General features: G+C 30.1%; 4 protein-coding genes across 6 annotated transcripts; 1 reads left to right on the forward strand and 3 right to left on the reverse strand.

Moving 5' to 3' along the window:
• Positions 1-26843: 26843 nt before the first annotated feature.
• On the forward strand, positions 26844-31932 carry LOC108476272 (casein kinase 1-like protein 10). Its single transcript, XM_017778435.2, has 14 exons — positions 26844-27554; positions 27644-27684; positions 28423-28492; positions 28588-28736; positions 28822-28917; positions 29171-29241; positions 29681-29742; positions 29856-29919; positions 30008-30092; positions 30189-30315; positions 30467-30540; positions 30638-30701; positions 30830-30954; positions 31114-31932. Exons 1-14 carry the CDS (start codon positions 27479-27481, stop codon positions 31393-31395), a joined length of 1386 nt encoding a protein of 461 aa, XP_017633924.1. The 5' UTR covers positions 26844-27478; the 3' UTR covers positions 31396-31932.
• Positions 31933-33322: 1390 nt separating this feature from the next.
• Positions 33323-38408, reverse strand: LOC108474375 (uncharacterized). 2 transcript variants are annotated; one of them, XM_017776282.2, is made up of 14 exons: positions 38189-38408; positions 37425-37781; positions 36942-37116; positions 36486-36569; positions 36157-36398; positions 35840-36059; positions 35528-35607; positions 35360-35444; positions 35051-35182; positions 34840-34953; positions 34707-34754; positions 34183-34267; positions 33951-34007; positions 33323-33828 (listed from the first exon to the last, which is right to left on the reverse strand). In XM_017776282.2, the coding sequence occupies exons 2-14, from the start codon at positions 37643-37645 to the stop codon at positions 33725-33727; spliced, it is 1647 nt and encodes a 548-aa protein (XP_017631771.1). In that variant the 5' UTR covers positions 37646-37781; positions 38189-38408; the 3' UTR covers positions 33323-33724. The 2 variants fall into 2 exon arrangements, with proteins under 2 accessions (XP_017631771.1, XP_052881923.1); XM_053025963.1 differs by lacking the exons at positions 37425-37781; positions 38189-38408 and adding an exon at positions 37292-37419.
• Positions 38409-50199: 11791 nt separating this feature from the next.
• On the reverse strand, positions 50200-55446 carry LOC108476129 (probable methyltransferase PMT8). 2 transcript variants are annotated; one of them, XM_017778236.2, is made up of 8 exons: positions 55178-55446; positions 54125-54593; positions 53858-54022; positions 53563-53745; positions 52727-53321; positions 51752-51864; positions 51408-51628; positions 50200-50897 (listed from the first exon to the last, which is right to left on the reverse strand). In XM_017778236.2, exons 2-8 carry the CDS (start codon positions 54371-54373, stop codon positions 50576-50578), a joined length of 1848 nt encoding a protein of 615 aa, XP_017633725.1. In that variant the 5' UTR covers positions 54374-54593; positions 55178-55446; the 3' UTR covers positions 50200-50575. The 2 variants fall into 2 exon arrangements, with proteins under 2 accessions (XP_017633725.1, XP_052881922.1); XM_053025962.1 differs by having other exon boundaries at positions 54781-55446.
• Positions 55447-64874: 9428 nt separating this feature from the next.
• Positions 64875-66090, reverse strand: LOC108475745 (protein LIGHT-DEPENDENT SHORT HYPOCOTYLS 4-like). Its single transcript, XM_017777733.2, has one exon. The coding sequence runs from the start codon at positions 65721-65723 to the stop codon at positions 65073-65075; it is 651 nt and encodes a 216-aa protein (XP_017633222.1). The 5' UTR covers positions 65724-66090; the 3' UTR covers positions 64875-65072.
• Positions 66091-71784: the final 5694 nt, after the last annotated feature.

Consider the following 71784-nt stretch of genomic DNA (forward strand, 5'->3'; position numbering starts at 1 on the left):
CCCGAAAAGGGCATCCTAAAAAAAACAAGAAAAAAGAAAAAAGAAAAAAGGGGATCAAGGTAAAAACCCGAAAAGGGCGTCTTGATTAACACAAAATATTAGGATGAAAACCCGAAAGGGCATTCTAATGAAGCAAACCCGGGCTTAAAGAACAAGGCATTTCAAACGGTGGGTCAAACAGCGAGACTACAGTATTTGAAGCATTTATGAAAGCTCGAAATCTTCCATGCAATAAGCCATGCTCGAAAAGATTCTAAATGAAGGAACGTGAAAGAGTTCATGTGTTGAATATTTAAAGCATTGATTAACTTTCTTTGTTTGCTACATTTGAAATAAATAAATATGAGGTAGCCTTTTTGCCCCTACCTAACCATTTTCATGCATCTCATTATGTGTTTATTTACATGATAAATAGTGAAATGACATACTCTAAACAAAAGAAATGTTAAGCATTACCTGGATGAAAATTTGACAAATACAAGAGCTTCAAAGCAAGGACAAAGTTCAACTAGGGGTAAGAGTGTGATATCTGAAGAACACAAATTACTCGCGAAATTTGGAGACGGGTACAAAGCCTAAAGAGAAAGTCAAGAGCTGAAGTCATGAATACAGATCATTATGATGAATCGTGACGAAAAAGGACATACGACAAACAAGCCCAAGCCCAAGACGCATAGCATAATCATGTAGGCATGAAAGCATTTAAGACCAACATATGCATTTCATTATAACAGCATACATGACATATACAGGTACTCCAGTAGAGCAAGAAGATGTGATGATAGATGTACTGAATCAAGGAAAAGACACCTGAGTTCCACCAGATGACATCTTTTGGTATTTTGATGTTTTTATTTCTGTTTTCAAAAAAATCAACTCATATTGTGAGAGGTGAGTTGAGCCTCGGGGCACGCTGAGGTATTTTCAAATTTTATTTTTTCAAATTCTTTTAAAATAAAAAAATAAAAAAATCAACTCATATTGCGAGAGGTGAGTTGAGCCTCGAGTCACATGACGAGGTATTTCCAAATTCTGTTTTCAATTTATGTTTTTCAAAAATCAACTCATATTGCGAGAGGTGAGTTGAGCCTTTTAATTTATGTTTTTCAAAAATCAACTCATATTGCGAGAGGTGAGTTGAGCCTCAGGGCATGCTAAGGTATTTTCAATTCTTGTTGTTTTAATTTAGTTTTCAAAAATCAACTCATATTGCGAGAGTGAGTTGAGCCTCGGGACACGCTGAGGTATGTTCAATTTTTGTTCTTTAAGTTACGTTTCAAAGAAATCAACTCATATTGCGAGAGGTGAGTTGAGCCTTAGGACACGCTGAGGTATTCTCAAATTCTGTTGATTAATCTGTTTTCAGAAATCAACTCATATTGTGAGAGGTGAGTTGAGCCTCATGACATGTTGGGGTATTTTCAATTTATATTTTTCAAAAAAATCAACTCATATTGCGAGAGGTGAGTTGAGCCTCAGGGCACGTTGAGGTAATTTCAATTTCTGTTATTTTCAATGTTTTTCAAAAATCAACTCATATTGCGAGAGATGAGTTGAGCCTCAAGACACGCTGAGGTATTTTCAATTTCTGTTTTTCAATTTACATTTTTCAAAAATCAACTCATATTGCGAGAGGTGAGTTGAGCCTCGGCACACATGTTGAGAAATTTTTAGTATCTGTTTTTCAAATCTATTTTTCAATTTCTGTTCGTCAAAAATCAACTCATATTGCGAGAGGTGAGTTGAGCCTCAGGGAACGCTGAGGTATGTTCAATTTTTGTTCTTTAATTTATACTTTTCAAAAATCAACTCATATTACGAGACGTGAGTTGAGCCTCGAGTCACATGACGAGGCATTTTCAAAATCTACTTTTCAAATTAAGTTTCAAAAGACCAACTCATATTGCGAGAGGATCACATGTCGAGTAAAGCATAAAGATGGGAGCTGATGGAAGACACCAGATTGGGCCTTTTCAAAGTTGCAAGTATTGATTTCCTGAAGTTGCAGTGGAATTGATCGAGGATATCAGATCTTTCTAAAGTTGCAGAAGACCAGGCTACAAATCTTATTTCACTGAAGCGATAGAAGAGCAGATTTGAAGCTGTAGATCTTGTCTTTCTGAAGTTACAAGTGAAGCAGATCGAAGCCACAAATCTCATATTCTTGAAGCTACATTGAAGTAGATTGAAGCTACAAGGCATATATCAGAAGATGCAATGGATTGAACTAAAGTTACAAGATCGGCTGGAAGGAAACTATCTGAACAAGAAGAGCACCAAAGAAGTCAAAATTTGACAAGACGGGGCAAAATTGGCCTTTCATTTTGTCTTTGCTCTATTCCCGTTACACGACAATGAGCAAAGAGGGGCAGCTGTTATAGGCCAATTTTGGGCCATTCAACAATTACCCATTTACCCCTTTTACAACCCAAACCCCAAAAACAGATCAACTAAATCTACCTAATAAACCAAAACCCACACTCGGATCCCATGTCAGACCCAAGACCCAACCTTACCCACTAGCCTTACAAAACCATTAATCCATTTAAACCTCAGCCCATTTACATTATAACCCAAAACCCATTTACTACCCAAACCCAACTAACTACCCAAACCCACTTAAACCAACCCTTACCCATTAGCCCAATACAAAACAAACCTAATTTTAACCTAACCCATCCCCAATCAAATCAGAAAACCCTCTGCCATCTGACCAGCGCCGCACCAACCCTCTGTTACCACTGCTAAGGTCACCTCAGCATCGGCCATACCCTGCAAAACAAAGGGAACACGCAAACATCAAAACAAGACAGTGTAAGAATGGCTATAAAGAGCCAAACACAACATTTGTAAAGGTGGGACAGTTCAAACAAAGAAATAAGAAAATCATTTCGAATACAGAATCAAAGTAGCAGTCCAATGAGCATTTAGATTCAATAACAACGTTCAAAGCAAAAGAAAATATCAAAGATCGAAGAATAGGAAGCTAAAAAAACTAAGGTTATTTTTTTTTCTATTTTGTCTTAATATCTATCTTATTACTCATACATATAAAAATATAATAAATAATAAAATAAACAAGTAAAATATAAAAACAAAAAATGAGTTTTACCTTTTCCATGGTGGCAGTGGCAACGCTACGACGATCCTGCGGTTGACCGGTGATCGCCATTCCCGGCCCGACCCCTCTCTCCTTTCTCCTCTCCCTCCTCTCTCTTCCTCTCCTTTCTTCTTTTTTTTTTCTTTTCTCCCTTCAAATGATTTTTTTCCCAAAAATGAGCCTATTTATAGCCCTCCAAAACGACGTCGTTTTGGGGGTTACACTTAAGCCCCAAAACGACGTCGTTTAAGCCTTACCCGACCCGATCCGACCCGCTCCGAATAAGGATCCGCGCGTTTTTGCTCTTAGGGGTTATTTGCGCAATAGGTCCTTCCTCATTTTTGATGTTTTAAATCAGGTTTATATGTATTTATGAATTGGTCCTGAACTTTGTCACGCTTCTCAATTTAGTCCCTGGCCAAGCGCAGAGTTTTAAAGGCTTGGGAAAATTGCTTTTTTGGCCCCCTACTGTTTGCAAGCGCATTCAAATAGATCCTCTGATTTATCTTTTATTTTAAAATTCGCCCAAAACTTTGTTTTTAATTTGAATTTAGTCCTTTTTGTCATTTTTGCTCTCAAATTAAATTTGTAATATTAATTTTATTTAATATTAATATTATGTTTACTATTATTATTTTTAAATATTAGTGTACTTTGTATGTATATATTATTATTATGTATACTTTTAGTACGTATATAAATTTATGAAGTATTATTGCTAGTTTTTATAACATTATTATTCTTTAATATATTATGCATATATTTTAATACTATATTATATATATATATATAATTGTTTTATACATACTTTTAATATTATATTCATATGTATATTCTTAACATCATATTATTATATATATCATGTACAAATTTTAATACTTTATTACATATATATTCTTATATATTATATGTATATTTTAGTACTATGCTTTATATATCTATGTTTTTTTCATACCATACTATGTATATATTATTTATATTTATTATTAATATCAGTACATATATTTCATTACACGTATATATATAATTTTTATTAGTATTATTTTTGTATATCGTATTATTTATTATTATTCATGTATATATATATATAGATATTTTTAGTACTTATTATAATATTTTTCTTATTATTTATATATGTTCTTTTAAAATATCATAGTATTCATGTATTTTATTATATATGAATATTGTATATGTTCATTTTAAATATATTATGTATATATATATATATATATATATAATACTTATATTTAGTATTATTATGTAAACATCTTTCATCCCTATGTATATTTACGTAATAGGATTTTATATATATATCATTATTCCCAATATGTATATATTATGTCAATATTATATTACATACACATTTTCATGTATATATACTTTTTAATATTGTATTTTTATCGTGCATATGTTTTGAATAACTATGTTATCTTTTTGCATATTATATTATGTATATATATATATATTTCTTATATACGCTATGTACATACATCTTTCAACATTTATTATGTATATACTTTAACATTACTAGTTATATATTTTATCATTTCATATATAGTTCAAATAATATATATAGTATATTTCTAACATTATTACTACTTATATATAGGTGTGTACAAAAATATATTACGTACATACTCTTAATATCATTTTTATATATATGTATATTCATTGTTTTCTCGTATTTGATACTATTATTACATTTAATCTTGCATGTATTGTTATTGTTTTCTTATATTACTGTCATACTCATTATTTGCTTCAATGTATTTTTGGTTCCTTTATTTATTTTTATTTCACATCAATTTGCTTAGCATTATTTCGAAAATCTTATTCTTGTTTTTTAATAAGTGAGGCAATGTATCGATTTAACATTAGGCCGTAAGTTTCATCGCTATGTTGGATGGAATTTTTAGGCTCGTGTTTAAACGGTATATCCTTCTCAAAAAACCGAAAAAAACTAAAGTTTCTTGTCTTTTCAATTGAATCATGACTAAATATTACATTAAACTCGTATTTTTGAAAATCCAGACAATACATGTTTATGAGATACCAATTTTGGGTGTCGCGAGGGTGCTAATACCTTCCTTGCGCGTAACCGACTCCCGAACCCCACTTTTCCTCTGGATTTTGACGTGGACCCAAACTCAGCCGTCTTTTGTTTTTAAAAACATAAATCTAATAGGTGTCCGATCACACCTAAAAAAAGGATTGGTGGCAACTCCTTGTTTATTTTAAAATCAAACCTCAGTTTTCAAGTTTTCAATAGATCACCATAATTAGCGACCAAGCTAAAATTTTTACATCGCTACAATGACAATCAACCTCAATATGCTTTGTATGTTCGTGATTAATGGGATTACGAGCAATATCCAAAGTAGATTGACTATTACAAAACAAAGGAATAGCTTTAAAGTGATGTATCCCGGAGCTAAGTAGCAAAGCCTTTAACCATTTCAATTCACAAGTAACAGAGGCCAAAGAACGATACCCTACTTCAGTTAAGGATCGAGAGACAATGTGTTGCTTTTTAGTTTTCCAGAAGATAGGCGATTTCCTAAGAAACATAAGTCATCTAGTTAGAGATCATCGAGTGATGGGACATACGACCCAATCTGAGTCACATTAGCCTTTTAAAGACAACCAACTATCTACATAAAGGAAGATACCTTGGCCTGGAGCACTTTTTAAATAACGAACTATTAGAATTGTCACATCCCAATGTTCCTACTATGATGTTGCATAAATTGAGATAAAATATGCACAAGAATCTGGATGTGTAACAACCAAATATATAAGGCAATCCATCAATGTCGATAGGATTTAGGATCTGCAATCAATTCTTTTGTAGCATGTGCAAGTTTGTGGTTTTATTCAATCAGAGAGCCAACTAGTTTGGCTCCCAATAATCCTGTCTCAAAAATAATATCAAGTACATATTTATGTTGACACAAAAACAAACCTTGAGCACTAAAGCAACCTCAATACCCAAAAAATACTTCAGTACTCCGAGATCCTTCATATGAAAATAATTACTGAGATAAGCCTTAAAAAAACTTTAATGTAGTCGAATTGTTACCAGAAATGATCAAATCAACATACACAAGCATATTTATCTATACAATACCCCTAGCATATGTAAAAAGGGAATAATCAAAGTAAGATTGTAGGAAGCCATACCCCTTTAGAGTCGTAACGAGCTTGGCAAATCAACAACGAGGTGTCTGCTTCAAACCATACAATGATTTTTAAAGCCTACAAGCTGTGCCCGGATCTAAAGTGTCAAAACCAGGTAGAAGTTTTATATATACCTCCTCATCAAGATCCCTATGCAGAAAGGCATTGTGAACATCCATTTGATGAAGCTCATAATTCTTTAATGTAGTGATGGCCAAGAAGGTTCAAACAATCACCATTTATTCCACCAGAGCAAAGTCTCATTATAATCGATTCCTTCAATCTAATGATTGCCGAAGACAACTAAATGAGCCTTCAATATCTCAATGGTACTGTCAAAGTTGTATTTTATCTTATACACCCATTTGCTACTCAGAGCTTCCTTTCTAGGAGGAAGAGACTCTATAGTCCATATGTCATTAGCCTCCAAAGCTTGAACCTCATTTTGCATAGCACTACGCCACCCGATATCTTTCACAACCTCCTTAAAAGACTGTGGCTCCACCCCTGCAATTACTGTTGCAAGAAAATTTCTATGTTTTACAGTAAATTTATCACAATTAACATAATGTGCTATACGAAAATGCGTACCTGATGAAGGAGAGGAAGCGGGTGATACGGGAGATAGAGTTTTCTTAATCACAGTATGTGTCACAAAATCCTTTAATTTGGATGAGGGGATTTTTGTTCTCATACCTCGACCCATAGAGGAATCAAGAAAAGCATTCGAACTAGAAGTTAAATATTGCAAACCATTACTTAGCTGGGCAGCCACATTTATCAACACATCCTTATTGAAACAAGAGATGATTGTGTTTGTGGCGACGAAGAGGGACGAAGCTCACCACTAACCTCTTCCGCTCCTTCTGGCACCTCACCCCCATCCATAAAAAAAAGTATTTTCATCCAAGTTATGTATAGGTTCGACATTAGCAATGTCAACATCCAAGTATGGGAAAATATTTTCATAAAATCGAACATCCCTAGATGCCAAAAAAACCTTTCTCTCCAAATTGTATAACATCTAACCTTTTTTCCAAAAGGATACGCAACAAATACACATTTTCGACTTTGACTTGCAAATTTGTCACCTTTTGCTTGTTGATTATGAGGAAAACACAAACAATTAAAAACATGCAAATAATCATATGAGGGTGGAGAACCAAACAAAATGTCATAGGGAGTTTTATTATAAAGCACAATAGAGGGAGTTCTATTAATCATATGTGCCACAACTAAAAACACTCTCCCCAAAACATAACGACAAATTCCCTTGAAAACGCATAGCGCGAGCAACATTTAAAATATGTTGATGTTTTCTCTCTACTCGTCCATTTTATTGAAGAGTGCCAACACAAGAGGTTTGGAATAAGATGTCATTAGCCAAAAAATAGTCCTTCATTCAATTAAACCCAATACCATTATCACTTTGTACTATTTTGATTTTCTTGGAAAATTGGCACTCAATCATGGCAACAAAGGACATAAAAAATCAAAAAACCTTTGTTTTATCAACCAATAAATATATCAGTACATCACGTGAAAGGTCATCAACTAATGTAAAAAAATATCTTGCTCCACAGGAAGATAATAGATTATAAAGAACTTAGAAATAACAATGTATTAATTCAAAAATTCATTATGCTTTATTATTACTTAAAAGAAAAGACTCTCTAGGTTGCTTAGCACGATGACACACTTCACATGCTTTAATTTAAATGTTCCCTACACCTACTAACAAAATAAAAAATAATAATAATAATAATAATAATAATAATAATAATAATAATAATAATAATAATAATAATAATCTGACTACTTTTTCGAAATGATGTCCCAAACTCTTATGTCATAACTCCACCAAAGATAACCCTACAACCGAAGCCGCTTTAACACTTACATGCGCCGGAAGTAATAAAGTCTATCTTGTCTATCACCCATTCCAATCAACTTCATCAAATGTCGGTCTTGTATAGCACACATGTTAGATGAAAATTGGATAAGACAATTTAAAAATTCTACTTGCAGTATACCAAATATTTTCTTCTAGTAAAATATAAAAATATTTTAAAAAGAGATACATATGTTTAACTAATAAATGTAAATCAATTTATAATTATAATCATCACAACTTTTTTTATATAGTTTATGTTTAGAGTTCTATTTAGCAATAAAACTTTCTTTACATCAAACTTTTTAACTAATAATTTTAAGTTAAATATTAATTATTTTAAAATATAAATTTAGTGATATGATGGAAAATAAATGATATTTTTGTTGATTTAGAAATATCTCCAAACTCATAATTATATAAATTATAAATTAAATAATTCATTTGTAAATAATTAAAACTTTAAAATTAATTCAATCGAATAGATTTAATGTTGACTTTACAAACTACCTTGATATGGACCACAAAACTTTTAATAAACAAAAAAAAGAAAAGGTCAAATCAATTACCAAACATTTCTTTGTTTTATGAACTAATGAAAGCTACAATGCATGCTTTTTTACATGCAAATATGCATCCAACTATAAGAATTTGATTAAATCTATGCAATTTTCTACATGCACCACCTTTTAATTATATACTATTATTCTCACCCAGCTATGCCGGGGTTTTCCCAAATTTTTTATATAAATTTTATATAACAATATTAAAATTTATTTTAAAATAATTATCACACAATTTAATTACTTAATTCTTTTGCTAATTATAAAATTTAAATTTACTATTTATTTAAGATTGATGAGATGCAAATATATAATTTAAAATAAATATTTTTTTCTGATAATGCAGCAAATAACAACATTTAATTAAAGATGAAATCTAATTTCAAGGTTGAGATCTTTTTGAGCACATCTTCGATTCTTTGGTGTTTGATTTGGGAAAATTTTACTAATGGGGATTACATTAGAGATTGAGGAAACAACAATTTTTTTAAACAACAATTGAAGTAGCAGTAAATTTTGTAGAACTTAATTTTTTTATCAATTGAAAATTGACCTAAATTCCATTAAAATTGTACTATCTTTGTACAAAAACTTAGAACAAATACAATTATCGTAATATTAAATAAAAAGAACATCAATTTCAAAATAGATAAAAAAAATTTTATGTTAGTGGCTATGATTTCTTTTATAGATCCTTTATGAATCTATTTGTTTTCTCATCCTCTGTTTGTTTATTTAAAAAAAAAATTGTTAAAATATTTTTTGGATTATTTAATCTGATGTCTCTTTTATTTCGAGATAAAAAAATTCTAACAAAAAGTGACACACGACACCCTACAATTGGGCCACATGTCCTGATAAGGTACCACTACAGGAAAATAGGGCTTTTGCGGCATTTTTAGCGGCGTTTAATCAAAAAATGCCGCAAAAATTGTAAAACATAGAGCAATAGCGGCGTTTTACCAAAAACGTCGCTAAAAACGGAGCAATACCGGCGTTTTTTGTTAAAATGCCGCTAAAAACAGAGAAATAGCGGGCGCTTTTGGTAAAACGCCGCTAAAACCAGAGCATTTGCGGTGCTTTTGGTAAAACGCCGTTAAAAACCAGAGAATTAGCGGCGCTTTTGGTAAAACGCCGCTAAAAACCAGAGCATTAGCGGCGCTTTTGGTAAAACGCCGCTATAAACCAGAGCATTAGCGGCGCTTTTTGTAATACGCCGCTAAAAGTCATATAACCCTTAAAATCTTAAACCCCAAAAAATATCATAATCACTAATCTATAACCCTTAAAAGAGTAAACCCTTAAACCTTAAAAACCCTAAACACTAAATTATATCCCCTAAACCCTCCCACCGCCAAGATTCACCCCTCCCACCAGCCTTCTTGTCAATATCCCGTAATCCCATCTATCATTTTTCCCGTTTTTTCCCATTTCTATTTCCCCCTTTTTCCTCATCCTAAATCCCTAAAGTATTATTACCCATTCCTAAATTCGACATCCCAAATCCCTAACGATTTTTCCCCGATTTGAAATCCCCAAGATTCACCCCTCCCACCAGCCTTCCAGTCAATACCCCGTAATTATTTTTGGTATATGACAAATTATTTTTTAATTTATATGTTAAATATTTACTTATATAATTGTAAAAGAGATTGTATTAATTTTAAAATATTGAACTAATTAGCATTATAGTTTAGGGTTTACGGTATATGGTTAATGGTTTAATATTTATGAGTTACTATTTTAAGGTTTAGGGATTATGGTTTAAGTGTGGTTTAAGGGTTGGGGTTTAAGGTTTAGGTGTTAGGTGTTAGGGGTTAGAGGTTAGAGGTTAAGGGTTAAGGGTTCATGATTTAGGGTTTATGTTTTAGGATTTATGGTTTAGGGATTAGGAATTTAGGGTTTAAATTAATTAGTATTTTTAATTTATATGATAAATATTTTATTATATAATTATAAAAAGAGTATTAATTTTAAAATATTGAGTTAATTATATTTATAGTTTAGAGTTTATGGTTTAAGACTTATGATTTAGGGTTTAGTTTTTAGTGTTTAGGGATAAATATGGGGATCGTGGTGCAATTGTATATATGAACTTTAATTTAATCTAGTTCTTATAAATTATTAACACAATTATTGATATAACATCATTTTATATTTATATATTGCATACATAAATATTTATATTTATTCAATATAAAAATATATTAATGTATTTATTTTTAAAATCTCTATGATTAAATCAAGAATAAAAACTTAAAAATTTAATATTTAAAATTTAAAATTTTAGTCCATATTTCAGTTAAAAGTTTAATATTCAAAATTTAAAAAATCTAAAAATGATAATCTCAACACAAAAATTTTGAAAGAAAAAATAGAAAAAATATGTTAAAATAAAAAATTAAAATTGAACAATAGTAGCGTTTTTAGTGGAAACGTCACAAAAAATTAAAGAATTACTGGCGTTTTTTTTAAAAAACGCCACAAAAGCCATTATTTTTTATAAAAAAAAAAAGCAAAATCCCGCTCATCCAATTTGTTTACCCGCTCATTAACCAAATCCCCAAATACTCCTTTTACTCTCAAAATTTGAATTCACCCACCATAGCTACTCTTTTCTATCGATCTGTTAGGGTTTTGGAGAAACAAATAGATATTGAAGAGAAGGAGAACGAGGAAGAAGAAAAAGAAGAAGAGGAAGAGAAGACGGGGGAGGAGGAAGAAGAAGAGAGTGAAGATGAAGGGACTAAAAAGGTCAAAGGTAGTAGTAGAAAGGGGAGTTTTAGGAAATCTGGTCAAGATTCGGCTAAGAAGAAAGAGCCAGTGACGCCTAGTAGTGAAGATGGGTTCATCGCTTGCACCACTTCCGTCCAACGATAGTACTGCCATTGATCAAAGAGTTGCTTTCATTCTCCTTTTACTTGCTCGCCCTCTTTGTTATACCATAGCTCCGATTAACGATGGGATTAATTAACGATGGGATTAATTAAAGTTGCATAACTCCAGTTAATCTTGGCCCTCTTTGTCTTTTCTTTTGGTATCTAAACCGGTTATATTAACGTTTTGTTTCTAGTATTTATAGCTTCTACTTTGGAATCGAAATTATTGGTAGGAAGTGTTGAGAATTGGAGGTAATTTGGTGTAATATGCTTGTTTAACAGGTTTCATGGTTTCTTTTGGAAGGCAGCCAGAATAGGTGGGTCTCCTTTGCTGCTTGGTTAACTTCTTTCTGGTTGCATTGAGAATTTGGAATAGTCATGTAATCTAATGATTTTGATCCTAATAATAACTCCTTTTCGTTTTTTTTTTAATTTGGGGTTCTTTTTATGAGAAACTATTTGCATGTTTGCTTCTTTAGATTATGTTACTGTTCTTTGGATGATCAAAATTCCTACATGAAGAAATTTAGTCCAAATTTGTTTCTGTTTTTCTTTCTTAATAATGGGTTGTCAAATATGACATTAATTTACACTTCATTTTTTTGGGTTTTTTTAAAATAATTATTTGTTGGCTTAGTATTCATACAATAAAACTGGATAAAGTTGGTTTCATTTGTATCGATCAGTGTTTAAGTACTCACTACAACATTCTCATCTGCTTATTTCCTCTATTGAGTTTATGTTTAAGTTGTTTTATCAATACTGCTATCGATACTGAAAGCTAAGGATGGCATTTTTCCTGTTTTATGCATAATGTAAATAACATTTAATTCGTTTTTTGTTCTTTGATATTGACAAATCAAAGTTAGTTGATGTTTGAGTATCTTTATTGCCATTGTATATGGGCCACTCTAGTTTCTTGAATTTGTTGTTTACCGTCGGTGTGTGGTGTCTTGCATATATTCTCGTCATGGTTGTGGCGCCTTTAGCATCTTCAATTCAATCTGTTCATTCCGAGTCGATAAAAGCAATTTGATGGTGTGGAACGTCAGTAATGGGATATGCACAACGGTTATTGGTCCTGCAGCAGTGGAAAGGTGTGCTAGTCTATCGATTATTCTTTTAAGGCTTGAGATGGGGTCTATCTTCCTGTATTTTCCAAAGTCTTTTGTAGAATGGGAAATAAAATCATCGTTTGTTTTTGGTCCGCTTAGTAAATGAGTTTTTATTTACATCATGATGTATAATTGCGTCCTAAAGTGAGTATCCGTGTTTTTGGAGCCAATCAACCTCTCGCTTTAGTCTGTACCACATTGTGAAACCCTTGGACGGTCAATACATATTGTGAACCTTGATCCTGCTGCTGAAAATTTATGCCTTTATTTTTAAGACCAACCAATTCCATTGTATAAAATATTTTTTATATTTAAAAAATACTAATCGAGATTTAAAATCATAATCAATTTGTTATTTTTGAATTACCTTAAAAAGTTCAATCTGTTGAATTTCTCTCTCTAGAAGACAAGCATTAATATAAAGCTAAAATCTTTCCCTTTCGAAATTCCTTCCTTTTCAGACGTTTCTCTTTCTAGTGATGAAGAAGAACTGAAATTGGAGAGAAACAAAACTGAGATTTGACCCCATTTCTCCTTTATTTCCAAACTCTCTTCTATATTTTCTTTACACCCTTTTACTCCACAAAAAGGGTCTTTCACCTCTTAATAATCTCTCTAAAAGGTTAATCATATAGTTTTTCTTTCATTTCTCATGTTTTTGTTTCAGGGTTTTTTGTTTTTCATTTTATCTCATGTTTGTAAATTTCTGGGTTTTTTTTCTTTTCTATTAGTTTCATATGATTTTGCATGTTAATTATCTTGATGGATAAAGGCTTGATCTTTTGTTGTAGCATGAGCTAATGTACTTATAATTTAGTTTTTGAGCTGGATTTTATCTGATTATTGGTTTTTTCCGTTATAGTTGATCATTTATTTAGAATATTTACATCTATTTTTGCAATTCTACTGTTTGTTCACTCTTTTGATCTGATTAATGAGAATACTAGCTAAAGGAATGGCTTTAGATTGCACCATTTCAAATTGTATTGGCTACAATTGTTCTTTAAAATTATTTATTTTAATATATATTGTTTTATACATGTCTATCGGTGTGTGGTTTTAAAATTTTATTTTATGAATGAAATAATTTTATATTTATATTTGTTGTTATATGACATGGTATCATAATCTTTGCTTTTGGATGTTTTCGGTAGCTCAAATTTGTGTTTAATGGGTGTTGAGGTTGTTGACTCGGACACTGCACAATTGTCTGTTGACAAAGTGATGAAGTAGACAAATCATTTCTTCATGAAAATGGGAAACTTGATAAGGATCCAGTTTATAATAACCCCATTGAAGTTGATTCACATAGTGAGGAACCAGATAAAGAAGAAGAGAATGGTGCATTTGATCCCCACTTTCCGAAGGATGTGGTCAACGAGTGGCCTGCACCTAAGCAGATCCACTCTTTTCATTTTATTAGGTATCGCTTCTATGAAGATCCGGCTATAAAAGCCAAACTTGATCAGGCTGATAAAGAGATACGAAATTATGGTATATTTACTTAATAAAATTGATTCATTATAAATATTTATAATATTTAATTATAATGTTTTAATTAAATGCGTTTTATTAGTTTAATTTAAATATGTCTCTTGCTATGAGATCTTATAGATGATGATTGAACCTTCACGAAAAAGGCAAAGATTGAAGCTCAAATCTTAGTCAAGAAGCAAAGCAAGAAAAATGGGCGAGGTTGAGTGAAAAAGCAACGGAAAGAGAAGAGAAGTCATGGAATTACATTACAAAAGGTTTTATCTTTTCTTGCGTTTTCTTTTTGTCCTTATTATGTTTATATAGTGGAGGGTTTTAGAGGCTAGAACACTGTAATACCATATAGTATATACAAAATATGAAATGACCATGCCATTATTTATTGAATGTAAAAACCAATTATTTTTTCCTTTTCTTAAATTAAAGACCATGCCATTAAGGTAAATGCATATTATTGTTAACTATTAATTATATTAACTATTTATTTTACATTAAATTAATGTTTAAACATAAAAATAAAATAAGAAACAATCAAACCAACTGGTTTAACCTGTGGTCCAGCTTTCTTTAACATTGGCATTTATGTCCTTTAATGTCAATTTCTACATTTATGTCTTTCATTTTGAATTTTTAGATGATAGTAGTGTCAATCAATTCTTTGTCCCTTGTTATGCTATTAGTTCCTTTGTTTTGCATTTTCTTTTTTCTTTTTTTGCCAAAGCCACTTGTCCTAGTTGTCATTTTTTTATGCATTTCCTTGGCTATGGGGTTTTGCTTGGTAGTTATCTGACTATTTATTGAAAATTGAAACTCATGCCTGTTTTATGAATGCTTCCATGCATAGCAAGTCGTTGTTAGCCTTTCTTTCTATTATGTTTGTTGCTTTGTATTAGCATTCTCTATGCTACTTGCCTGCAAAGTTCCAAGTTTCCATTTTATTAAAGATGGCAATCGGTATTTGGAAATGTTAATTATCGATCTTTGGCAATTTTGCCCAGCAGAATTAAGCTAATTTTATGGTTCTATCTTTAATTAATGCATGATCGAGCAATGCTTCCCTTACAGTCGGTTTCTGTTTCTCTGTCATGGATGGATGTATTTATTGGAAAATGGGACAAAGTAACTTAATACAAAGAAATTTTACATTTGATTTTCTATGCCTTTTAGATCACCTCTAATTTTAAGATTGATTGCAAATGCCATTTTTCATTTTTACAACTTTTTCGACCAACAATTTATTTGTTACATATATGTTTTATTTTATTTTAATCGTTAATTGTATGTCACTAATGCTTAATTGTTATAATTTTTACATAATTTTTTTATATATGTTTTATTTTATTTTAATCGTTAATTGTATGTCACTAATGCTTAATTGTTATAATTTTTACATAATTTTTTTTACTCGAGGCTAAGAAGTTAGCATCACAATATCAAAAGGAAGCGGACAAATGCAATTCGTGTATGGACACGTCATGAAGAAGTAAGGAGAAAGTGAAGAAGCACTATCGGCTCAAATGAAATTAATGACAATTTGGGAAATAAGAGCTCGTCGAAAGGGTGGAGAGAAAAGGTCGCCAAATCTAATGCATTTCCTTATTTCATTTAAGTAACTTCATTATAATGTCTTATTTTATTGATATTTTTATATTTAATCTAGTTTTTATTATTTATTTTAGTTTTGATTCTAAATTTTTATTTTTATTTTAATATTTAAGATAACTTGAGTTCTAACTTTTGGATTTTAATTGTGTTATTAATTTATTATTTTAAATTCTAAATTTAAATTCATTAATTTTTGTATTTAGTTTTAAAGTTAAAATTTTAATAGAAAATTTTTATATTTATATCATTCAATATTTTGATAATGAATTTTAAATTTTTTATATTTTTCACGACTTTTATAACATTTTATAATTTTTATTTTTTGAATTTCACGACCTTTAGCGGCGTTTGTGGGAAAAGCGTCTTTAGCGGTGGCGGAAACAGAGGCGTTTTTAGCGGCGCTTGGAAAAATGCCGCAAATAGTTTTAGTGGCACCTAAAAGCGCCGCTAAAGGTCTAAAAAAACGCCGCTAAAGGTCAATTTTGCTGTAGTGCACATTGATAAACAAAGAAAAATTTTAAGTACCAAAATAGATATTTTCAAATTATATGTACCATATTAAAAGATATAATAACATACAGGGACTAAATATGATATTATCCCAAGTACTAAATGTCAAACATGGAGGGCCAAATCATAAAAAGAAAGAAAAAAGCTAAGTGTCAAACATTGAGGGCCAAACATCTACAGTGCCCTCAGTGTATGTTATTTCTATATATGTTATGTATATATACAGGCTTGTATGTATTTAGAAAAAAAAAAGTTGTTTGCATTTTCACGAATATCCCTTTTTAAATTTTGATATTTGCTCAAGTTTTCATAATTGTATTAAATGGTGAAATCACTAGTTTTTGGTTAATTATTTAAAAAATATAAGAAAGGAAAAAGAAAATCAGTTCAACTATCAACTCAATCAATTTTTTAGTTTGGTTCAATATTTCATGTCGGTCCATGAGTTAATCAATTCAAACCCTTGTTTTGGATCAATACCTAGACCAATTCATGGTACAACCTGTTGGGATCTAATGACCTTGGTGTAATATTTTCGATTAAGTATATTTGTATTTTTTGAATAAATTGATTTAATAAATTATCCATTAATTACATTTACGCCCTTTATATATTGTCTTTAATGTTTTTGCACACAGAGCAAAATGGAAGTAAAAATTGGCTCATCAATTATCTAAGATTTAATTAATACTAAATAGTATTACGTGTCGGATCATAATACAGAAAGACAACTTATTTTAGTATATGAACCTAAACATATCCTTAGTCTAATTGAAAATGAGCAAATTGGTTGAAAGACTAATATGTCATCTATTAAGTCCAATTGGAGAGATGTTTTATCTTGAGTATCGAAGCGAATGATTCCTTAAAGATAGAGATATAGATATGGCTGATTGGGCTGACAATACATCAAACATGACCCAAGTAGAATAGATTCTAGATCCATTTATGGATTTATTCACTTGCAACATTTATAATGCAACATACTTTAATCTTGAGTGGATGATGAACTATATATGCGTTGCTCGTATACTTTGATTCAAGTAAAAAACTGAGTTCAAATAGATAAGGAATCGAAAGTTGGTATGTTGGATATATGACATCTGCAACATGTAGCATCATTCACAATAGTGAAATTCATAGTCCAACTAAAGAGTAAATGATATCCTCTAATTGACATTACATGACAGATGAAAAGTAAATGTGGTTACGGGTTGTTTGTCTTTGTGATAAACGACTTGATTATTATTTTATAGTAATTGAATTTTCATGAAGGAAGATATAATGATTACCATAAGATAAAATATGATTATATTAGGAGAACGAATTTATTCCAAAAAGATTTAAAAATATCCTATGAGGGTAGGTAATACATTTATGAAAAGGTTATTGGACAAGCATTTATTGAGTAGCTTTCGTGATGATATGTAATTAAGCGAGCTCAGTCACAATAATATTATAATGGAATGACTATGTGATTAAATAAACTTATTGCGACACCCTTTACCCGTATCCAAGGCCGGAACAGGGGTACGAGGCATTACCAGACTTAACCATACACATAGACGAAAACTGGGCCATAAAATTTCATTTAATTCAAAACTTTTCGAACACATGCATAGACTCATATTTAAAGACATAAAACGTGGCATAAATGAGCACTTACGCATCTATAATCATGCAATAACTTGTCATTCACTTTAAACATATTTGCTTACCATCCTGTATATAATATACATTCTTACATTAACTAGAACTAGACATGTTAAATGTAATACCCCCTACCCGTATTCATTGCCGGAATAAGGTACGAGGTATTACCGGAGTTTACGAATTAAAATTTTTTTTAACTCAATATAACCCCTTTATAGATATCTAACCTTCCCTGCAATTTTAAACCAAAAACAATCCACATCAACCAATCCAATTCAACATATTTTCAAGATAGATTAACGCATATAGATTCACGCATATTTATAAGATAACATCATCACATACCAAAACCAGGTTTGCTAACCATACTAATGGCTAACTTTACATTCATTTCACGTTAACATTTACTTTATTAGCTTATACAGGCCATTGATTTCCAAAATAAAGTTTCTTGATATACCAAAATCTTGAAGTTGATAGTGTGACCGACCAAATCCGACCTCCGAGCTCTTAACACTACAAAACAGGCAAAAAGGAAATAGGGTAAGCACTTTGTGCTTAGTAAGCTCATGTAACAAGAATTATACTTACCTAATATTTTCAATACAATGCAATAAACATTCATATATCAATTCAATGCATTATTACCCTAACATGCACAAACTCAACATTCAAGTTAGTACAATAATTTTTATGTGTCAATAATATATATACCATAATTGATGAACTCATCAATACCATGATTTCCATTCCCTTATTGTTTTTCCATATTTATCCTGTTGAATTTCTTGAAATTTTAGATGGGTTTTCAGAGGTACACTTTTAGTGTACAATTTCCGGGTCCGTCAATTCATATTCATGTGTGCATATTTCCATTTTAGAGAGTACACTCCCGCGAACCTCATCCTTACAGCGGGATTACCAGTCCAGGCTAAATCCCCTGTAATATAAACTCATAGAGTATTGTCAGGATTACCAGTCCAGGCGAAATCCCCTGCAATTACAATTACTCTAATGAGCTTGGATCTGAATTACCAGTCCAGGCTAAATTCAGACCTTGATTCGAATTACCCATCCGGGCTAAATCCATTTTACACGTATTCTTCGGGAGGGCTATATCAGGATAGGATCACCCGTCCGGGCTAGATCCTTTTTACCGTCAATTTCTTTTCAGAGATCCATCAAAATTTCCTTTCATTCAACCAGGATTTCTTCCCCTTTTTATCAAATATATCAATGTTTCATCAATTTTCATACAATGAACATTCAAATCATATTCACATCAATAACATACATTTCAAGCATTTAAAAATATAATTCAAGTTACACGAACTTACCTCGATACTTGTTCGTATACACAAATCTACTGATCCTGAACTTTTTCTTTTCCTCGATCTAGCTTAGTATTTGATTTTCTGGATCTAAATAAATAAATTTAATTATCAATTTAATACATTTCATGTTCATATGCAACATTCTCTATAATTCAACTATTATTTATAGTTCATTCAAAGCTTTCTACTTGAGTCATAGTCACTAAATTATTTTTATCTTGAGCTACAGAACTCAAAATTAGGATCTACTAATTTTTCCTGAAACTAGACTCACATATCTTCTTACAATAAAATTTTCAGAATTTTTGGTTTATCCAATAAGTACAGTTTATTCTTTAAAGTCACCCCTATTCTTCTATCCAACAGTTCTGATCTCTTTTCACTAAAAATTAATTATCTCTTCATACAGAATTCAAATGATGTTCTCGTTTATTTCTATTAAAAATATACTCATTCAAGATTCTATAAATATAAATTTAAGCCACTAATTATTTTTATTCAATTTTTTATGATTTTTCAAAGTCATAACAGGGGAACCTGAATTCATTTTGACCTTGCCTCACAAAATTTATTATATCTCATGATTTACAAATCCATTACTTACACCGTTTCTTCTATGAGAAACTAGACTCAATAACCTTTAATTACATATTTTTTTCATCTTCTAATTCGATTTCTAAAATTTATGGTGATTTTTCAAAGTTAATCTACTGCTGCTGTCCAAAATTGTTTTAGTGCAAGCTGTTTATTACCATTTTTCCCCTAAGCTTTTAATAAATAATAATTTAGTCCCTACTCAATTAGCCTCTTAATTGAGCTGATTTTTCTCAATTAACACATTATTCTATCACTTTAAACTACCTTATAACCTTTGGGAATCAGAATTTCAGCACTAGACTTTAATTCCAAACATTTTCACAATTAGATCCTAAAAATCAATTTCTATTGAAATCACCTAATAAAATCATCTTATAAACAAATTAAAGCTTCAATTTCATTATATTTCATCATAAGCTTATAGCACTCAACCATGGTGACTTTCAATTTCATCCATGAAATCAAAAACTAATGAATTTAATAGTAGGACCTAGTTGTAAAAGTCTTAAAAACACAAAAAAAAAAATATAAGAAAAAGGTAAGGATTAACTCACTTGGTGCAAAAATTATGGAATACCAGCATAAAGAACCCCACCTATGGCGTTTTGGCTGATGAGAATGAAGAAAAATGAAGAGAAATCTAGATATTTCCTATTTAGTCCTATCTTTATTTAGTTAATTATTCAATATTCCAATTTTGCCCTTAAATCATTAATTTTCCTGTTGATTTCATGCCCGTCCAGCCCAAATAAATTTTGGGTCTAATTTCCTTTTAAATCTTTTCTCATTAGACACTTAAGCTATTTAGTCATTCTAGCAACTTTTACACATTTTTCAATTTAGTCCTTTTCATTTAATTATCTACCCAAACGTTAAAATTTTCAAACGAAATTTTAATACCACATCACTAACATTTTATAAATATTTATAAAAATATTTTCTAATCATTTTTACGAGATCAAGGTCTCGATACTTTGTTTTTACCCAATTCCTTCAATAATTCTTTTTTCTAACTAACCATTAAATCGATAAAAAAAATTATCGATATTTTCATACGATTTTCCTATTATATAAATATTCATGAAAAAATATTAAAATAAATTTCTCTTTAAATCAGATTTGTGGTTACGAAACCACTGTTCCGATAACCTTGAATTTAGGCCATTACACTAAATCTTATTCTCATTTTATACCATCATAATGTAGTTACCAATTTATCCATTAAACAACCATATTCAAGGCAACATTACTCATTTCCATTTAACTCATGATCCACTGGTCTGCATTTAACTTACCTAATGTATTACCAATCATGCATAACAAATAAAACTAACTATATCATCACGTCAAAACATAGGACATGGCATGATTAATTAAACTTACAAACCATAATGGATAAGGACCACATCTCATGATCATATACGATAACTCAATGCAGACTGATACGTGTGGTCAAAGTCATAATAATAATACATATCACAAACCAACTTCCTATACATGTCACTCACTTGATATTTCTAATATTTGAATTAATTCTCCCAAAAATGATAGCTTGATAGTGTGATTTTGCCTCCGACAATCTCCAACCCCGAGCTGACCTACCAAAACTGAAGAAGTAGAGAGGAGGCGTAAGCTTTACGCTTAGTAAGTCCATATGAAGTTAATAAGCAATTACCCACATGTTTTTTTTAAGGTAAAAAATCATAATTATACAATTTACTCTTGTTCAGGCTAAGCTGTTTTACCGAGTTACAGTTACTAATTCATTTATATCTGGAAATACAAGACTCCAAATTAAGTTTTGTTAATTTTCCTTGAAACTAGACTCATATATCTTTCTCCCATAAAATTTCAGAATTGTTGATTTAGCCAATTAGTACAGTTTATTCATTAAAGTTTCCCCTGTTTTGCTGTCCAACAGTTTTGACCTCTCTTCACTAAAAATTATTTTTCTCATAGTACAGAATTTGGACAATGCTCTCATATATCTTTCTAGAGAATAGACTTATCAAATATTTTAATAATATAAATTACAACCCATAATTATATTTATACAATTTTTAATGATTTTCTCAAATCGAAACAGGGGATCACGAAGTCATTCAGACTCTGTCTCACAACAATTTAAATATCTCATAATATAAATTTCAATTGCATATACCATTTCTTCTATGTGAAACTAGACTCATTGGAATTTAACCTCATATTTTATTCAGACCCTAATTCAATTTCCACAATTTATGGTGAATTTCCAAAGTTGCTCCACTGTAATAACCCAAAACTGCCAAGGCTAAATTTACTCATTCATTACTATTATTCACCAAATCCATACAATATCATTTCATTCATAATGGTAAGAACACATAATTATGCTTCATAAGCATAAATCCATAATCTCAATGTCATCAAGTATCAAGGACTTATTCCAAATCATGTCATTTTCATAATATTCACCAAATACTATATACATCATAGGTCATCACATGTCAAGGCATCACACATAAGTTTAGTGTACATACCTGTACAACTTGTAACATAACTCAAAGACAAACTCACCAATGGCCTATCTCATTGAGATCATCAACAAATACTTCGCCAAATTACCCGTTGAACGCTCGGAATATAATTGGATACACGAAATGCATGTACATAAGTGCCATGCCCACAGCTAGACAAACTCAATAGCCTGCGGAATATATGTGTAGCCAAGCTACCATGTAACCCACCCATAAGTGAACTCAGACTCAACTCAATGAGCTCGGGTGTGCGCATCCATAAGTGAACTCGGACTCAACTCAACGAGTTCGGATGCCTAATTACATCTCACGAACTCAGACTCAACTCAACCAGTTCGGAACTCAAATATCTTAGTGACATGTCACTTGTATCCTAATTTATTCCTAAGGTTCAAACGGGATTTTCCTCGATCATACATCTTTCTGTCTTCTACGGAATGTCGGAACCGATACTTGGTAGCATTTCATATTTATCAAGTAATTCACATAATTTTGCATATTACTCAACAATAACCACAAAGCATAATATTTCATAATAATAATCATCATATCATATAAATAACATTAAATTACTTAAAATGACAATTATGTTACCAACATTTACACATGAACTTACATCTCATTTAATATCAAGGCAATAACATTAAATTACACATTGCATTATTAAAAATCATATGAACTTACCTCGTATGCGAAAATGGCCATTTTTACCATTTTATCCACAACCTGATATTTTCCGATTTTAGCCTGAATTTCTATTTTTCCTTGCTCTATCGTTTCAAATATAGCCTAATTAAGACTCAAATTATTCAAATTAACCCAAAATCATATTTTGGAAAAATTACAATTTTACCCCTAAACTTTGTCAAAATTACATTTTTTTCCCTAGGCTCGTAAATTAAACTTCATCCTATTTCCTTATGTTTTATGACATACTAATAATTTTTCCCTTCTATAGCAACATCAAATTCGCACTCTAACATGAACATTAGCTATCATCTTCTTCATTCAACCGTTTCTACCAGCAGCAGCCATGGTTAAGGTTTGTTCAAACTCCCAAGCTCGATTGTAAGTGCTCCTTAGCCCCTTTTTTAAAGTTCTTTACATTTTTGAAATCTCGGTAACTTGGTTAAGCTTATTCTAGTAATAATTTATCGTAAGGTTTATATTGAGAAAAATACCCATAGGTGAAATGTGTTTATTTTGATGTTTTATGGTAGAATATGAAGCTTGAAATTGTGTTAATCAACTTTTACTAAGCGATTTTATGTGAAAACGAGTAAAACGACATAATCGGTTTATAATTAATAAGCGAAAAGTTGAAACTTAAATTATAAATTATTTGAGCCCTAATTATATATGTCCAATACATCATCTCGCTAGCTCGTTAAAATAAAAATTAATTGCATGTAGAATTAAATGAATGAAATGAATGAAAATTATAATTAAATAATTGAAGTTTGAAAATGAAATTAAATTAATTAGTCATTATGAATCCGTTAAAATAAAAATTAAATATATTTTCTCATGTATTCTTTTACGGTAAAATTGTCATGACTTTACCGTAATTAAAATTAGGTTGAAAAATTATTTAATTGAGAAATTAATTTATTTAAATTAATTAAATCAATAATATTTATTTTGAAAGATAAAAACAAATATTAGATTGAATTAAATTATAAAGTGCTGACTCAAAAGTTTAGAAAACACATTAATTGGATCCAATACATAAGAGACTAATGCTTGAGGGCAACAACTCTAATGTTTTTTTATCTAAGGTGTGCTTTTCTATTAAATAAATATTATTTGTTTAAGTCTTATTCAACTAAGAATTTTCTGTCTCTTCCTATAAATAAATGATACTAATAGAGATATTAACACGAGTTTCATATATTGTTGTTTTGCTAGAGAATAGTGAATTTTTTTAAATAAATTGTATTTTTCGAGAATTACAATTTCTACTGATTTCTATTTAAGAGAATTAATTTCCTACTTAAAGTAATTAAATTGTTTTTTGTTCTATGTTTGGTTTGTGTTGCTCAAGCCCACATTTGACGCAATTTGGGGTAGAAGGATAACAAAGAATATTGTTTGGTTAAAAGTTAGAAATGATTTAAATTCTTTTTGCTCTAAGCATGTGTACGCTTTTAAGAAAAAATTATTATTATAAATATTACAAATCGATTTGATTTTCTAAATTTTTAAATTTATGTTATTATTGACAACTATTTTCTAAATGAAAATTTTCCAACCTAACCAATTCAATCTACCAATCCAATTCTAAAACAATGATATTTGCTTCTTAATTCAATAGATTCTTTTGTGTTGTTTTGCTTATTATAATTATTTTAACGTTTGTGTCACATTCCTATCATTAAAATATGCTTTTATTGTTTTTACTCCGTAATCGGTATAAAAATTTTAAGGAAATTCTATCACACATGTATATGTGGAAACTACGTAATTCAATATATAAGTGTGTTTAAAAATAACATATGATAAATAATGAAACGTTTGATTTAAAACTAATTAATAATAATATCTAAAATATGTACGACATCAAAATGAAAAAAATTATACACCAACTCAATCAACAACATTATTAATATTAGAAATTTTATCACACGCTTATATATATGGAAACCATGTGTTTTAAACATAATGGTTTGTTTAAAAGAACATAAAAAAATAACATGCAATTGACTTGAGTTCAATTCTCACAACATGCAAACTTTTATTGATTTTTAAAAATTAAAAGACTAAAGTATCATTAGATAATATAACTTATTTTAATTACAAAAGGACATTTTGTAATTTTTCTAATTAAGTTGATGTTTGATTGACTCATGACACTATCCCAAAGAAGGGTGTAAATAATAGTATAGATAAATTATACTTTCTCTATGCTAATGACACTTAGAATGTGTTTGATAAACTGAAATTTTATGTATCAAGAATTAAGTACTAATATAATTATGTTGTTTGATAAAAGTAAATACTAATTTTAATTTTTAAAAATTTTAATCTTATTAATATAATATTTTATATTATTTTAGATAATTTTAGATAAAATATACATATGATAACTTTAAATATCACATTTACAAAAGAAAGATAATTTATTTTAAATGTTTTAATAAAATAAAATCAACTTAATATTTTCTACCTTTAGTTATAAGTAGTTACCTTCTTATTTATTTTATTCAACATTTTTTCTTAAAAATTTATATTAAATAAAAATTAAAATATTTATTAATCATATTTAAAATATTAAATATTAAAAAAAATTTAATAAAATGAAAATTTTCAATATTTTATGACATTTGTAATCTCAATTTTGAATCTCACGTTATATAAATATAAATCACATGTAGATTTATAATTCGGATTTTATTTTAAGTTTCATTATCGTGTATTGTTTATAATTACAATTACGAATATTATTCAATCTTGAAATATATATATATATACTTTCTCAACCATATCTCCTATACCTTTCTTTTTGTTGGGAAATTACCATCAACAAATAATTTTATAAATTAAAATGTATTTTTATTTAAAAACAGGTTAGATATTATCTTAGAAAAACCCAATCAATTTGTTTTCAAATTTAAAACAAATAATTTATCATAATTATTGCCTGCAAAGTTTTCACCTACTCAAAACAACTACTACTCTACTAGTATAAAAATCAACCCAACAAACATTAGTTTTTATTTTGAAAATTCAAATGTTTATATATTAAAGAGTTTAAAAATATAATCATAGATACGATAATTAATAATACGTGTCCAATCAATTAAAAATAAAATAAACTTTTTGTGTTAAAAAATTATAAATACAATTATTAGTACAATAATGAACAATACTTGTCAAATCAAATAAAATTATAATAAATTTGTTACAAAGCACAATGAATTAGAAAACAAAATATATCGAATATTGCACACATGTAATGTTACATAAATTTAGAATACATGTTTACTCAATTAGAATGATGTGATTTGAATTTGAGTACTCAATACAATAAGCCTTTCCTTTTACTAGTACTATAGTAGTCTTAAAATTTTATTTCATAAAATCAATGTATCTTACATGTTTGTTTGTCCAATCAATGAAGATTGATTATTTTAAAGTTTGAGATTAAATTTTTAACAATCTCATCATTAAATGTTAGAATCAATTTTCTCGTAAAAATATAATATCTTGTTGATACCTAATTAGTTAGGTTCTCATGTATATTTTTATTGGACCATAATTATAATTAATTTACTTTATTATTATATTTAGTGTAATATTTTATTAATCTTAATCAAAATTTAAATATATAATAAAAATAGTAATTTTGTTTTAAAATACAAAATCCACCTACTAATATAATATCAATTTTATCATTGAACTTCCTATCCAATCATCCAAAACATTTTTATTTCTCTTTCTTTCTCCAAAAAAAAAAAAAAAAGTATTTCCTTTTTCTTCGTCCAAAAGAAATTTCCCGAGAAAATTAAGTCCTTGTCTTATAACCCAGATCCAATAGATCATCCCCCCTAAATTCTTTGCCCATAAATTTGTTCCTTTTGGTTTCTTTTTCCCATATTCCCCTTTACCGGGGCAATAAAAAATATAGCCCTTTTTCCCCCTTCTATACTACTGAACTTTTATCTCCTTAAAATTTTCTCTTTTCTTTTTCCCACCTTGAAAATGCAGCTTGATGGTCCCAAAACGTTTGCCTTGGTTCACTGATTAATGGGTATTCCGTAGTTTCTCAGTCAAGTTTGCTTCTTTTGTTTATTATCCTTTTAGTCACTAAAGAGGTTAACGCCTTTTTGTTCTTTTAAGGGAGCTTTTATAAGGATTTTAGAAACTGGGTTTTGATCTCTGGAGTTGATAGTTAATAATTTTGATCGATCTGAGAACTAGTTTAAAGAGAAGGATAGTGAGTCAATTTGTCAATATTAGTTTAGTGAAATAAGAGGCAAGGGTGTTTTTCTTTCCCTTTATTGTGATATATAGTTGAGTGTGCAAAGTTTATTAAGATTAGATCATGGAACATATTATTGGCGGAAAATTCAAGCTTGGTCGAAAGATCGGGAATGGATCATTTGGTGAACTTTATTTAGGTATTATTGTAACCATATTTCTTTTGTTTTTTTTGTTTTTTTCCTTCTTTTTAGTTGTTTCATTGATTTTGGTGTTTTTTGTTTTGCAGGCGTTAATGTTCAAAGTGGAGAGGAAGTGGCTGTTAAGCTGGTAATGTTTTGAAGTTTTACTGCATTTCTCACACATTGGATTTGGTGGAGTTTTTTAAAAGATTGTATTGGTTAATCACTAGACGTGTTATATGGTCAATTAAGCCGATACTATTGTGCTTTTGTTTGCCATTATTCTGTGATGTATTTCTTTGTGTTTCATTTGGATTACTAGTACTTTAGATTAAGCCTTTGCTTGGTGCTTTAGATTAGGGAGTGTAAAACAATTTCATTAGTATATTTGACGCTAGATTTTAATGTTTGTAGAGCTACCTTGTCAAAGGAGATCAGGACCATCAGGTGGCACCTGTGTTTGTTCAAATCCAAGCAGTTCTTTTATGCCATTGAAATCTAAGAAAACCAAATAGTGAACTTTCTGCTTTTATTAAGTAGTTCACTGAGTTGGAGTTTAGATGTATGCAATAAGTTCAAGTTGACTTGGCTACAAAGCATTAATGGAGAGTTTCTTTATATGTTTACTTTTGTAATGTGAAAATGGAGTCAAGGTAAGAATTTGTTTGACTGTGATTTATTTCGAGTAGTCGTAGAATTGGAGAGTGACGTTTGCTGCTAATACAGGGATGGTGCTTAAGAAATTTCTCTAGAACTTGAGTTCTTACATTGTAGTAATGTTTCTATCATTTCTTTTTCCATTTGTTATTCTAATTGAACTTTATAGTATTGTCATTGCTTGAAAGTTTGAACCAATTATCACTGTGTACTCTCCTTGTTTGCCCAGGAACCTGTCAAGACCAAACATCCTCAACTTCACTATGAGTCAAAGCTGTACATGCTTCTTCAAGGAGGGAGTGAGTTTTCAGTTTTGTTGTGTTTACTCTCTCTCACATGTTTATCTGTATATTATCATAAGTTGGAGTCAGTAAGTAGTTTCTCTTATGTGCAGCTGGTATTCCTCATTTAAAATGGTTTGGAGTTGAGGGTGAATACAGTATTATGGTCATTGATCTTCTTGGACCAAGCCTTGAAGATTTGTTCAACTATTGCAACCGGAAGTTTTCTTTAAAAACGGTTTTGATGCTGGCAGATCAGTTAGTAAGTATGCTGCTTTTTTCAGGGAACTTTTAACCTTGTCAATTGGCTGCCTTACTAATACTTGTTTTGCTTGTTGGTAATTCAGATAAATAGAGTTGAGTATATGCACTCTCGTGGTTTTCTTCACCGTGATATAAAGCCTGATAATTTTTTGATGGGTTTAGGGCGCAAAGCAAATCAGGCACGTTTTTCTGTTTATTTCCTATATCTAGAGGCACATGCATTTCATGGATTTGTAAAGAGATGATAAGGCTCAAGATCATGCTTATAAGATTTTCACAGTATTAAATTCTATTTGAAATATCATTTTTCCTCCAAATAGCTATTGTTTTCCTGTAACTGAAAATTATGTTTGAGATAAAAGGACTGTCGGAGTAAAAAAGATGTCCTAGTATATGTTGCTTAATTCTGTTGTTTCCCACTTTTCACCATAGGTATATGTAATTGATTATGGCCTTGCAAAAAAGTATAGGGATCTTCAAACGCACAAGCACATACCATACAGGTAATACTTATGATGTTTTTTCTTGTAGGATTTAATGTTTTGTCTTTGAGATTGTTCATCAACTTACCCAACTTAAAGAACTCTAAGCTTGACTTAATTCATCATAATAGATTTAAAGCCCACAAGTTATCACAGAAGGGCTATTTATGTTAGCAAACGGAAGATGGTTAAAATTTTCGTTGTTCATGTTTGTCGTGCATCAGCATGCCTAAGGCATCCATTTTCAATCCTTGACTTGGAGTGCCTCATAATTAACTACTTCGAGAAAATTTTGATATTTAATTTTGCATTAAGCTTTAGCATCAATTGTCAATTCTTCCCATAAGCGCATAGCTTATATGTTGCCATACTAACTTCATCTTGTACTATTTTTGTCTTCTTTATGAACCTTCTTACTGGACATGGGCTCTCTTTTTAAGTTATCCATTTTTTCTAATAGGGAAAACAAGAATCTTACAGGAACAGCTCGATATGCAAGTGTTAACACTCACCTTGGAGTCGGTGAGTGAACTTACTGCATTTTTATTGATATGGGTTTTACTTTCAGCAAAGACCTGTCACTTTGGACTGTTCTGGCTTTATGTATGATTCACCGTGCTTTACATAACTCGCAGAGCAAAGCAGGAGGGATGATCTCGAATCTCTTGGTTATGTGCTTATGTACTTCCTTAGGGGAAGGTTGGTTGAACACATAACTGGTTGTATACTTCACAATTCTTTTATATATTGAGTCACATTGTTAACTTAGTTTGTTGTTCTGTCTCAGCCTTCCATGGCAGGGTTTGAAAGCTGGTAATAAAAAGCAGAAGTACGACAAAATTAGTGAAAAGAAGATGCTTACCCCCATAGAGGTAGTATTATTTGCTTGCTTTAATTACCAGTGAATTCTTTTATATGAATAAATTGAAGATGGTTTGTGTGCCTGACAAGTAATATGCCATTTTCAGGTCCTTTGCAAATCATATTCTTCTGAGTTCACATCGTACTTCCATTATTGCCGATCACTACGGTTTGAAGACAAACCAGATTATTCATACCTGAAGAGGCTATTCCGGGACCTTTTCATTCGAGAAGGTTGACTTGCTAGTCTAATCCTCACTTTTGTTTTGAACATTGAATCAGTCTTCGGATTAGTTCATCATCTTAAATTTGCTAGAGATTTCTTACCATTATATATGCTTTTTGAACTCCCAAAATTATTGATTTTAACAACAAATTGATGCAGGTTATCAGTTTGACTACGTATTTGATTGGACCATGCTGAGATATCCACAGGCTGCCTCTAGCTCAAGAGTACGGGTCAGTGATCTTTAATATGCTGGCATTGATTTTCATGGAACTAAACTTGTTTCTTAATTAAGATTCTTATACTATGTTTTGTATTATTCTTTAACAGCCAAGCCCAAAGCCGGGTTTAAATCCTCAAGGAGTATCTGCTGAAAGAACCGGAAGGCCTTCAGGTCTGTTCCTTTTCAGAACCTGGTTTGAGATTATAAGAAAATTTTACTGGTGAATTAAGTTTTTCGACATAAATATTTTATTTAAAAGGCACCCTAATTTGACATGTTCTGACCTTGATTTGCTGTAGTTGGTCAAGAGATTCGAGAAAGGTTCTCTGGTGCTGTTGAGGCATTTGCAAGACGGAATGGATCAGGGCATGGTGATCAGTCTAGACACAGATCTCCCGACAATGTGCTATCATCCAAAGACACGGTGAGCAATCCTGCTTCTGCATTTTTTCTGTTTATTTCAACTATTGTGTTCCTATGAATGCCAGCATACCATTTTCTTTCTTGGAAAATGACACTTTTAAATGTCTTTGAGCATATGTGCGACAGAAGTAATGATTTTCTTCTAAACTCTCTCCTTCAGCAACCTGGTTCTGATAGGGCTCACTCTTCCTCAAGAAATGGTAGTACTTCAAAGAGGCCTGTTGTATCAGGCAGCCGACCTAACTCCTCTGGTGAGCCTAGTGACAACCGGTCTAGCAGATTGATCTCAAGCAGTGGTCGCCTGTCAACAACTCAGAGAGTTCAACCTGGGTTTGAATCCAAATCATCAACTTTTACTCGTACTGCAGCCACGAGAAGTAGCCGCAACGATGCCCTTAGGAACTTTGAGTTCTTGACAATCGGGAGCGGGAAAAGGAAATAAACAGCACTACACATCTAGTAAGGATTTGCTTGTCTTGAGGGAGATCTCCGCACTATTTCGGTATCTACAAACAGTTTACTCTCTTGTATCAGTGCCCACAATTTGGTTCCATCAAGAACCGCAACAATCTCCTTGTGCACCCTTTCAGGTATTCTCACTAGTATCATGCCCCTCTAGATTGTCATTGAAGAAAAAAGAGAGGAATGATATCATGCTCACCTTAGGGAAAATTGTTCATATATTTTCCAAGTTTCAACTTTTATTCTAGCTGTAATAAAACACTTGATGTTTCTTTTATTTCATTAGAAGCAAACAAGAAGAAATGCCTGAAAAGTATATTATAGCAAAGACACTATGGCTTTTATGTGTCATCTACATTGGAAGTATTGTTCTCTTCAAGTCCTTCGAGGCTTTGGTTCGAACCAAGGACCATTTTTCGCAACATAAGTACTAAGTACTGGCTAAGTTTGTAATTACTGTTAAGAAAAATGGATGCTGCTATGATTAAAAATTTAACATGGGCTATGTTGTTAATCATTGTTCTCTCTTTTTTCCTTTTATTATTATTATTATTATTATTATTATTATTATTATTACTTTGTCTACTTCAGTTTAAAGTGAGAAAAGGGTTTGTTTAGTGTCCTTTTATCATCATTTTGGTAGCCATTAATGAGTAAAAGGGAGCATGTAGGGCATCAATAGTTGACATAACTTTATCATATATATGCTACATAACATAATGTGTCGGATTTATATTCTTATCTGATACTTGTTTTGTCTTTGGTGCTAGATATTGCTTTGTATTGTTCATGATTTATCTTTTTAAATAACAATATTATTAGAATAACTCCATGAAAGGGGTTGAGAAGCATATAATAATTACATGGCTGAAGTGGTGCCTTTTATTCACATGAATCAATGATGCAAAGCCAAAAGATACTTATTCATGACTTAAATTTTATTAATTTTTGGGTAAGCTACAATTATGCTTTAAGATTTATTTTTGGTCATCTAATTTAAAAAATTACAAAATAGTTATCCAAATTGTATTTGTTTTTTTTTGTCTAATTTTGTTAGTTGTCGTTGACTTTGTGATGAAGTGGCAGTTCTAAAATCTTCTATTTTCCTTTTTGTTCTAAACTCCTTCCCCATAGAGGATGGATTTGGGAAAGTAATGGAGGATAAGAAAGGAGAATACAAGAGAATAAAGAAAAGAAGTTAGGGAAAGAAAGAGGAAAAAGGTTATGATATATATATATTAAATTGAGATAATGTATAAATGTTGGTTAATTTTTTTAAATCATGATTAAATATATAAATGTTGAGAGTTAAATTTAATATTATATTAATTTTAGAATTGACATGATATCTTTTCATCACAAAATTAATAAAATCAGCTAAAAGATAACTAGTTGATAGAGTGATTATTTTATTGACAAAATTTGAACATAATAAAATGTTTTATAGCGTAATTTATTCTTAACTTTGTGTTGAGAAAAGAACAGAAATATAATAAAATTTACAAAAGCATGGGCGTTGTAAAGCATTAATATATGATGCATGGTAAATAGCCACTCGAGTGGACATCTAACAATAATATTTTTACCTCATTTCAGGTTGTTTTCAAAAATAAAACTAGTTGAATAATTTTCGATGATTTAGTACAAATTCACATAATCTTTTGTTTCGGATCAATCGACTTAGTTCTTGAATCAAGTTTGAAATTAATTTTTAAGATTAAATCATTTCCAAAAAATATACATTATGGAATCCTAAAACTGCCATCAGACTCTATTTAACAATAAATTAGACACAAAATTAAAATAAATCACAATATCACTAAATTTATTCTATTAACAAAATTATAAAAATTCAAACCTAATAATATAAATAATTAACTTTCATAAAATTAAAACTAAAATCCGAATTACACTAAAAATTCAACACCATTATTACGTTTAAATAGTGCAATACTAATGCAAACGGTTACGGTACTGGTATACCTGAGAACAAGTAACTAATAATTACATGCAAAATGAAAAACAACAATGGGGATCTTATAAAGTAACTTCTTTCAGCTATGTCAATTGACATAATAATTTGGAGAGGGAAAAAAATTACACAACAAATATGAAAAAAATATTTACTTTCAGATATTATTTTTACAGAAAAGAACAATTTCCTAACTGGCTCAGGAAGAGCCAAATCCCATATCTCAAACCACTTTGTTTTGGGGACCTTTGCCCCTAAAAATTTGAAATGTTAATGTGGCAAAAAGCAAACGCTAAGCACCGGGGAACACAAGGTTATCACGAGGATATGGCAGCATTCATTTTCTCGAATGGTTCTCTGGGGCTTCTTCGATTTGTGGAGGCAAGAGGTTTATAAAGCTCCCTTGGACAGGTTGACTGGCAGCTGCTGCCGATTCATCCTCTGCAAAACATAGATCAAGATTAACACCTGATTGATAACATCCGGTGTGTGTGATGTGCCTAACGTAACCCAATAACCAGAGCGCAACCACCAAAAGCATAATAACAGTGATAGCATCTTACCGAAAAGGGCTTTGATGGAAGGTCGCTTGGGTTTTGAACTTTTCTTTTTCAATTCAGCTGCACGATGGAAGAGATAAGAACCAGTCAAATACAAAGATCTTGCTAGGTTCGAAATTTGCAGGAGATAAATCTTCAGTTCATAACAACCAGAAGAGGAAGATGTGAAAGATAAGGAGCACCGAAAACTGAAGCAGCAAAAGAAAAAAAATATAAATAGGAGTAAGCAAAATACCGATGCCAGGTAACTGATTATCATTTACAATTTCATAGTTCTTGTATGTGTAACCCACAAAGTTTATATCCTTGGACGGAAGCATCTGCATCAACGGAAAATCATTAAATAATTTTGGCTCGTGAGCGATAGAAACATTATATATGATCCACTATCCCTTCTTAACCATGCTATTATAAGTTAAAGACAGTCATTATTACATATGTTTTTTTTTTTAGAAAGTTGATTTCAACAATTTAACATAATGAAGTATAACATATATATTAAAGCCAACATTGCCGACAATGCTGTGTTCCCCAAGATAAGTTTTCAGATTAAGGTTCTGATATAAAAGGAAAATGCAGATTTTCAAAGAATTCATTTGATTGAACATTAGAATAGGTGCAACAAAAGAACCAGCAGAAATCCCTGACCAGACACCAAAATAATGAAGCCATTTAATTTTGAAAACTTCTAGCAAACTTGGTTAAGAAATGATCACTGAGTTCTCAGTTCAGGACATTTTATTGAAAATGTGTCCTGACCTTTCTCCATGGACCTGATTTTGTTGCAGATGGAATTTGGTTGTCAGCCTGGTGTATCAAAAAAAGGACAGTAGTAAGGAAATGTCTAAACAGGCCATTTTGCATATTTGTACGAATTGTACCATTAATCTACCTCTTCAAACTTCTCAAAGTTTTGTGTATCTAACTCATCATTGACTTCGGGAATAAACGCAGCTTTCATTTGGTATAACTTGTCCCATTCAATACCTTTAAACCATGGGTGAATCTGGAAGAAAACAGATAGAGCCAGTTAATTTAGCAATTTGCATTCTATTTTTAAAACAAAAATCAAAGAATCTAGAACAGAACACACCGCACAACACCTTAATTTCATGGGCACCTTTTGTGCCAAGCCTCTGCTCAACATTACATAGAAGTTTACTGATAAGATCTTTCGCTTCGGGTGATAGTTTTGCTTCTTCTGGAAATTTTAAGTGTGTTCTCCAATTCACTATCTGGAAAATGTAGAGAAAAGGACAACACCAGTCATCAGTAACAAAGAAAGTACGAAGTAAAATAAATAGTTGCTATACGGAACCTAGTTACAAACAATGTTCAGATTCAAAGATAGACAGAAGTATAAATAATAGCACAAACGAATGACAGCACAATAACTTAATGTAAAAACATACCTTCCGACAGGTTGACATTGGCTCATCCGAATAAAAGGGTGGATATCCAACAAGCATTTCATACATGATAGCACCAAGAGACCACCTAGACAAGTATCCAAAAAATACCATTGTAACCATATCTGACAATAATAAATACAAATAAAATATCATGTTTCATATACAAACCAGTCGCATTCCATTCCATATCCTTTCTTCAACAAAACCTCTGGAGCAATATAGTCAGGTGTACCGACTGTAGAATAAGCCTGAAGTATCACAACATTTAAATGTTCAAGCAACATTCATTTGTGATTTCAATAAGAGTAACTATGAGCAATAAGTCTTGCAAACTCTGGAAAAAAAAAGCAAGCCTGAACTATGGAAAATAAAGGAGAAACAAGTTGGGAACTTTCTTGCTTTGTAAACCCAACCACTATTACTATCGGTAGAAAAAAAAAATACTTAGTTGCATTAGTTATGTGGTAGTCAAGCACTTACAAGCATCCTTCTGTTTCTTTGCCAATGCTGCAACTGCTCTTGTTGTGTGCGTTTTGGTGCTGCAGGTCGTCCATCACTTTGAAGAGCCCCACTGAGATTTTTTGCCATAGAAAAATCCTTTTCCTGGAGATTACTACAATCTAATGGCTTACATAATCCAAAATCTGATAATTTCATATGACCATTTCTATCGAGTAGTAGGTTGTCAGGCTTGATGTCTCTGCAACATGTGACATAGAATGGGTTCACCACTTAATGCAAACTCAAGAAGACCGTTATATAACAGTGTATGAAGGATTAGCATCATGCCGAATCACCTATGAATATAATTATGTTTGTGGATTGATTCAATCGCCAGGACAGTTTCTCCAACATAAAACCTGGCCTCGTCTTCAGTTAGTATATCCTTCCGCATCAATAAAGTCATCATATCTCCCCCAGGTAAATATTCCATAATGAGATATAGATACTCTTCATCTTGGAAGGAGCAATATAGTTTAACAATGCAATTACTGTCAACCTCCGCAAGTAGATTTCTCTCAGCTTTCACATGTTCAACCTGAACATTAGAAATGCAAACTAACAAATTATCATCATGGCGCAAAACCCATCAAGGAAACTACATAGCTGGCTTAAAATCATATACCTGGCCTCTGCGAAGCATCTCTGACTTCTTGAGCTTCTTCATAGCATAAACATGACCAGTTGCCTTCTCCCTACAGATTCTAACCTGTAATGAGAAAAAGTTACGTTAAAAGTAATTCTGGCAAAAAGAGAACAAGATGTTTGAGATTGAAGATAACTACACAAAAGGGTGAAACATAGGAGAGAGATAAAACTTAGGTTCAGAAGCATCAGTGACAAGCAAATCAAGCGACAAAATCAGATATAAGTAGAAGGCTTTCCTAGAAGTTCCCTAGATCCATTGTCTCAGTTAAAAAAGTTCTGATGGTAGGGAGAAATTTTAAATATAAGGTTTTAGCATAATGATCTAGAGGTCTTCATAGCTCATTTAATTTTGACAGGTAGATTAAAGCAAGACCAGAAATAAAAGCAAAAGAAACACCTATGTTATGAGGTACAACGTGACAAATTTAATTACCTCTCCAAATGCACCCTTGCCAATCATGGTCAATGGCTCAAAATCATCAGCCCCCATCTTATGCCTTTGCATACGCATGTATTCCCTCTCCTTCTTTTCAAAATACTTGAGTAAGTTGTTCTGTTCTTCTTCAGAGACTTCAGCATCAGCCAACTTCTTTTCTAGAATATCACGCCTGCATAAAATCATAATTACCCGAAACGTCATCCCTATTCTTTAAAACAAAACTACCATTACTTTTCTTGCGTTCCTAAAATCACAAAGTACGCTTTATCAAGTTACATTGTGCAGATGATATGGAGTGAAATGCAAGTACTAATCTTTTTTGAATAAATTTCTGTAACTGAAACCTGCTACAAAATAACTCGACACGTGATAATTCAGCCATTCATCAGTCTGTAGCGTAGCACACAGTTACACTGCATGCTATATCATAGTTATGTGACCATGACAGTAACTATTAGACAGGGAAATATCCAATACCGCTCCTTTCTTTCCTGCAGGCTTTTCATCTGCTTCTTATAATGGTCTTCAATATACTGCTTTGCAGCTGCTACCCGTTGTTTGGTGACATCTGATGGTGCCTCTTCACTTGTTGGTGGTTTAGACCCCTCCTTTGCATTACCTACAGCTTCTTTATTCTTTGAAGACCTTACCTTGTCTTTCGATTTGAACTTGTTGAACCATCTCCTCGTAGTTTCCATCGGTTTACTCGATAAATATGATCCTTATAAGCCCACACTACTAAAAATGTGCAGTACGGTCACGCAGGTTTCTCACACACAAAAACTTAATGATTTTATCACATCATTGTGTACCAAAATATCCAACAAACAGATTCTGCAAATTCAAGAACAAAAGCAAAATAAAGAGTACATTAGCTTAGAACAAAGTAATAGTATTAATAATCCCCAACACAGTTCAGAACAAAGAAATGAGATGATGCTGTAATCCTCACCGAATAACCACCTAACTGAAAGCACTTTAATTCAATCAATAAAATTCAAAACCAATTCAACTCATATATTCTGGAATAAACTATAAAGAGTTCATAATACTTAAACATTCTGCTACAAATTTTTAGGACACTCAAAAAGAATTGCGAGACGAAGTGAATCTAACAGCCTAAAATCACTTTCTAGGAAAAAAAAAAAAAACTTCAATTTTCCAACGTTTTCTCAGTAAACAACCAAAAAAGTCAAATCGAAATCTCAACTCAATCTTAAAACTAAAACAATTTGAACTACCTGATTGAATTTTAAGAGAGCTTGATTGTTGCTGAGCAGATATAAAAAGCAGAAGAGTAGTGAAAAACCTAAAGCTAAAGAGAAAACCGAAAGAAGAGAAAATTAAGTGAAGATTGACGAAATTGAAATCCCATTGGTTGGATTTTAGGTCCTTTTGAAAGGTGGGAAGCTTTGCCTCTTTGACTTTGCCTTTGCTTTTTAGCTGCTTTTATTTATCTATCTATATGTTAATTTTTCGATTTAACTTTTTATATCAAAATTAAAAGTCATTTAATAATTAATAATATTTCGTTTTTCCCTGAAAATTATAAGTTGTTTATTAATTAATACCATATCAGTTTTTCTTTTCCGCATTTTATCTGTTTAATTTATTTATTGTGGAATCACCGTAAGCTTGTAAATAGGTAATTTTACTCCTTTTGGGTAAATGGAAATATTATATTTTTGACCCTGAAATTTATTTATTTTTAATTTTAATCTCTTTATAATTTTATAATTTTATATGTCCATCACGGTAATATTTTGAAAACAAAGTCAACCAAGGTTAATTTAGAGAAAAATAAACTCTTGTTATTTTCAAATATCATAAAACAATATAAATACAGGCACAACACAAATATAAATTGTAAGTACAAATATCAATATTTGGTTAACCAACTACAATGGTATATAGAATAACGAAGAATAAAAATAATTAGAGAAACCCCAACAAGTAGAATCATAAAGAAATGGAAATAATCGGAAAAACTCACAACAATGACATCACAAAAAAGGAAAAATTTATACATGACACTTCATAATTACACATAGTGAAACTCGAAGCAAAGACCTGATTTTAAATCTTAATTTATATGAATTGAATTTATGTATTCTTTTCCTTATCTCTATCATAGCAAATAGTTATCATATTTATTTTCTAGTAAAATTTTAAATAAATAATTTTTGGAAGGAAAATAGTTTTAAATTTTAAAAGCATGGTTGAAAGGATAATGTATATATTAACAATTTATTTAATAAATAAAGCATCTAATAAATATTTAATCTCATTAAAATATGTCATGGGAGAATATAAATTATAGAGATATGAGCTGGACCACTTAAAAATAATTAGATTAGGGAACTATCAATATTAATTAATTGGACAAATAATAATAATAATAATAATAATAATAACTTCTTTAATTAAAGAAAAAAACACAAATATTCAATATCAAAGCCTTGATGTCCGCCTTAGACAAAGCCGCGTTATTGACACGTCTCTCTTGCCCTATGTCCTTACCAGTTGTCGCAGGCAGGGAACGTATCAAGGGAAAAGTATTACAACCATGTTTTAAATTAGATTAAGATATGTTGAAAGTTGATAAATTTAGAATTTAATCTTTGTATTTTTATTTTTAAAAATTTTTTATTTTTATATTTAAAATTTATTAATTGTTAATATTGTTAAAAATATTTTGTTAAATTCAGATTCAATTGTTGCCACTTAATTTACAGATTGAGAAAAATCTATGAAGGCTCGGTTGATTGAACATCATTTTTGAAGTTGAATCTGAAGAGTCAATCATGGATGACACCAATGCTAATGATATTGATAATGCACAAATTAATTTTCGAGCTCCTCCTTCTACTCTTGTTATTCATATTTCCTAGGTCTATTAGAGACTATGCCATACTTTATATCGAAGGGCTTTGAACTAATATTCACTTTTTAATTTGTGGAAGTGAACAACTTTGAGATCAAATCAACAATTATTCAGATGGTCGAAACTAATCATTTTTTTCTGTTTTTCTCGTGAAGATCCCAACCAACATTTGCGAAAGTTCATCAAATTGTGCAGTACATTCAAATCTAATGGTGTTTCAGTAGAAGCTATTAAATTAAGGTTGTTTTTGTTTTCTTTATTTAGATAAGCTACTAATTAATTAGATGAACTACCAAATGAGTTGATTACAACTTAAGATCAAGTTGTAGTTCTTTCCTACAACAAAATTGCGAAATGACATCACTAATTTCTAATCATATAGAAAGGAAACTTTACATGAGGCATGAAAACTGTTTGAGGACATGGAAAAAAGTGTCTTCTATTGGTAATGCAAAGAATTGATGGTAATTGGATATATCTCACATTGATTAAGTATAGACTATTAAAAGGGTTTATATATAGCCTTACTTCTTACTTCAATTATGTAATTGGGCTATAAATTTAATACATGCATGTTGTCGTTCCTCACTCGATTCATGTTTATGTTAATATATACTATTTGTATTTTTTTTGGATAAAATTCTTATATTATTTTCTAGAAAATAATTTCTTTAAAACAATTTGACTTTTTCTGGTTTTTGACTGTTACAAAAATCTAAACACTATATATTTTTTGACTGTTGCATGGAAATAGTGGGTTGGTTTTGTAACTGACCCTGCAGTTTTTTACTCTTTTACCCCTACATATTTATTATTTTTCATGACTGTGTTAACACGTGTCTTTGAAATGTACCGCGTATATTTCTTTTTGGATAAAATTCTTATATTATTTTTCAGAAAATAATTTCTTTAAAATAATTTGACTTTTTTCGATTTTTGACTGTTACGAAAATCTGAACAGTATATATTTTTTTACTGTTGCGTAGAAATGGTGGATCACTGTTGTGACTAACCCTACGTATTTTACTCTTTTACCCCTGCATATTTACTATTTTACCCTTCTGTTACTAGTACAAGTAGAGAGCTAATTTTCCTCATTTGACACACTGAAAGCAAAATACCTTCCTCATTTGACTCCTGCAAACTTTCTTAGGAATCAATTCTAATGTGATTTCCTTGAGAAGAGAAATATCAAATGTGCTCCACCTTTCTTATTCCGGTGTAAATTTTGATTTCTTAATTCTAGGCAGTGGTTCTTTCACAACGTAGTAAATTTTGATTTCTTAATTCTTGATTTATTTTTCCACTTAGTGCTAACAAATTTGTTTTGTAGTTGTATATAGTCCAACATCCTCACCATCAAGTGTCAAATTGGTTGTTGATTCAGACTTTATACAAAGAGTTGAGATAGTTCATTAAAGGTAATCTAGATGTAATAAATAATAGGGCATTATTGAGTAAGTCGCCTGAAAAATTTGTCAAGATAATTGAAGATATGGTAGAAAATAATCCATAGCGGATTTCGAGCAGAACTGGTGTAAAGCCAAAGAAATTGGTTAAAGTAGTTGAGGTTTGTACAAGCCCAATTTTGGGCCCTAAACCCACTAAGCCACAACCCAAACCAACTTAAACCTACGCAAAACCCAAATAACCTAGCCCAATACATTAAAGAAAAATAAAGGAAAACCTAAAACCCTAGCCGTCAGCACATGCTCCCCACCCCATCCACTACCGACGCCTGCAAGTGGCCTCTGCTCCACCACCGTTTACCTGCAGCAATAAAAGAAGAAGAGACAGAAAGCAAGAAGCAAGTTGTAGAAAAAAATGCCTATAAGAGGCCAAATCAAAAAACCATTTGTAACAATCGGCACTTGTGAAATAAAAACAATATTAGATTTCAAACATACAAGCAAAGAATATAGACTCTAGCAATATCAAAAGCAGGAAAAGAGCCCAATATCAGAGATCGAAGAACGAGAGTAGCGAATCTAAGGTGATTTAACTTCATTTTCGTTTTGTTTTTTAGACCCATTCCCTCATTTATACATATAAATAAAAAACATAAAAAAATAATAAAAAAAGGAGAAAAATTACCCCAAAGGCAATTTTTGACCACCATGTACGGCGGCCAGCGTGGTGGAGCCACGGTGGCGTGACAGTCGGCCGTCGGTGGCCTCCTTGGCCGGTTTCTAGGTTTAGCCCAGAAGGAGAGAAGAGATTTTTTTTTTTAAAAGAGGCTGGAAGAATGATTTTTTTTTTTTGCTAAGATTTTGGTATTTATAAAGGGACCATACGACGTCGTTTTGGGCCTTGATTTCAGGCACCAAAACGGCGTCGTTTCGACAATGACCCGAGCACCCGACCCGCCTATGCCCAGGGTCCGCGTGCTTTTGACCGAGGGTTATTTGCCTCACCCTTCCGCTTTGAGGCTTAGTTCAATAGGGTCTCGCGCTGTTTCCTTTTTCTTTAATTTTACCCCTATAACTTTACTTCTATTTCATTTTAGTCCTGTATAAAACGTTGTGTTTTGGGGGGAGGGGATATTTTCCCCTTTGGTCCCTCCTGTTTGCTCGCGTGTCCAAATTAATCCCCTTTTCCTTCATTTATTTTAAATTAGCCTCAAGATTCCATTTTTTTAATTCGATTTCGTCCTTTCTTTTATTTTTCCTCATTATGCTAATTTAATTGTAATATTATTTATTGTATTTTATTATGGTTGTATCTTTATTAATGGCTCACTATTATCGTTTTATTTAATACTTATAAATATATGTTATAAAAGTATTATTAATAGTTTTAATACTATAATTCTTATTAATATATTTGTATGTCACCTAGGTATTCTTTTAATATATATGTGTTATGCTCCATGTTATGTATATATGTGTTAATACTATACTATGTCTATATTTTTATACATATGTACATATATATTATGTATATTTCTCCTTTTAATACCATATATATATATATATATATATATATATATATATTCTTTTATATATTACGTATAATATCCAAATATATATTCTGCATATACCGTTAATATCACCATATATTTATTTTTAACATAATGTATGTATTTTTAGGTAATACCTTTAATAATTGTTTTCTAACATTATTATCATTTAATATGTGTATCATATACATATCCTTTTAATATTGTGTTCTTCTATATGTTACGTATATATTTTTAATAACTGTATTATACATTACCATATCTATATATTATTATTATTATTATTATTATTATTATTATTATTATTATTATTATTCATATATATATGTCTTTTAATATCATAATACAAATATATATATGCTTTTATATCATATTATTGTTATATCTATTTTCACCCCTATTATATTTTATACATGTATATATACCCTTTATATATAGTAATATTATTATATATATATATATGTCACATATTATGGTTCATAATATTTTCATTTACTTATTATTTTACTCAAATATTATTATTTATATCACTATTATCCTTACATTTTCACCTATCACCTTTTAAATACACTTATTTTATTCTTTCCTCACTCAAATCATATGTTATTTACTTATACACGTACGTATATGCACTTTCATACATCATTTCTAAATCATTACCCGTATTATCACTATTAATATTATTATTACCATTACTATACTATCATTCTTTAGTTTTACATAATAATTGTTTATTACGAGTTCTTTTTTGAACATCTCCCGCTTTATTCATTATTTTCTTTTTATTCGCTTTTATTCGTTTATCTTTACTTATATCGTTATCATCACTTTCATTATCATTGTCATTTTATTTCGTCATTTTTATTTATTAATTTACTTATGTATTCGATCGTTTCCTTTTCCTCATGCATTTATTTATTAGCCTTGTCATTATTTTACCTATCGTAATTGCTCGTATTATTATGTTTGACACTGTCACGCTTATTTTTACGCATTCGCCTCATGGTTTGCTTCTATATCTCATCATGCTTTTTATTCGATACCTTAAAATAATTCCTTCATAAAAGTGATATTCCATATTCGGTAATTCGTGACAATCGTGCCCTAACTTACTGGGTCTCGATTTTTCTCATTTAACCTAAATAACGGAATACTCTTTCAAATCACTATACGAGTTTTGAAAAATGCTTATTCTCGAAGATGCGAAGTGTTGTGCCCAAACTTACCGGGTATGACATTTTGTCATCTCGAAATAAGAATTTTGTTTCAAATAAAGGCAATATTCGGTGTTTGAGAATTCGAGAAAACGTGCCCTAACTTACTGGGTTTCGACTTCTCTCGTTTATTCTAAATAATCGAATACCCTTTTAATAAAATACACAGATTTTATAAAAGGCAAGCTCGCTCTCGAAAATTCAAGATGTCGTGTCCTAACTTACTGGATGTGACATTTCATATTTTGAGACAAGAAGGTCTTTAACACTTGAGCTTTTTATAAAGAAGGATCGTATTTTAAAATTCTTTCAAGTTTTTAAATTTTCGACACTAAGACACTAATTAATCAACTAGGTACCAATTTTGGGCGTATCGAGGGTGCTAATCCTTCCTCGTGAGTAACCGACTCCCGAACCTGTTTTCTTGATTTGCGTAGACCAAAATTGTTGTTTAAATAAATCAAACTATTTATTAAAAACAACCACTTTTATGAGGTGACCCGATCACACCTCGTCAAAAAGGATCGGTGGCGACTCCCAATTTTTCGTTTTCATTTTCAAAATCCAAGTCGATTCCCGTTTTTTCAAAAAAAATGGTTACGACAAGGTTGATGCAATGATTGCTCTTCTTGCTGAACTAGTTGTTTTGGGTGAGATGTAAATGAGAAAATTGATCAGGTTAACATGAAGCAACCAATCTATGCTATCTGTGACCAATGTGGGGATAATCACCATTCTTGGCAGTGCACATTTGAGTCAGAATTGGTTGGATATGTTAGAAATTTGGAAAGACAACAACATAACCAATTCGTCAACAGTTATATGCCAAGATGAAGGAACCATCCCAATTTTGCTTGGGGTAATAATCAAGGCAATTTTTATCAAGATAGACTAGCTGAACCTCCGGTTTTCCCTCAAAGCCAGTATTAAAGGCAACATTCGCAACAACCCACAACAATTTATGCAAGCAATCGATGTTAGGATGAAGGTATTGGAAACCCAAGTGGGTCAAATAGCTTATGCCATTCATAATAGGCCACAAAGAGCATTATCGTCAAACAATTAGCCTTCTTAATGTTATTAATCCTAGAGAGCATTGTAAATTTTTAGAAATGATAGGGAGCTATCGAGTGCCTCTCCATCAATTGAGGTAAATGCAAAAAATCATTTGCCTATCCCACCAATCGACAAGAGTTCTAATGAGCTTTAAGAAAGCTCTAAAAAACATGTTCATCATGAGACAGCCATCAAAGGAGATAGTTAAGCCAAAATATTCTCCACCACAATTCCCGCGAAGGTTGCACCAGAATACGTTAGACAAGCAGTTTCAGAAATTTCTTGATGTATTTAAGTAGCTTTCCATTAACATTCATTTTTCTGAAACTCTTTAACAAATGCTTAACTATATAAATTTTTTTTGAAACTCTTTAACAAATGCTTAACTATATAAAATTTATGAAAGATATTCTGTCGAAGAAAAGATGACTAAGTGATTATGAAAATATAACACTTAGTGAAGAGTGCAATGTCATTGGTTCTCACACTTTCGATAAGGCACTCTACAAATTGATGCCGCTCTCTATAGCTCGGAAGCTAAGTTTGGGGATATTATGCTAACCTCGGTCACATTGCAAATAACTAATAGAACTCTGAATTACTCTAAGGGGTGGTCGAAGATATGCTAGTTAAAGTAATATTAGTAGATCATTTATTATAATTAAAATTTTAAAAATCAATTAAAAAAGTTCATCCAACCCAAATTCAATTCAATTTAAATAAATAACCCTTCAATAAATTTATACTTTCTTTTATTTTGGGGGCAAATAAAAGTTTCTACATGCAAAATAAACGAAAGGTTATAAATGTAATTCCAAACAAAAGAACAAGATTTGGGAAAAAGAAATGAGGGCGATGCCAACTTGATTCAACAATGAGAATGTTGTGGATTTCCCTTAGAAATAGTGCATAATAATTTGGGGACCTTTTACTTTTAATCCATGATATGGATAGATATCAATTTAAAAAATAAATAAATAAATAGTAAAAAAGTAAAATAAAGATAAAAAAAAAAAAGAGTTTTTTTTAGACTTGTTTAAGAGTTCGGCAATTCGACTTTACTCGAAGGTCCACTCAAAAAGTGAGAGGATTTTGGTAAAAATATATGCTCGAAAAATAGGTTTGGGCAAAAAATAATTTTAAACGGTCTAAGCCTCAGGTAAGTTTTTTTTGGCCCATACCCGGCCCAAATTTACAAAAAAAATGTTTTTTCATTGTTTTGCTATCATTTCTCTATTATATTGCTACTATTTTATCGTTATTGTTTGGATATTGTACAACTCTTGTTTTATTATTAATTTTGTTACTATTTTAGAGGTGTTTACTTGTTAAGTTGAGTTTATCTTAGTGTTATTTAAGTATATATTTTATTTTTTTCCATTTTTCAAGAAACATTTATTTTAATGTTTTTAGTGTATTTGATGTATTATATTTTTAAAATTTATTTATATAAAAATAATATAAAAATTTTAATATGAGTCGAGCTCAAGTTTTAATATTTTTATCCGCACTGCACTTGGATAAAATTTTAGACCTATTTTTTAGGTCGGGTCTAACCCGAACCTAGAAAATAAACCTAATTTTTTTACTTAACTCACCCCAACTCATAAACAGCTCTAATTTTTATGTTTGTGAAGACTACCACAATGTAAAAAAAAAAAGTTGTTTAATCTTAGATATTTAGGTTTGGAAAGAATATAAAGAAACCCTCATTTGATTAATTAATTTAATTAAATTATTATGCATTTATCTTTTATTAGTAATCGAATCAATCACTAATATTTTACTTATATCGAAATTATCTCTTATTCTTTAATTTATAAATAAAGAAACTATTAGCATAAAATCAATATTTTATTTGAGAAAATACCAATCAAATGAAAATAAATTAATTTAATTACAATTAAAAGTTTAATAATTAAATAATTATTAATTTGTGAAAGTGGAAACACAAGGAGACACCACTACATGTTTTATTGAACATTATATACTAATCTCAAAACCTTTTTGACTTTCCCTGCATGAAGAATATTTATGTGATGATATGTTTTCAACTAGTCCGGTTTAGATAATCATGAAAAGGGCTTTTATATATCATCATGCTAATATATTAGAAGTGCTTATAGGTCGAAATGAGTTTAGATAGATTCATACATGATGTTAATTACATACTTCACATAAAATATAATTATCACATTTTATTATAATGGCTAATTCAAATTTATTTAGGTTTGTGAATAATATATTTTTCATATTTATTAATTATATATTTTATTAAATTTAAAAAACAACTTTAAATATTTTTATTATTCTTATTATAGTATAATATTAATTTTTATATAATATAAATTACATAATATATATAATATAAACTTAAAATTAGGTCCAGATGAGTTGAGCTTGAGCCTTAATTATTAGAGCTCAAATCTAACCCGTATTTTAAATAATATTATTATTTTTTATTAAACCCACTTTTCAATCTTAACATTTTTGTTCAAACACTCTAAAAATTTTAATCTAACCATTAAGTTTGGACAAATAGTTTGACCCTTGAATAAATCTACAAAAAACTTAAAACACTACATTTTAAGTATTTTTCCACTTAAACTATACTCATTGATACTAAACTATTAGTAAGTTTATGTTTTGGTTACTCAACTTCAAAAGGTTAAAAAATGATCACTAAACTATTTGAAAGTTTTATTTAAGTAATTGACTTGTTAAGGTTTTTTTTTTTTTTAAATTTTGGCTAGCGAGCTCTAATCAACGATTTGACGGTTAGTACAATAGATCAGTAACCATCGACGAGTAAAAGAATATACCTTAGATCCAAGGTGATCTGACGATCAGTGTCGGAGATTAAAAAAGAAAATTGTTTGGATTTTGGTTCACAGATTCATAACGTTCAAAGTTGTTTCATGGAAAACAAAATTGAGCTATAGAAGAAAAGAGGAATGAAAGCTTTTGATTGGTGTAGATAGTGCAAATAAAAAAGTCCATACTATAGCTATTTTAATATCCTAGTGACTTAAATGAAAAGTTTCAAATAGTCCAATGACTATTTTGTAACTTTTTGAAGTTGAACGAGTAAAACATAAACTTGCTAATAGTTTAGTGACCTTGAGCATAATTTACTCTTTTTATATTTTTTTGGTGTTTTTGACATGCTCGTTTCATATTCTATTAGAATAAGAAAGAATTTTTTGCTTGGACCGTGAGATGTTTCAGCCCAGGTGTTTGACCTTTTCTTTTGCCTACCAAGGAGTGACATGTTTGACAAAACAATGATACATATTAAGGATAATTGATGGGATAGTTTTAGCTTTTAAATAAGAGTTTAAAACTTATCAAAAACTTTGTTGGATAGACTCTTATAATTAGCCTATAAATAAGTTGGGCGTCACTTTGAGAGCAGTTTTTGGGTGTCTTTATGAGAGCTTTATTGTGTTTTTGTGTTATTTTGTGACACTCTTTTAAAAATTATTTGGAGCAGTTTATTGATTGTATTATAAGGTATTTGAGTGAATGATTTGTGATTATTGGAATTGGTGTTAGGGCATGGTAAATTAGGCTTAAGCCAATAGGTGATATTGATAATTGTTGAATAAAATCATTTAGTGGGCCGAGCTCCATAGGCGTAGGACCATTTATGAATTGTATTAACAAATATCGCGTGTTAATTCTTTCATTACTTTGCTCATTATGTTACTTTACATTTAATATTTATGTTCGTTTCTATTCTAACTGCAGTTAAAAATAAAATTATTTTCAAGTTTAAACCCATTTTTTTTTCATATTTGATACATATTGAAATACAAACATAAAAAATATAAGACAGTTATAAAGTAGTTAGGAGTTTGAATATTGCTTGCGTTGTAGATATTCAGTTGCTTGCAACCAAGAAAACAAAGAGGGACACGCAACAAAGAACAAAAGGACAGAAGTTTTGGGTTCCTCACAATTCATGTATACATACATATATATGTATGTATGTATAGATGGAGAATAAGAAAAAAATAGTTGAGTTGGATGTTGGGCATTGGTCCCCCGGTGACCAAGTAAACAAGTAGTAGAACCGTAGAAACAACAATTTGTCGTTACAGTCATTTCATGGGCTCCCAATGTCTTGGTTTTTTCTTACACAGTTATAATTAGACAAAACCAATAATGGGTTAGGCTTGTTTGGAAGATTATAATTTATATGTTCATATCCATTATCGGAATGTATTAGTTACAATAATCACATTCAGATAATTTTCGGAAAACAAAAATCCAAATAATAAAAACATGGGTAAATTCAACTCTTCTGTTTAAAATAAAGACAATACGACATTTTCACATTTTATATATATTATAGATAAGTATCACAAATCAATTAAGTATTAATTTATTTTTGTATTCATTAAAATAGTATTATTTTAAAAATTAAAAATTTTTATTTTTTTATATATTTTTTGTAAATTACGAGAGGAGAGCAAAATCTTAATAATTACGTGATTAGCACGGCTTAAACTCAAACCACACCTACAATGAAACTAACCGTATCTTATTTTCTCTTTTAAAGATTCAATTTTGGTTTACTCCAATTTGAAGAAAAAAAAATTAGATGTGAAATATCTTACCTGTCCTTGTAATATTGGACATAAATTGTTTTGTAAAAAATAAATATAATTGAAGAAAGAATGTTATAATGGATCATTTCTTTTTCTTTCTACAATGCCTTTTCCTTACTTTTAACTATCCAAACAAATACAAGTTAGAACATATTACAACATACATGTCCTCTTAAAAATTTGAAGCATAGTTTGATTTGTAAAGTCAAATTGTGAATGTACATTCATGTTCTGAACATTTAGGGTTTAGAGTTTGTGGAACTCTAAACTAAGAAATTGGTCAAATCTATTCCCAAAAATGCCATAAAATCATTTATTCTTCCCTTCATGGTCAACCCCAACTTTGTAAATTACAACTAGAAGGGGCAAAACCAAACATAAAAATTAGGGATAAATCTGCCAATGAAAGCCACAGCTTTTTCAAAAGTAGCCTAACCACTAAGAGTAAACGACAAGGCATGCAAAACAGAAGTACAAAGGATAAGAAGAATATTTTTCAAGGAAAAAAAAAAAGACATGGGCTATGTTTACTCAAACTCGAGCATCAAGTTCTTCCACTATATTCTTATACTTATGTCGGGATACGCATGTTGTTCAAGTAAAACGAAGAGTCGGAATAATATAGTAATTGGTAACCATGATCAGCCGAAGCAAAGCTTTGGACGGCATCAAAGTGAGATCTGTTTGAAGAATAGCCTATATAGATGATGATCATTTCATGGCTTGTCAAAGTAATTCAATACAAGGAAAAAGGGGTAAAAAAGAAAAAACAATTTGAACCATTGCTTAATGCCACAAAATGAAATTGTTTGCCGGATTAGTAATAGGAGAGCTTCTTAGTACCTTGGAGCTGCTGAAGAAGATATAATGAGAGTACGTGGGAATTGTAATCCGGAAATATTCTATTCAGAATTCAGGATGCTTTCACTTGTGAGCCACAATTTCTTTTGGACAATAAACACGACGTTGTCTCCTCCGTGTTCTGAATCCGAACTTGAATCAGCAGTTGCTACTGCTTCCCAGTGCAAAGCTGATAAATACTTCCTTACGAAATCTATAACTGGTTGTTTGTCCTGAATGATTATGAAACCCCTGGGACGGAGAATGCGATCCATCTCGAGTAACAAATCTTCAGCACTGCAGCCCTTCTTCTCAATATCAGAAAAGACAGTCCAAGCATGGAGTAAATCATAGGTTCGAGGGTATGTGGAAAAGGCTTCACACCTGCCAAAAAGTTCAAATTCAATCAATACAAATTTTACTATCCTCAACATGCATTCCACTATTTCACCAGCCAGACGGAAAAAGATCTTTATAAGACGAAAATGAAACTACATCATTGTACTTTCTCCTAACTATGATACTTGGACTCCAGTGCGAGTGTTGGATACAAATATGTTTAAACAGATTTTCCACGTTTCTTCGTGTACGTGAAAAATCTTTGGAAAGTCGTATCCTTAATCATATCCAGATATGAGTAGGACACAGAGCATGTAGCAGTCCTATTGCAGATAGCTGTGTTTTGTCAGAGAATCCATTTCACTGAATATATATATACATGCTTTTTTTTTTTTTTTGGGGGGCAAAGCTGTAGCTGTGTTTTGTTAAAGATTCCATTTCACTACACCTAGTAGTCCGTTTGCAGATAGACGAAATACGGTGTTTATCAGAAAGGAGAAATATGTTAATATTTCATACTTGGTTATGCAGATTTTCAAGTAAATTTGCGCATACCAGTTATGAGTAGTGCCAATGAGGCCTCTGTCATATATCAACTTAAGTGTGTTTGGTCCATCCTCAGGGATGACATTCATCACCCAAACATTCCTCTCTTTTAGAGAAGCCGCAAAAGATCCCATGTTTGCTTTCATGTCCATCAAATTTCTCAAAGTGTTGGCCTCAATCTTTGGACTAAAGAGATTCCAATAATTCTCTACCCGCTGGCGCCAAGTTTCCTATGAAATTGCAAAAGCTATATTAGCATCTATACCCTATGTCATGGCCACATAAGTCACAATATAAGAACAACACACTAATCATAAGTAAAGGCATAGATGAAACAATGCTGCCTCCATTACCATGTCTTTTTCAAACATTTCATTTGAATAACCGAAATCAGCAAGCCTTGGAGGAGGAGATGTCAATCTCGCTGGCCAAGGAGCCAAACCACTTCCCTTGGCTTTCTGATCATCTGATAGAAACAAAGAGAAGTTTTAGTTAAGATAAAGTTTAAACTAATCTTTTAAAGCTATAAACTCGAAGAATCCCTAGAATTTTCCGTCGCAAAATATACCATAATTTATAATCAGGAATTACATGTAATTGAGCAACAATTATATCGTATAACTCGCAAATATTCAAAAAGAATAATTGAGCAGAATGAATGCACTTGATACCACATAACCTAAGCACAAGGCCACTAATTCCAAAATTATCAAGCAATTACTTTTATTTGGTAAGATTCCGGTTCATATTTCTCTCTTTATCCTTAAGCTAAAAGCAAATCGAGCTTACTGTTAAGGAACTCAACTACATAAAAGAATACGTCAAGATTTCACCTCATCAGAATTTGATATGAAGTTGAAAAACAGGCCATCAATGTTACTTGGACTTAGTGTAAGCATCAGATATGAGTATGTGTCAGGGACAGGTATGTTTAATTTTTTTTCAATTTCTTTTCTATGTATTTGGAGGGGACTTGGAAGGTCATTTCCTCAAACCCAAAATCGGATATGTGTTGGAGACAAGTGCCAAACTAGGGTACTTCAAGCAAAATGGAGACTTGGAAAAACATAGCAAGCCATTTCATATTCTGTTAAAATATGTAAGCAACATAATCTGTGGAAGAATAAATGTATAACAACCATCAGCCAGCCAATTTATGAATTCAGAAATCAAAGTCAACTTCCAAATCAATGGAAAACCAAATTCAAGACACGTTATATGAAAATTTGTATCTAAATATTAGCATACTCGAAAAGAAAATATCAACTAAAAGGGGAGGGTGGGGGGGGAGACTAATATTAGCAACACTGACAGATAAATATACTCACGGTCAGAATAAGGAGAGATACAAGCTTCCATTGGCACACCCCAAACTGCATCTGGATCATCATCAGACCGACAGAGCGGTGGATTTGTACCAGGTGCTCGTTCCATATAACAATCATTTGTCAAAGGCTTTTGCCAAATGACAGTTTGGTTCCTCTTTGCAGCTATTCTCCAACACATACGTTCCACAAGGGCACTCATCTCTTTCCATATCCGGAGATCCTCTTCATCTTGTGCATAAGCCTCTGGAGACGAGTAGGCAAAATAGCCTCCAGGTCTAAGTAACCGGTCTAGCTCAAGAAGAAGAATCCCATCCCTTTGAAGCCAATCAATCCTACAACGAGAACAGTGAGCAAGTTCAAATGATCTGCTCGGGTAAGGGAGCCTTTTTGTCCCTAGAACACCAAGATATGCAGGAATTCCTCTTTCCAGGGCAAATTGGATTTGGTTTTGATGAACGTCATTGGGTGCTAATGACAATGCTATAATGTCAGAAGAAAGAAGATATGCTCCAAAACTTGCAACACCACAACCAACATCAAGAACTGTACGGACTCTTCCTTCATTATTTAAGTTGTTGTGCGAAAAGTTGAGCATCTGCCAAAAGAAAATCGTAGAAATTAATGTCATTGCTTCTACCATAGCTTTGAGAAGTTTAAATAAGGAGCATTATATATGAAGCTGATCAGTAAAGTTAGGAACCAAAATATGATACGCAAAACTCAAAATAGACACAAATATACCGAGTACAACCATCCTTTAGTAGGCATTCAAGATTATTGATCATGTTTTAAAATATTTTTTTCGAGCCAAAATCAGTATGCATTGGTGAACTTACATTTGCAATCGAAGCAATATACTTGTCAGCTCCATAGTGAAAATGGGTGCCTCCCCCCGGAAATACTATCTTTTCACCTTTTACCACCATCCAATTCTGGTCAGACTTCTCATGTGCAAGGTGAGTATGGGGAATATTTGCCTTCCACACTTCATCTCTGCTTTGAGGCCACTTAATTGGGACCTGTAATTTCACGAGTTAAAACAATTTCAAAATATGAAAAATATGACTATGATCATCACTATAACACATACATGAAAAATTTGTTATAGAAACACATACACTTCATCAGTACCTTGTATCCTGGAGGAGGAGGGATCAAGCAATTGTATCTCCTTTCAGGAGGGGGGCAATGACGTTCGTAGTGCTCCATTACCGACAAGTCAAGCTTTAATCTCATTTGGTATATGATGGTTCTGTCTAAGCAAGGAATCAATTCCGAATGTCGATCGTCACAAACCTTCAAAGTCATAAACAGAGAAGTTAAAGGCCATAGCAACTAATCAATGGAAGAATCACAGTGGAATTACATATCAAAATGATTCAGCAAAAAACAACTTACAGGGAACGTTTTTGGAACAACATCTCCATCCTCCAGTCCAGATTTGGTTGAAGATTCATCATCTCCACCCAAATAAGATGATCCAATTTTTCTCAGAGATTTGCTGCCATATTCTAGTGCTGAAGCACCATTGCTTGAAGACCCAAAAATAGATCCATAATATACATAGAGAAAACCAAGAAAGATTGCCACAGCACAAACAGAGGTGATTAATCTCTTCTTTTGGCCTCCATCAGATCTTCCCCTCATCCTTCTTATAGTACTATGATTTCTTCACAAACTGTTTTCACTTGAGCACTGAATTTTCACAAGCACAAATCTCCTTATCCTACTCAATCTAACATCAAATTTTGTTTTCAAAATAAATTTGTTTTGTCGCTACCATCAGGGGGCTCAATTCAATTGAATGAATAACACAACTCACTTCAAAAACTTGTCAAAATCAAACACTTTGGAAAACTCATCAAACCTGCAAGAAACCATAAGGTGATTAATAATGCTCTTGAAACAACCACCGAAGTTAATTTCAACAATAAAGTTCAAAACCAAGCTTTAAACTTGTGTAACAAGTCAGATCCATGTTAATAGTCCAAACTTATGATAAACTTACATTGCATTAAAAAAAAAAAGGTAAAGAAAAGAAAATGATTAAATACCATCATGTTATCTGCGTACAGTTGTAACCAGTTGATTGACAACCATGAAATGAAAAGGATATGAAAAAAACACTAAAAAGCATGTAACTAATGCTCTTTAATGACAGCTACGTAGTAACTTTAATGAACTAAACAGATCTGAGTCCAAAAAAAAAATAAAGAGAGCATAAAAACTGAACAAATTCAACCATCAAGAATCAAACTTGGATTACAAAGGAATCAATATCATTAACATTCTTGGATTAAAGATAAGAAACTGAAACCGACCCATTAAAACCACCGCAAAAACAAGCAAAACCCACAATTCAGATCCCAAAAATATGAAAAGAAACACAATGTTAATAAAAATCCAGAAATGTATTCACAAGAAACAAGCTTAAAACGAAGAAGAGCTTACTGGGTTTGAATGAAAATAACCGAACTGGGGCAAAGTGTAATTGAGAGATAAAAGAAAAAAGATAGCTGTGGGCTATCTTTAAATGAAGAACCAAAACCAAAGCAAAGTGAGAGGGAGGAACTATTAGATCTTAAAGAATCTTCTTCTTTTTCATATGCACAGTGAGAAAAGGGAGAGAGAAAGTGCAAGACAGTGTTGAGTTTCACACGTTTTTGAAGGAATCTATATGTATGGCATCTGCATCTATCTGTCCAAGACTGGATTTGTATATATGACTAGAAATTGACACTCGGTGAAAAAAAAAATAATTTCGAGAAATAATTTTTTTAAAGTAATATATTAGGTACTTTTAAAAAAAATAAAAAAGTGAGCATTTTATGTGAAAATGGAGGTTTTTTTTACTCAATATCTGAATTTTGTAGAAAAACAGAAAACATTTTCTTATAAACGAAGGGAAGGAAGTAGAAAAAAAACACTAGCAAAAACTGCAAAAAAATTTAATGAAAAAATTAACAAGTGCTATTGTTTTTAATTTCTTACATAAATTTCATTAAATAATTTTTAAAATTTTACTAATACGAAAACGGTGAATTATAAATATATATTTGGTCAACTATAATGTATAATTAATCTAAAACAATGCATAGTTAATTTAGGATGAGTTTGGATGGGTAATGCATTTACGTATGATTAGTATAAAAACAGCGGTGACGATGAGATAAATAGTATAACGTGAGACAAGAAATAAACTAAACGCATCGCATCACACTTCATTGTTCATTCAAACTCACTTTAAATGTCGAACTAATATAGAAAGAATCGAATTAGATTTTGTTTGTAAATTAAAATGTTGAATTAGTTTTTACATTAAAATTATTTATTTGTTAATAACAAAAATGGAAAGATATGATTTAATGAAAGTAAAAGTAACAATGAATAGATCTCATAATCCTTAGGATGAGAGAAGAGGGTAAGTCAATGGAAAGAAGAAGTAATTGATGAAATTGCAAGTTGCAGCAATTTATTATTAGTGATGGGGCATAGTTTGTTTCTTTCATTCTGCCTGCAAATGCAGTAAAAGCACAGACATCCCCCATTTCTTAATGCATTTCATTGCCTTTCCCTTACTTGGGTGATTGCCATTTGCCATCTTTGGAAATCACCAATAAGAACTTCAGATATGAAACGTCGGTTTAATTCATTAAGTTATTATTTCTATTCGCTTTTGGTATTTGAGTTTTATTAGAATTTGTGTGACTCGAATCCGTTATTTATTAAAAATATATATATAATGGTAAAATAAGGAAATTTGTGGGGGTGAGAGGCCGAGGGTCGTAGGCTAAAGCTCGTCACGGATTCTTATTAAGCACAAAATTGGACTTCACCTCGTAGTACGGAGCACACCACACAAATTGAGTCCGTGTAGAACTATACTTTTATTATTTGACTTTGATTAGCACAGGATTTTTCAACCCTTAAATAGATTTAGTCGAAACTCCTCTTGTATCATTTCTTTTTCAACATTAGTGAATTTCTTTACTCTACCCGTAGTTTTTTTCAAAATAGAATTTTCACGTAAAATTTGTATATTCTTATTTTTCTTTTCTTATTGCTTTGAGATCATTTTACCGTCATTGTCGATGTTTATTATAACAAGTTTTTTTTTTCCTCTCAATTTGGTTATGAGTTTGTTTTAAAAAATTTTGATGTTTCAAGTTTTTTTTATCTTATACAAATACTTAAATTTAACTTCAATGTGCAATTTAGTACTTGAATATTTTTTGTCCTAATTAAGTACATATGTTTTTTTTACTAAAGCACACATGCTAAATATTTATTGGTCCAGATGATGTTGTTTAGTTTGGATACCACATTGAACATTAAAGCCAAATATAAATACCAAATGGTATATTAACCCTAATTTTATATATATTCTAACAACTTTTCATTTCTACATTCTTTTTATCTTAGAACACTAGGTATTAAGTAGTCATATTGAATCCTGATTAAAGTTGGAGTTGAATCAAGTTGGACCCTTAAATATAGGGTAAGCTCTCCCATAGAGGTCGAACCCTTAAAAGGGGTTTCCCCCATTCTCTTCTCTATCGGGTTGCTTTAAATCTATCGTTTGTTGTTGTGGTTCTCATTTCTTTCTCCTTCCCCCTCGTTTTTGAAGTCTTTGCTTTTACTAGTGGGATGTTGGTGTTAACATTGGAGATCCGCCAATGAAGGCGTCAACCTCATTTAGCCTTAGTCTGGTTATTGTTTCGATAAAAAATCATAAGATATTAACCTGCACTAAAACCTTCCAACACGGTATTCATTATCTCTCCAGAGTATGGGATAGTCACAATTGTCCATTAAAATTAATTCAATTTCAATTCAAAAAGTGCACGTTGGGTTGGAGATGTTTGGCATATGGTTGGGAAAACAAGACGATCGCCTGCAGAGTTCGAATTCCCATGAACAAATCAGCGTGTTCAATTGGAAAAAGTTAGTTGAATTCTACCAAGAGAGATAGTGATTGAATTTAAACGAGCAATGCAGTTGAGGTCGTTAATTCGAGGTGGTTTTTTCTAGATCTCAAAACTACTGAGATCTTAAATTGTGGATGCATGTTATGTGGTTAGATAATTGATAAGGGTTGGTTTGCAGGTCGTACTGGAATTAACTACACGAGGAAAAGTTGGTAGTTGGGGTGTCATTGATCGTTATAACCAGCTTATCGTTTGGAAAGGTTCAAGGACCAATTCAATTTCGGAGTGTATCAAGATTGAGGCTAAGCATTAATACATCTGCTTCACTGATTTAATTTAATTTTCTTAATTTTATTTTGCAATCATAATTTTATTTTTATTTTATTTTTTATATTTTTTTATTTTCTTTATACCTAAAATCTCTTTTTTATTTTTTTTTCAGCTTTGCAATGCATAATTTGGTTACGTAAACAAAAAAATTAGAGGTCTCAGTCCCTGCGGGATTGACTCTACTACTCTATACTGTTATTTAGTTAAGTTAGAGTGTAGGAAAATATATTTAGTGGTTTCGACGGGCACCACACAAGTAGAAAGTAAAAAATTCGCAAACATAATTAGAATGATAAAAAAACTAACAATTGGCATGATTTTAATTTTACTTGTGAATGTTTTATTTCAATGCATAGTGCTTAATCTATATGAGAGATTCATTTATACAAGATAAAAAAATAAATAGTTTTACACATTTTTGTAATTATTTATACGATTAATATTTTAATGATTTAACCGTTGAATTTATCAATATAATTGGTTTGTCATGCATGTAAATTTTCAAACCGATTTGATATCTTTATTATATCGATCTAAAATACTCTATACATTAATATATATATTCAACAGTTGAATTTTTTGCATAAAATAAATAGTTAGAAGTTTTAAATTTACATCAAATTTGACATGCATAATCTACATAAATAGACTATAAAATAAAACGATTAAATTGTTAAAATATTAATAATATAAATAGTTACGAAAATATATAAAACTATTTTAATTTTTATATATAATATAAAGAGTATTATCTGATACACTGATAGGGGTGAAGTTTTTTTATTCCATAAATGTATTTAAAAACCGTAATATATTTTTTATTTTTAAATATTAATTAATAATACATGAAAATTTCTTAATCTCAACTATAAATTAAAAAGAAAAACTCTGCTTATTATATGTTATTAAAGGGCCTTTTAAGGTGAAAAGTTTGAGGGCCATAGTCCAAGCAATGAATAGCTCATTTACTTTTGATGACCAAATTCCAAGCCTTTTACAAAATTTAGGCTCTGGGTTTTGATTTATTGTTTTTGGACTTTAAAGGTGTTTTTTTTTCTCTTTTCTATTTTATTTGTCAATAAATAATTTCAACTTTAAATTTAAAATCATGCATCAATGGACTATTTTTAAATGTTTGTAAAGTTTTTAATTTAAAAAGTTCAATAAAAATAATGCATAACATATATTTATAATTAGACCTGATCATGGGTCGGGCTACCCTGCCCTGCCTGAAGACCCACCCGGAATGTAGAAGGGTTTGGACAAAAATATAAGCCCGAAAAATGGGATTGGATAAAAAATAAGGCTCGTTTAAAAAATGGCTTCAGGTCTCGGGTAAGACATTTTTTGCCCGGGCCAGGCCTGGCCCTACCCGGATTGACTAAATGACAAAAAAATCTAACTTTTTTTAATATTATTTTCTTCTTGTTTTCTCTCTATTTTGCTACCATTTTACTATTATGTTGCTATTATTTTGTTATTGTTGTTTAGATATTGTATAAAACTTATTTTATTGTTAATTCTGTTATTATTTTAAACGCATTTGCTAATTTTGTTATTATTTTAGAGGCATTTGCTTGTTAAGTTGCATTTATCTTAGTGTTATTTAAGTCTACATATTTTTAAAATTTTATTTTCAATTTGTTGGGAAATATTTATTTTGATGTTTTAGTATTTTTATTTATTATATATATTTAAAAATTATATAAAAATTAATACAAAGGGCCGAGTTGGGCTTGGGTAAAATTTAAGCCCATTTTTGGGCTGAGCTCGGGCCTAAAATGGGCCTAAATTTTAGTTGAGCTCAACCCAGCCCATGAACACCTCTATTTATAATATATATATATATATATATATATATATATATATATATATATATGAAAATATAAAGTTAAATCTTCAAAATTGTTGTCTACTTTGCAGGTACTTTTTAGATTTATTTTGGGTTTAAATAAATTTTATAGATTTTATATAAAATATAACAAGATAAAAATATATCATAATTATATCTTTTACTTGAAAAAATAATGGATATCATTTATTTATTTTCCAACTGAGTTGATATTTGGTTGACTCATGATACAAATTCATAGTACAAATTCATGGTATAAATATATGACAATGAACTCTTAGTAAGTAAACTTATTCAATAACCGGGTTATTTGTTCACATGTGGCGTTAGTTTGATTTTAAGAATATTTGAATTAAAATATAAGTTTAAAATGATATTAGATAAAACAATTTAAAATTTACTTGTTTAAAAATAATATATGTTTAAGTAGATATTATCTTCCGATTTAAGAGTTTTGAGAAAGTTATGTGTAATTGTAAAAATTGTATAAAATATATAGGTTTAAAAATATAGGTTCACGAAAAAAATTTACTTGTTTAAGTAAAAATAGATGAAAATTTTAAAATTTGTAAAGAATTTCAAATGTGGATTTAAGTAGTTTAAACTCTCGAATCAATTCTACCAAAAGGTAACTTTATTTTTATCTAATATAAAATTACTTAGCACATTATCGGATATGTGATATTACATAACTTTGTCTATTTAGCTGGAATGTAGGGTTTTATTTTTAACTAGCGAAATGTAAGATTACATCAAAACACACTTTATTAAATTGTCATTGTTACAAAATTTATTTTTTTCTTTTTAACATGTTTGTAAGTAAATAAGTTGAAAGAATAGTTTTAACTTATTATTATTTTGTTTTGATTCAAGTAAAATAAATTATTTTTAAGTAAATAAATTAAAATAATAAAAGGATGTATAATTGTCAAAAATGTTACATTATCAAATGAATGTAAGATAATTTAGGCTAAATTAGTTAAATATAAAAAAAATAATATTAATTTATAAAATATGTCGATTTTTTTTAAAATTTAAGAAAATAGACCATTTTTTTAGAGAGAGTGTGAAAGCACATCCAATTAGATGAACTTTCCTAGTGACATGTTAAGGAAAGCGCGCAATGCACATAAATGGACTAGTTTTCCGATAATTACAAAGAAAGCACGTCTAACTGGATGTGCTTTTCTTGACATGTCAACAGGAAAATTTGTCTAATTGAGCACATTTTTACACTAACTGTGTAGAGAGCGACTTTTGATCAATTAACTTTTTCTTCTTTTTCAACATATTCAACTAATTTAATGAATAAGTGGGAGGTAATATTTTCTTTTGATGAAAAAGTAAAAAACAACTCAAATGTAAATTAATTAAATAATCTCTCTTAAGGGGATTCTCAATCAATCATAAATTAATTTTCCTATCTTGTGCTGTCTTAATGATTTTATCTGAGAGTTTATTATTTTGTCGAGTGTCTTAATAGTTTCAAAAGAGTGGTATTAAATTAAAAAAGGCTTAATTTTCATGAAATATTAAAAAGAAAAAATCTAAAAAGTATAATAAAATTGAGACAATCCAATCCCGAAACTATTTGAAAAGGGCAAGCGTACATGAGAAAATCACTGACTTAGATTGTTGACATGACAAGTTTGACAATTTCCTTTTCTGACTGTCACTAGTGGGGAGGGTGTAAATTGTATCAACGGTTGATCTTGTTCCACGTGTCTTGACCGTATTCGATACCATGCTAGTAGAATGACAGGAAAGCACGTGCAAGGGCTGATGCATAGTGGCCAAGAAAAATGATTAAATGGGGGAATTGCTCAATTCTCGTATCCTTTCGTTTTATGCATTTGATTTTGCCACCTTTCTTTTATTTCTTCTATGAGGCGAATCGGTAGTTAATTTGATCATAGGTTTAATCGATTTGATAAATTATTAATCATCAATTAATTAATTAATTTTTAATTTGATTAAATGATCTGTATTAATTTTTGACTTAATCGATTTAAAATCTTTGTTCGGATCAATTTTTGACTTGATCTGTTTGACCGATCAGATCTAGCCTATTCAAATAACATTGAATTTAACTCTCTTAATTTATAAGATTATATTGAATTAAAAATTTAATTTTTGTTGAGTCATAGTTTGGTGTTTTAATTTTTGTTGAGTCATAGTTTAGTTAACACCATTATTATTACAATAAATTAGAGAATATGCACCGAGCACATTTAAATGTGAAATATATTTTAATTTAAGAGTTTTAAACAAGTTTATGTTTAATTTAAGAATTATATATGCAAAAAAATCGAATAAATTCATTTTAAGTTTAAGAAAAGGAAGGAATATAGTTTTAACACATCAAAGCAATCAAACAAAATATTATATATGCATTAACATAATTGCAGTAATAAGATGCATTACACCATCAGGAAGAAAATATAAGTTCAAATTTTAAAAATAAATTTATTAAAAGAGATAATTACAAACGATATTTATAAATTGCAAAACAAAATGAACGACACTTTGATCATATCAAATAGTCATATTCCATAATTTTACAATGTAAAAGTATTTTAATGGTTATTTCTTTCATGTCCTCGCTTACAAGTCAACCCTTTATTTTATAATCCCTTCGTATGTCTAAATTAGAAGATATTGCGCATTTAAGCACGACCAAATCCACAACCTCTAAATTATTGCGACAAAAATAATACCAAGTGAACTAATATTCAATTGATGGTTCAATATTCTACATTTTATCTCATTTTCATTATACTTATTACTAATTTTAATATAACATTTTTGATAAATCACAAAATTATACATAAATTTTAATTTTATTCATACACATGAAACTTTGCTCGTGGTTCAAATATATAGATAAAATGTTGATTTTAATTCAATTATATGCTTTTAAAGAAATAAATACATTAATTTATTTATTTATTAGAAAAATATAATTATTTTGTATATTCAATATGTAAACGTAAAATAATTCTATAGTTATAATTGTGTTAGCTAATTATTAAAACCAAATCAAATAAAATTTTTATATAAAATTACACAAAATTAAAATTCACTTATAAATTAACATTATTTTTGAAAATCTACGTCCATCCGTCTATATAACGTTATTCATTGATTTAATCCTATATTATTACGTAATGTCATCATATTTTTTCATGTCTAATTTATCAAAAAATTCGTGCTTTCTTCTTTTGAGTTTGTGTGAGACTTTTGCTTCCTTATTTTAATATTCAATAACGTGAATTAGGCAATAAATATATACAGTTTATATATTTGATTTTCTGATAATTAATATATAAATTATATATTATTAGAACTAAAACACGTTTTATCTTTTCAAGAATTACATTAATATATCAAATATAAATTCATATATATAAGTTCATGTTTGCTATCATTTATATATACTTGAATACCAATAGGAGAAAGGATTGCTTTACCTAGAAAAATATTTTCAAACACTTAGAACCAAACTTATTATTTTTACGAGAAAGGATTACATGAGACTATAATTCTATGTTATCCTTATCCCTTTCCAATGAGAAAATAACAAATCAAAATTTTTCTATTGATTTTTAGCATATTTAGTTGAATTTAAATTTTTTAGGAGAAAAATTTGATTTATTATTCTCTCATTGAAAAAGAATAATAATGTCGTGAAATTACAGTTTCATATAATCCCTTCTCTTATTTTTACATAGTCATCTATTATTCAAAAAATTATAAATGTTTAAATTTGATTTTCAAATATATTAAACATTTGCATGAAACAATTAAACAAACACCGGAATCTTAGCTTTTCTAATTAGTATAAGATTGAAGCATCATAGTCAATGAATTGTTAATTGAAATATTCTATACAAGCATTAAAAATACAAAAAAATCAATCAATTTGATTTCAAATAGTATCTCATATAATGATGACCAAGGTCTGGTAAAATAATAGTCTTTCAAATATTTGTTGAATTTTAATATTATAAATTGATTGAGTGTAAATTGTTTCTAATACAAAGATAAGTTCGAGTATATTAAAATGCATTATCCTCCTATATATGAGTTGAAAATAGATTATAAATAATTTTAAAATTTGTATAAAAATAGATATAATCAAAAACTCAAAAATATATATTATAGATAGGTACTTAGCATGTCACACTATAATTTCAAAAATTTTATAATATATAGATGTCATTCTTTCTTAATTTATTCTTAAATTTAGTGGGAAAAAATAAACAAAAATATCATAAATTGATGTTCCATAGACATATCTCTCTAAGATGCATAGATAAAACCCCAAGCAAGAACATGTTTCAGACATGAAAACCAAACACATTTGTTCTTTAAAAAAACAACTATTACAAAAATCCTTAACCTAATCAAACATATATGATTATACATACATATATAATATTTTTCAGTGCTGTTTATTAGGGTTCATATGACTAGGGATTTTTCCACTGAAAACATATGACAAGGTATGGAGAAATGTGAGATGAAAATTGACCAAATCAGACAACGAACTAGGTTTGAACACTAGTTATCAACAGAAAGAAGACCCCATCATCATTATTAAAGCCTGATATTTCTGCAGATTAATGGGATTTTTGTTCTTGAAAAAAAAGAAATGGGAACTCCCATGTTTTGTAAAAAACATGGAAACAACTGTTTTAGTTCACTGTTTCAAGTGTCTGATGCAGCTTTTTGGTTAACACGTTTAGTCTCTTCCTTTCACTTTACTTCATATTCATATATATATATATATATATATATATATATATATATATAACAATGGAAAGCAATGATAGATCTTTTGTCAAACACAAAGAAGGCAAGCAAAAGATAAGAAAGAAAGAAGGCAAAAACGACGAACATAAATGATACTAAAACAGGAATGCTTCTTTTAACTCAACTGACACTTGATTCCCTTTTTAGTATCTGATTTTCCTCAGACCCCCATTTTTTCTAATATTGAAGAAAAAAAGAAGAAATATTAGTTAATTAACTAGTATTATGAAACCAGAACTAAGCAAATATTGATTTAATTAACAAAAAGGAAATGCTTTGATTCACAGCAGGATCTTCTAGGTGCAAATTAAAACGACATAAATTAAAATAAAAATATAAAGGAACAATGGAAAAACCATGTTCTTTTGCCATGCAGATGGATCATGATTACGTCTTTTCATTTATATATATATATATGTTCTTACTGGTTTTGATTTCCATGGGGAGGTGGAAGAGGAGGAACTTGAGGTTGAGGATGAGGGGGTCGTTTTCTTTTCTTCTTCTCGTAGCTTATGCCTCTTGCTTTAGCTTGTGAATCACGAACCTCACGTAGGTAAAGCCTAACAGCTCGGGCACCGAAAGGGTTTGCTTCGGGTTTGCCGCCATGTTCTTCGAAGGCGGCTCGGAGGCGTCCGATGAGGGCATCGAGGCTTCCCCAAGCTTGGCGGAGAGGGCAAGGGCATGGGGCCGGGGGATTAGGGTGGCCGAAGAAAGGGCAAAGCTGAGTGTGGACTTTGGTTTTCCCAAACTGGTCGAGGTAGCGGAGGAACTCCAGGACGTGTGCGCCACTGCAGCGGGAGAGGGAGAGCGGCGGGCGGTGATTGCGGAGGTATTGCCCGAACGTGTTCCAGTCACGGCGCTTTTGGTTTTCGTAGCGACTGAGTGTCGAAGGAGAAGTTGAAGAAGAAGAGGAGGAGGAGGCCGCGGCTGCTGATAAAGGATTCGTGTTGGTGGTGACGCCGGCGGTGGTTCCCACGGTGGTGATGGAGAGGTTTGCAGGGAAATTTGGATTCAAATTGGTGGTGGAAGAAGGGTTTATATTTGATGTTTGGAAACCCTGAAGAGAATCCATATATGATCAACACTTAGCTTGAAAAAAAAAAGGACTGAAACAAAAGGAAATAAAAAACAGAAGGACTGAAACAGTAATAATTTCAAACACACAAAAGATTTCAGATTTTCAGCATGAGGACAAAGAAAGTCATCAAAGCACAAGTTTTCAAGGGGAGGAAGATGAGCAGTAAACAATGAACTGAAAATTATAGGATTAATAGTAATAAAAATGCTATAAAAATATGTGAAGATTATAGAGGTCGAAGGTGATGAAATGAAGAGGCTAAAAAGGTGAAATTAAAAAAAAAAAAAACAAGTGAGATATTTACATAACAAAGGAGGGGGGGACTCAATAATGGGATGAGAAGGGCATATAGAGGGAGGGTTGAAGAACATATTATTAATTTAATTCATGAGAGAGAGAGAGAAAAAATGGAGAGGGAAATTAGAGGAAAAAAGAATAGTAAAGGTAGGGTAGAGTGAGCCTCCCTTTCTTTTACTTTGAGGTTTCTTTCAATCTTTTTTTGTTTGATCTATCCTAGATAACTTGAAAGGTTCTCATCATTTTTGTGTGAAATTTAAATTCTAAAATTAGGGTAGGTTTGGATGGGTGATAGAATATAATACGGTGCAGTATTTTTAGTTTTTTTTTTATCTTATATTATAATATTGTTATAAAATTTAATTTTATTTTTACCCTTTTTTATACTAACTGTAAGTAAAAGCACCACCCATTCAAACTCACTTTAATGTTAATAAAGATTTAACTATCGCGAGTAAACGTATCGCCCGTCCAAACCATCCTTAATAGTAATAAAGTTTTAGCTAAGTCATTTTCTATCATTTCTATTTAGTTGATTGTTGAAAAAATTTAAATTAAAATTAATATTTTTTATACAATATTAATAATAGGAGATGGGGTCACATAATTTCAACCCGTGTCAAAACGAGTGTATAATATTTTTAGTAATTAATTTTTACATACATTTTATAATCTATGATAAAAAAACAATATGATGTAACTTTTTTCTATAAAAAATGTCACTCAATAAAGAATATTTTTAATTTTTAATTTTAGTATTATATTTATCGAATAATTTAATTTAATTTTATATTTAATTTTAAATAATATACTAAATATATCCTATAACTTAAATTTAATATATATATATATTTGAGAGGTAGTATTTTGGCATAAATATACACATATGTATGTGTAAATTTAGTAACTTCAAGCTTGATATAATTATATAAAGTGGTGACTAAAATATGTATAATATAAGATATAATATGATACGAAGAATAAAATATGATATATAGTGTGACATGATTGAAATGTATCAATATTCTTATAAAAAATTAATATTTTAAATATGAGCATGGCATACAATAAGATACAAAATATTACAATATTGAATTAAGATTTAAATAAAAATTAAAATGTTATGTTTAGAAATATGAATTTGAAAATTTGAATTTAGATTTTACATAACCTTCATGTGTACATTAATTAATATTTAGATAAAATGCTATTTTGAAATTGTATAATAATAGGTACTGAGAGTGGGAATGGTAGAATGAGGCAAGTGGAAATAGTAAGTGTGTCTAGGGCTTTTTTGGAAATGGAAAGAGGAAGGAAAAGATGATGGAGACAGGATAAAGTTATTTGGGGGAATAACATGATTTTGTTTCTTCACCCTTTTCCTTTGATTGACAACACCTTTTCTCAAATGACTATTTTACCCCTTTAAACTTTGTCAATAATTTTGATATATATTTTTAACATGACATAATCACATTTCAATATTGATAATTACAATGAGTCTGTTTAAATTTAAATTTAAGTTGAGTAAGATTCTTTAAATAGGGAGAGTGAATTCTCTCGAACTAATATATGTAAATTTAAACGTACTCGAATCAATATTTTTTTAATTATTATAATAAAAAAATGTGTCAATTTAGCTAAAATATTTAAATAGTTTTATGTTTTAATAAACTTTAGAATTATGAAATAGGAAATCTTATAACTTTGAAAATGGGGGCATAACTTGCATCACCCGGAACCATCAGTCAATCAAGCAACAGTTGATTCACAAACAGTTCATGTGAGCAACAGTCTTTTTTTTTTTTTTTTTGAAACCCTAATTTGTGGCTTTCCATTCCACTTCTAATTTGGGAATTTTTCATAGTAAAATCTACCCCCCACGTGGCTTTGGCAACCATCTCCCATCACCAGTCTTTTCTTGAAGAAACTAGCCTTGGTAGGATGCTACTCGATGTGTTGATAGAGAAGGTAGTGGTTTGAAAGTTCTTTAAATTGATTTTAAGATCGGATCCAATTTTTTTTTTATTTTATGATCTTATCAGTTTCAAACCCTAATTCGATACTTAGATTCCTTCTGTGTGGTAAAATAATGTGTATTGTATAAAATTTTAAATTAATATGTATTTATAATAAATTTAAGTAATTAAATGTTTATTAATATTATTGATCAATTATGAATTTTCATTAAATCAATCTTAAAATCTGAATTAAATATTAAAAATTAACGCTATTAGCTTCGGGTATCAAAATGTATAATTTTATCAAATATATATACTACAAGAGACCAAAACAACACAAATACAATATTAAAAAAGTCAAATTAAAATCAAATAATGTATTAAGCCAATTATAAATTATCTTACTCAAAATTCGACCAAAGAAACAAGGACAAATCTAAAGATTTTTGTTTTATTTTTATTTTGTACAGTTAGAGGGTTTGTACTAATACACATATAATTGGAATATACCCACATCACTTGTATACACTACATCCAACAAAGACTCAAGGAGTTGCACTTATGAGCTGAACTCAAACTCAAGTAAATTTTATAGTGTGAACATCCTTAACTATTTAACCATTAGCGAGAGTAAATTTGAGATTTTTATTTGAATCAAGCAACTAAAATTAAGTTAGATAGATATAAATTACGAAAGGTAAAAATATGCAAGGGGACAATATAATTTTCTATTTACACAAGAAAGTAATTTTCTTCTACATATATTAATTATATTTTAATTTTACTAAATGGAAATTATATATTTTTAAAATTAAATAATTTTGATAAACCACTGAAATTATTAGCATTTAAATTTTGGGAAAAGTTATTGTTTTGGACAATACACATGATTGATTAGTAGTCTAAAAGTATATATACTTTTGATTGAAAAACATAGGTAGCTAATTTCAAGAATAGAAGCATTCACTTATTAATGAAAATGACTTCCACAGTTCCACTACTGTATTAAGGTTGGATCTATAGTAAACTATTTTGCATTTTCATTTAAATATATCCACATTTATATCTGAAGTTTTTCCCAATAATTTCTTTCACAATCATTACAATGGAAGAATAAGATTTACCAAAAAATTAGCCTAAACCAAAATAATTTTGAATGGAATCCACACTTAATTTCATATTGATTTAATAATATAATCGAATCGTTATAAGAGTAATTGTATTAATAATCAAATTATATTCAAATCTAAACTAAAGATAAATTTTGATGGGATTCATACATGATGGGGTTTAAACTAAAATATATTTAAATTGAGAATCTACACGTAATGAGACTCAAGGAAAACCACAAAATTTTTAAATTTAAATTAATCAATTAACTCTTAATGATTCAATTCAAAATTTAATCTTGTTTATGTAATAATTTTAATAAATAACTTCTAATAAATTCAAAGTTTAAATTTTAATTTAGAGAATATACATAAATTCATGTTTATAATAAATTATAGGTTGATATAAGTTTTTATCCTTGAACTCGTAATTAAGTTCAGATTGCTCTTTGAATTTGGATTATGTAAGAATATGATAATGTAATAATATAAAATTATGTCATGCTATCACTTGAAATTTTTTTTAAAAAGGTTAAAATTTAAATTTCACGTGATGATTGGTGCAACCTCTAAATACCATATCATTACTCTTCCACAGAATCCAAATTCAAGAAAGAAAACGAGAGAAAATTACTTATTTAAGTACTACCGCGTAAACAAAATAAAAAGTAAAAATATCAAATTGATATTAATAACTAAATTTAGGGACCAAAATTACATCAACCAAAAGGTGTAATGATGTATTGTGTATTAATTGCAATCTTGCACCAAAAGTTCAACATCTCTCAATCAATCCTTTTATATATAGCATAGATAATCACTTAATTAACACAATTTAAGTATAAGATACCAATAAACTAGTGTTTGAATCTCATGCGATGGCTTAATAGTTAGTATGTTCACCATTCCAAATATGACTTGTATTCGAGTCATGCTAATATTATTTATTGTTTTAAGTTTTATCTTGTTCTTATAATTCACCGGTGCTTAGTCTACAGTGTGACTTACATTTTTGGCAACTAATGCAATATGCCACTATAGTTATTTTTAAAAAATATATATATTATAATCTATGTTGTATAGGTGTTAAACGAAAATTTTGACCAATAAAGTTGTATTTTTTAATACTATATATATATATATATATGGTGAAATCCAATGTATCCCTAAATCATTATAGACTTGAGAATTTGAAATGAATTATTATTGGGTGAATAGTACCTCTAATTATTCATTGTTTATTTAAAATAATTTTATTATATGTTCTGATTATATTTATTATTTTTGATACAATGTTTACAAATAAAAGATAATGCATTTTAGCATGTTCGAACCTATATCCTCTTACATCGAGCTAAAATTTAATTAATAATTAATTATTATTTAAACTTAGTATCATCCAAATTCGTATTCCTGGTTTGCTTCTTTAAATGACAAAGAAACAAATAGAATAAATCTTTTTAAACAATATATATGCCGTAATCACTTTGTGGAAATGAGATTAATTAATGGGATTAGCTTCAAATTGGAAGATCAAAATGGAGATCTGGGAAGTGGGCAACCATCCAAAGCCTACCCCCAATTTGTTTCCTCTATCTTTCTTTCCTTTTTCACTTTGATTATCAAAAAGCAAAGTAAGATATTGAGATCTCGTATCTCTCTATCTTTTTATTTTCACCAATAAGACCTTCTTTTTGAGAAGTTGTGTTCCCAAAATGCCTTGGCTTTAGACTCAATTATAATCTTAACCTTAATTATTCAAACACTTATCTATATTCATGTTTTGTAATATTTTGAAAGTTATTTAATAATTGAATTTGGGTATAATTACTTGTAATTACATAATGGTAGTAGCGGTTTAGAGGAGGCAAAATTAAATTGTAATTTTTACGATAGTAAAAATGTAATTTCGCCATTTTAATAGTCTATTTTATAATTTTTAAAGGATTAAATCAAATTTTTATTATTTTTAAGGGGGCCAAAGTACAATTTTATCTTCACTAATTTAAAATTTTAAATGGACTAAATAAAAATTTTTCCATTTTAGGGGGGTCGAGGCCCCTGCCAGCCCCCCTAGTTACATCCCTAAAGGGTGGCATGAATTAGATGTAATTAGAACACCACAATTACACTTTCCGATTCTTAAGGGGAGAGTGAGAATGGGAGTAATTACGCGATCCAAATCCAATATTTAATAAATTATTTTTATACAAGTTATAAAATTATATTATAAACATAAAACATATGAGTATTTGAGATTATGGAAAAAATTATATTATAAATCTTAAAAATTATATTATAAAAATAATTTATGTATTTTTGAAGTTATAACAAATAATTATATTATTTAAATACTAAAAAAATCTTAAAGTTATGACAAAAATTTTATTATTTACATGTTATAAAACTGTTATGATATAATTATTTTTAAATTTTTTTCAAGAAGTATGAACATAATTTATTTGTGTCCATATTATATATAATAAAAATAATATATTTATTTATAAAAATGTTATAATTTTTATCATAATTTATTTATAATAAAGTTACAATCAAAAGTTATATTACTTATAGAAAAATGCTATGAAAATTATTGAATAATTTATAAAATCTTTTTATAAGTTGTATATTATAATTTTATTATTATTATTATTTAAACATTTATATATTATATAAGTTGAATTTTTT

Source organism: Gossypium arboreum, chromosome 3, assembly GCF_025698485.1.
Source record: "Gossypium arboreum isolate Shixiya-1 chromosome 3, ASM2569848v2, whole genome shotgun sequence".
NCBI lineage: Eukaryota > Viridiplantae > Streptophyta > Magnoliopsida > Malvales > Malvaceae > Gossypium > Gossypium arboreum.

Excerpts from the sequence above, each read along its gene's own strand:
- LOC108476129 (XM_017778236.2), bottom strand. The coding sequence starts at position 54,373 with ATGAGGGGAAGATCTGATGGAGGCCAAAAGAAGAGATTAATCACCTCT. Across the intron at positions 51,865-52,726 it reads TATCTCTCCTTATTCTGACC|ATGATCAGAAAGCCAAGGGA; the intron begins GTGAGTATATTT and ends TGTTTCTATCAG. Across the intron at positions 51,629-51,751 it reads AAATGTTTGAAAAAGACATG|GAAACTTGGCGCCAGCGGGT; the intron begins GTAATGGAGGCA and ends GCAATTTCATAG.
- LOC108476272 (XM_017778435.2), top strand. The coding sequence starts at position 27,479 with ATGGAACATATTATTGGCGGAAAATTCAAGCTTGGTCGAAAGATCGGG. Across the intron at positions 27,555-27,643 it reads ATTTGGTGAACTTTATTTAG|GCGTTAATGTTCAAAGTGGA; the intron begins GTATTATTGTAA and ends TTTGTTTTGCAG. Across the intron at positions 30,955-31,113 it reads TGCTATCATCCAAAGACACG|CAACCTGGTTCTGATAGGGC; the intron begins GTGAGCAATCCT and ends TCTCTCCTTCAG.
- LOC108474375 (XM_017776282.2), bottom strand. The coding sequence starts at position 37,645 with ATGGAAACTACGAGGAGATGGTTCAACAAGTTCAAATCGAAAGACAAG. Across the intron at positions 35,445-35,527 it reads TATGGAATGGAATGCGACTG|GTGGTCTCTTGGTGCTATCA; the intron begins GTTTGTATATGA and ends ATACTTGTCTAG. Across the intron at positions 34,008-34,182 it reads TAATCAGTTACCTGGCATCG|CTGAATTGAAAAAGAAAAGT; the intron begins GTATTTTGCTTA and ends TCCATCGTGCAG.
- LOC108475745 (XM_017777733.2), bottom strand. The coding sequence starts at position 65,723 with ATGGATTCTCTTCAGGGTTTCCAAACATCAAATATAAACCCTTCTTCC.